At 40.4% G+C, this 72089-nt stretch overlaps 1 protein-coding gene across 1 annotated transcript; it reads right to left on the bottom strand.

Annotated features, from left to right (window-relative positions):
* Nucleotides 1-27186: 27186 nt before the first annotated feature.
* KAZALD1 (Kazal type serine peptidase inhibitor domain 1) lies at nucleotides 27187-61512 on the bottom strand. Its single transcript, XM_075215165.1, has 5 exons — nucleotides 61356-61512; nucleotides 53463-54070; nucleotides 45333-45493; nucleotides 28901-29048; nucleotides 27187-27578 (listed from the first exon to the last, which is right to left on the bottom strand). The coding sequence occupies exons 2-5, from the start codon at nucleotides 53959-53961 to the stop codon at nucleotides 27487-27489; spliced, it is 900 nt and encodes a 299-aa protein (XP_075071266.1). The 5' UTR covers nucleotides 53962-54070; nucleotides 61356-61512; the 3' UTR covers nucleotides 27187-27486.
* Nucleotides 61513-72089: the final 10577 nt, after the last annotated feature.

Below are 72089 nucleotides of genomic sequence, written 5' to 3'. Positions count from 1 at the left end.
ATTGTGGCCCTAACTCGGAAAGGGGCTAATACTAAGCAATGGTCATCTGAGGCTCTCCAAGCCTTTCAAATCCTCAAAGAGGCCTTCTCGTCTGCTCCCATTCTGCGACAGCCTGATGTGACACTCCCCTTCTTCCTAGAAGTAGATGCCTCTAATGTGGGCTTAGGAGCTATTCTCTCCCAACGCTCGGAGCAACAAAAATTACATCCTTGTGCCTTCTACTCTCGGGGTCTTCTGCCCGCAGAGAAAAATTATACTATCGGGGACAAGGAGTTGCTGGCCATCAAAGCTGCATTAGAGGAATGGAGATACTTGTTGGAAGGAGCTCGCCATCCGGTGACGATCTTCACGGATCATAAGAACTTGTCATATTTGCAATCTGCTCAATGCTTGAACCCTCGTCAAGCAAGATGGTCTCTTTTCTTTTCCCGTTTTGAATTAATTATAACCTTCAAACCAGCCGCTAAGAACAAGAAAGCTGACGCTCTATCTCGAGCTTTTGTGACGTCCTCTGATGTAGAAGAGGTTCCCAACCATGCTATTCTAGACCCCAAATGTATTTCTCTGGCTGCTTCATCCACCAAAATGCTACCATTTGGGAAGACCCTTGTGCCTCCTACTCTGAGGAGGAAAATCCTTTCGTGGTTCCATGCCTCTCGTTTTTCTGGACACGCCGGTGAACACAAGACCTTTGAGATTCTCTCTCGTAGTTACTGGTGGCCTTCAATGAGGAGAGACGTCAAAGAGTTTATTGCTTCCTGTGATTTATGTTCTCAGTTCAAATCCTCCCGCAGAACTCCAGCAGGGTTGCTGCGACCACTACCCATTCCGTCCAAGCCTTGGACCCATATTAGTATGGATTTCGTTACTGATTTGCCACCAAGTAAGAATCACAATACTATTTGGGTAGTGGTAGACAGATTTTCGAAGATGGCCCATTTCGTCCCTCTGTCCGGTTTACCTTCCTCGTCTACTCTGGCTGAACATTTCATTAAAGAAATCTTCCGCATCCATGGATGTCCGTCTGAGATTGTGTCGGATAGAGGAGTACAATTCGTTTCCAGATTCTGGCGGGCCCTTTGTAAAACCTTGGGCATACGATTAGCACTCTCATCGTCTTACCATCCGCAATCTAACGGACAAACGGAACGAGTCAATCAAGATCTTGAGACTTTTATTAGGATGTTCTCTTCAGCCAACCAAGACAACTGGGTAGAATTGCTCCCTTGGGCTGAATTCGCCCATAACAACATGTACCATGAGTCATCATCCAAAACTCCATTCTTTGTGGTCTACGGTCACCATCCGTCTTTTCCGGAATTTCCTGCCCTCCCGCCCACCCAAGTTCCTGCTGTGGAGACTGCTTGTCAAACCTTCAAAAATATCTGGTCTCAGGTCAAAACCTGTTTAAAGAAGACATCTAATAAATATAAGTCTTTCGCAGATAAGAAGAGGCGGGCTATTCCACCACTAAAAATTGGAGATCGTGTCTGGTTATCTACCAAAAATATTCGTTTGAAGGTTCCATCTATGAAATTCGCCCCTCGTTTTATTGGTCCATATAGGATCATTCAAGTTATCAATCCAGTATGTGTTAAACTTCTTCTTCCTAAGAATCTTCGGATTTCCAATGCCTTCCATGTGTCCTTGCTCAAACCTCTCATCATCAACCGTTTCTCGACTCCTCCCTCAGCACCGCAGCCAGTTCAAGTTCATCAGGAGGAGGATTTCGAGATTACTGAGGTATTGGATGCAAAAATTTCGCGAGGAGTCCTCCGTTTCCTCGTTCATTGGAAGGGCTTTGGTCCTGAAGAGCGTTCATGGATCAAAGCTGAAGATCTTAATGCTCCTGCCCTTCTGAAGAAGTTTTATTCCAAAAATCCGGACAAGCCCGGTTCCAGGCGTTCTGTGCCCACCTTTAAAAGGGGGGGTACTGTCACTCACCGGACTGTGAGTGCTTCTTCCCGGACATTTAGGAACCGTGGCCGTCCTCCATCCTGAGGGACTGCGCATGCGCAGCCCTTTCTATACCTCCAGTGTATGTTCCTTTAACTTAATTGGCAGATCAGGCAACCTCCCTATATTAAGCACCTGTGGTCATCACCACATTGCCTGATCTTGGAGTCTCATTCCCCATGAGTCTCTGAAGGTGTTCCTGTGTTTCCTCGTTTATTCAGCCCAGCTGATTCCTGTGGTTTCCAAACCACTTCTACCTCTGTGGTTTCCAAACCACTTCTACTACTGTGGTTCCCATACCACTTCTACCATCTACTGTATCATCGTGACTGTGAGCTGATTCCTATCCGCTGCCTCCGTGCACTACAGTCTTCTAACCACTTCAACTCTACCTTGTATCATTGGGACTGTTAGCTGATGCCTATCCGCTGCCTCCGTGCACTACAGTCTTTCATTCACATCCACTCACCTGTTCATGATTGTGACTGCCAGCTGATTCCTATCCGCTGCCTCCGTGCACTACAGGCTTCAACCTGCAACTCGTCTGTGTTTCATCATCGTGACTGTTTGGCTGATTCCTATCCGCTGCCTCCGTGCACTACAGTCTTCAACCTGCAACTCGTCTGTGTTTCATCATCGTGACTGCTAGCTGATTCCTATCCGCTGCCTCCGTGCACTACAGTCTTCAACCTGCAACCCGTCTGTGTTTCATCGTGACTGTTTAGCTGATTCCTATCCGCTGCCTCTGTGCGCTTCAGTCTTCAGTCCTTGTCAACTCTCCCGTGTTTCCTTGAGTCTGCTGCCACTATTGCTACCCGCTACTCTCCGTGATCAACTGTTCCAGTTCAACTCTGCTCTGGTGTCCCATCGTTACTGCACCTGCTGGTTGCTATTGGCTACCTCCGTGTTCCCGCAGAGACCCGCTGCTGTTACTTCTCAGCACTACGCATCCATCTACTGCTGATCCGCTCTCCACGCCTTCCTGGGTTCCCTGCTGGTCTACCTACCTGTGCGCTGCACCTGCTAGACCACCGCTTCATCCATCCAGGGACTTTGCATCCTGCCGGCCTCCTGCCGTTCAGGTATCTCTGCACTTCTGTCTGACTGCCTTCTCCTGAACCACGGTATGCATACTTCCCATTGACTGTGCTGTGTATTGCATACCTTGCTGGACTGTGTTGGTTCTCCTCTGGAGTGTACTATCCGCTGAGTCTATTGCCATCATTGACTGTGTTATCTCATGCTGGATTACTTCAAGAGACTTTCTATATTGGCAGTGTTGTTCAGTCATTTATACATTTATATTGTGCATATTACTGTGGATCAAAGTCAAGGTGCCCGTGTATATATTGTGTTGCAGTCTCTCCCCGTGCACCTCCTCACATATATATTCAGTGGTACAACTTGCTAGTGGCAGACCACTGACCCCTGTTTCCAGTTTCACCTGCTCCAGTATCCTCTCACATAGCAGTGGTACAACTTGCTAACGCAGACCACTGACTCCCCGGATACCTCCATTTGGATTCCATTCCTTCACTCAGACAGCGGTACAACTTGCTATCCGCAGACCGCTGACTCTCATCACCTCCTCGTTTCTGTTGGACATTCCTCCTCACTATAGCAGTGGTACAACTTGCTACCGCAGACCACTGACTACCTTCACGTGTCCTTTGTCCATACAGTTCCTCGTGTATTACTACCTCCATATTGCCAGTGCTGCTAGTCATAGACTTTCCTGAGCATCTCATCATCTGCTATTTCCTGTTCCGTGATCACCCTGCTACCAGAGTATCATATTACCACCTATACTGCTCTGGTAAGCCTATCACCTGGTGATCCCTGGGTAAAGACTCCTAGTGCCCGTGACACCTACATTAGTTTGCAGGACCTTCCCATAACTATTCTACCAGTCTGTGACTTCAAGCTCTCCTCCACTCCCCTCCTCACATGATTACACTGTCCTTACACAATCACACAAGTGGACAAGTCACTGTTTCCCAAAAGATCAGCACACTGGGAATTCTGATGATTGACTATAGGTTGTTCTATCCCCAACCAACTAAACACTGGGGACAATGGATGAGCAGGAGAGGAAAAGTGATACCACAAAATTCTCAAACTTTATTAAAACCAGGATATAAAGGCATTACAACCTAATGGTATATTTACTGAATTGCGAGTTTGAAAAAGTGGAGATGTTGCCTATAACAACCAATCAAATTCTAGTTATCATTTATTTAGTACATTCTACAAAATGATAGCTAGAATCTGATTGGTTGCTATAGGCAACATCTCCACTTTTTCAAACCCGTAGTTTAGTAAATATACCCCTTTGAGTGCAGTGGGAGGAGTAAACACTCTGGAAGTGTAATAAATTCTAGTCCAATTACAAACATGTATACTCACAGGCAAGAATGGAACTTTTTCAGAGACGCTGCTTCCTTATTTAAAAATTTTACATTTATTTTTTTGGAATCATAACAAATCATGACAAATATTTTTTATTTCTTTAGATTTAGTAGTTTGAGCCTGGTCTTTGCCCAAGGTACATTTACTGTGATTCATTGTAAATCTGCATTATATAATATTTGTTATTGTACTTAATTCAACTGAGCAATGTAGCAAAGCTATTTTCCCTTACAAATCAAATGTGGACCTGTATAACATACATTGCACGATACCAATAGCTAAGAAAAAATCAGTATGGATAATTTTATTACACTCTTTATTGTGATGTCTGTTCTGATTGTTCTGATATGTTCCTTATAAAATATTGAAGGGTTTCTACTCCCACTGTGCTCACTTCATAAAGTGCTTCCCATTAGCAGTAATTGTCATAGACTGTGATGTCAGTCAATGTCCTGAGAATTTGTCAAGGAGAGTGCTGGGGAATATTACGCTTCTGGTGGGAGATGGAAATCCCTTGAATTGGACCAAAAATATTGGATTCACCATGGAACTAGTTCATAGTTCTCATTCAATTATGGGATGGTAGCCGGATATATTGATGTTTTATTATGTTTGGTAGCTGGTGCTAGGTAATGTGGAAAATAAACACCATGTTTTATTTATTGTAATAAAATAATGCCTTATACTCAAAGGCAGGAAGGCTTCTGTAGCAACATAATAAAGGCAAAATGTACACGTATTTATTTCTCCAGTTCTATGTGCAGAATATAATAATACTTCATTCCTCAGTGATGTCATTAGTTCAGATTATCATGAATATTGGTTCACCACACAACATTAAGAAAATGGGGGCTTTTTTTTATATGGAATGTAACGCGGTCAATCAACTCTTACCTATGAAAGCTGACTTTGAATTATTTGGACATTTGTGTAATAATTCACCCTTGGTAACGGGTACTAATAAAGACAACTCAATGATGTTTCATTAGCAGTGGTGTTCAAGGTGAACTTTGCGGGGCACAGATCGCCTTAAATATTGGGTGCAGAAGCTTAGAATATTGCTAATTATTATTAATTAGAGGTAAGAGATCTAAGAAAAGAAGAACTTCAGATTAACTGAATACACATTATATACATTAGCAGAATTCATTTACAAAAATCACACCAGTATGGGGCCATTGTACTTGACAACAATTTTTTCAGAATTTCTGCAAGTTATGGACTCAGGGCCATAAGAAGGGGGTGGTGGTGGTGGTGGTGGTGGGGGGGGGGGGGCGAGGAAAGTGATGGCCCTGGGCACTGGAGAGGTTGAGGCTTCGCCAGGTAGTTTGCAGTTCTATGCACCCTGCTGGTGTGGATAGAATCCGATTACTGTGACAAAGAGAAAGAGAAATCTAGTAAGTGTTCTCATTGAGCAGGGGTCCCCAAAGTAGAGCAAAGGAACAGTGAAACTGGAAGAGCGTGGAGGCTAAATCTCACCAATTTTATTTTTTTCCCTGGAGTAGATGAAGGGTGTAAGATTCCATGAACGTTTTATAGACCCCCTGCTATAGGACAATGGCCATGGCTGTTTTACTGAAGACATGTATTTCTCAGAAGAAAGTATCCTAGGTGAAATGAATGCTGTACTTTGGACAATATACATAATCATCATCATCATCATCATCATCATTATCACCATTTATTTATATAGCGCCACTGATTCCGCAGCGCTGTACAGAGAACTCATTCACATCAGTCCCTGCCCCATTTCAGCTTACAGTCTAAATTCCCTAATGTGTACACACACACACACACACACACACACACTAGGGTCAATTTGATAGCAGCCAATTAACCTACTAGTATGTTTTTTGGAGTGTGGGAGGAAACCGGAGCACCCGGAGGAAACCGACGCAAACACGGGGAGAACATACAAACTCCACACAGATAAGGCCATAATCGGGAATTGAACTCATGACCCCAGCGCTGTGAGGCAGAAGTGCTAACCACTGATATTTGAAGGGAGTAATGATCAAAAGTCTAAAAGTTTACTGCTGGAATAATAATATAGCTACATTTATAAACCCAGTCGACTTTCTCTCTCAGTCGCAAAGGTTTGCCACTATTCAGTATGCTGTAATCACCAACAATTTACGTAGGGATGTACAAATTTATACATGATACACAGCCATAATAAACTGAAGAACCAAACCAAAGTTCATATTGTTTATTTTCAGGATATACACCAAACAGCTACAACATTTAAACCACCTGCTTAATATTGTGTAGGTCTCCCATGTGCTGCCAAAACAGCTGTGACCTGTCGACTTCACAAGACCTCTGACTCCACAAGACCTCTGAAGGTGTCCTGTGGTATCTGGCACCAAAACGTTAGCAGCACATCCTTGGGGTCCAGTAAGTTGCGGGGTGAGGCCTCCATGGCTCAGACTTCTTTTTCCAGCAAATCCCACAGATGCTCGATCGCCTTGAAAGGGCAGGTGGTCCTGAAAGGAACAAACACAGAGAAAAATCCCCCAGCACACTGCTATCTCTCTGTGTTTGTACCTTTCTATCATAGCCAGCATTAACTTTTTCAGCAATTTGTGCTGTAGTAGCTCTTCTGTGGGATTAGACCACACGGGTTAGCCTTCGCCCCCCACGCGCAATACATTTTTAAAAATTATTTTAATACCTTTTAACATTAATTTAACTTAATATGAATTTTATGACGATATTTCAGTTACCCATGTGGATATATCTGCACTGCTACACTCTCTCCTCTTTATAAATGTATTATAAATGAACTTAATGTGTTCAAGATCCCCAGTAATTATTGTTCTGCTTATGTGTGTATACAGAGTCATTGGCGAATAGCTGTGCCAGGGGATTAATTAAATATTAATACCACAGTTCCCATCACTTAGTGCCATTATCAAACTTCCTGCATTTTGGGGTTGTCAGGCCAACTTGAATTTGTAGTTAAATTAACCATAAAGCCAACCTGAACATCAAGGGTCTGTTTACATACTTCAAAACGCCATTTAAAATAAATTCCCCAACTAATCTCCTGAACCAGAGCTACTGATAAGCAGAGTGTTGGCAACACTGTTATACAGGTGTTCTAAAAGTTAAAATGTACCAGACATACAGTTTTAAATCAAATATAACAGAATAGTGCAGCCTGAATAAAATCCTAATTGGGCTGTATATGTATTAAATTACTGTTGTTGAGGAAAAACAGTTATAAATATGGTCCTCCCTATATTCTTAGTACTTCCTGCATACCTCTGAAACGCACACCCCCCCAACTGTCTCGATTTCATTGGGACAGTCACGATTTTAGGGCTCTGTCCCACTGTCCCGCTCGGGGATCTGTTTGCCTTAAAGGAGGGAATGTTGAGGGAAGAGAGGTATGTAATGGGCACCTATCCACTATCCTATTCAGAAAAAAATCTAGTTTTTTTCTGAATAGGATACTGGATATGTTAAAATTGATTCAATAAACATTATACGTTTTAGCAATTGATTCTCGTCCCGGATTGCCCCTATATACACTTTTTCTGTCTCCTTTATGCTCCTATGGTTATATAATGTGTAAGGGCGCAACTCTCAGTTAGTAACAATACAATATGTTTCCTAAATAGTCAGTAATCACATGACATTATCTGAGGGTTTGTAATGAATTATTTACCTAGTGTGGTTATTATATCTTTGGCAAAAGCAACTTATGATTAGTCTGCTTTGAGACCAGGAGATCAGAAGACCCAGACTGGGCCTTATGTATGGAGCCCATCCTTTTCTCTCCATGCATAACCCCAGGGACCCTTACAAGCTTATCCTGAAGCTGAATACACTCTTTAGGAAGCTCCTTCCCATACAAGGCAATCTCCCTGGAGTTTTGGAGCATACATGAAAGAAAGCCTGGGACATATACATCTGCCATTTACTTCTTGCCCATTGTTTCTGTCACTAAGATACAAGCTAATAAGCTGATAAAAAAAATTATATTTTTCATATGAATTAATTTAGCTTTAATTTAGCAGACTCTTAAGTATTGTACTAAAATTGTCATTGAAAAGTGACATCACAAAGGAGAGGAGAGGGACACAGTGACAGAGGCTAGGAGGGGTAGTATTGAGTAGGACTAATTGAACCATTACTAGTGAGTAGTGTTTGTAAACCTGTAATCCCCTCACTCCCTAAAACACCTATCAAACGAGGATCAGCTTCATACTTGTAGGGGCAATGGCAGGTACTTCACTAAGAATGGTATGGATGCCTAATGGGAATGATGTGGCTGTCACCAGGGGAGGGCTGGCAAATTTTGGCCCGGGGGGCACGACTCGACTCAGCAGCCTATTAGGATCATTTTAAAAGGCACAAATGCTGGTGTCCCAGTGACCCAGCCCAAGGTAACCCACTAAGGGACCGGCCCGAGGGACAGATGCCCCCCTACCCCCAGCACAGCCTGCCCTTGGCTGTCACCCCAACCACAATCTGTGGATTCCACTTGGAAGAATGTTTTGATTCACCTGCTAAACCATGATAACTTAATATGGAGGGATTCAATTCAATGCGATATGCCACCGATCATGCAGCGCTGTTCCGCCGCACACATTTCCACGTACTACGGCGCCCCAACATTGCTGATTTTCCTGCAAACCTCTATGGGTGCGAGGGAAAACCCACAATGTTGCATTGCCGAGGAGTGCCTCTATTACCATTCTGGAGGCACTCTGTGGCACATCACAGGGAATTAAAATGAACCTCTAAATATCTAAAATAAAATAATAAGAGCTTCCTAAACAAATGTGAAACACGTGGACAGCATATGAGTACATGTATAAAAGCTGCATAACATTCCTAAATGTCTAGACAGTTTAGAGAGAAACTGTAATCACTCCTAATACACAAATCAATGTTTTAAGGTACTTCCACCGATTTTGCATCTGCCATCAATTCTGATCACTAGTCCATGAGGATTTCATAAAATATGGAAAAAGGTTTCTTACAAGTATTGTAATTGCTTCCCTGTGACACGTGGGAGAAATACTCAAGATTTTGCCCACATATTTCTATAAAAATCTGCAGCAGATTAATGTATGCATCTGAAAGTGCTAAATGAGAGAGCCTACATTCACTCCACTGCCTCAATGCTAGACTGGAGGCAGCCATGATGATCTCTCTTTCTAACATATATGCTGAAGCTGGCGTACATTATCATAAATGAAAAATCACAGTGCTGTCAGCTCTTCTCCGAAGAGCAGAGCAGGACAGTGCATGTGTGGAGGGATCATGTGATCCCTCCATGTCACTCACCGCTCGGAGTGACAGGGAGGGATCACAGCGGATCAGAGCGGAGATGTTTGTGCGTATGTCCAGTTCTTCGAACTGCACATGCGCAGTTGCAGTATGAAGGAAAACGAAGAGGACCAGGAGGAGATCCAGAGACACCGCATTACGAAGAGGCGGGGTAAGTATGATTTTTTTTTATCACAGAAACAGCAGTTTATTGGAACTGATGACAGTATTCAGTTACCAGAGATCAGAGATTTATTGATTATTAAAATTGTTCTAACAATCAACAAAAAATATCCACACAGCTCCCTATGGAATCTAAGGCGGGAAATCAATTAACTGTGAATTTCCGCTAGAGCCTTGCGCAATGTGCTCCTGTGCGCACTTCCAGTTAATACGTTAGAGAAGTCTCTACTCATTTTTGCTCGTACCTCTATGTGATGCAAGCAAAAATGAGAGCAGAGTCTGGCTGGACATCGTCACAGATTCTCATTGCACGACACTTCAATTAGTTATGAGGAGGCAGGTATCATTAACCTGGAGGTAATCAAGACAAATTTAGAGAGTGGCTGCTTCACCATGGCGCGAAAAAAGACATGGTCATGCCACTTTCAGGGTGTTTCCAAGGCTTCCGAAGATTTAGCCATCCCAAACACCCTCCCTTCTCCTAAAAACACCCTTGAATTGCTGTGCAAGCCAGAGGTGGGGAGCTTACTATGGTGAGTGGGGACATACAACACATCTTCCCACGAGTCTGGACAAACATGCCAAATAACTGGATAAATATGCTGATGGCGGGAGAGTGCGCTCACATCAGGACATTTGGGAGATATGTAAATGTAAGTAATTAAGTAAATAAATTCTTGTATGTATGCATATAGATACATTCATGTCCATGTAACAAAATAATTTAAATTGAGCATGACGGTGGCTTAGTGGTTAGCACTTCTGCCTCACAGCACTGGGGTCATGAGTTTATTTCCCGACCATGGTCTTATCTGTGTGGAGCTTGTATGTTCTCCCTGTGTTTGTGTGGGTTTCCTACAGGTGCTCTGGTTTCCTCCCGCATTCCAAAAACATACTAGTAGATTAATTGGCTGCTATTTAATTGACCTTAGTCTTTCTTGGACTGTGAGCTCCAATAGGGCAGGGACTAATGTGAGTTCTCTGTACAGCGCTGCAGAATTAGTGGCGCTATATAAATAGCTGATGATGAAATATATCTATATTTTCTTACTCAGTCATTACTATACAAGCGTGGAGGTTTAAAATAATATTTTATTCTTTTTCCAAGCAGAACGTTTTTCTCATTCCAAAGAATTGCACTGACGTTATTTATTGTAAGGAGTTCTTGTTTATCCTTTTTAATGAATACTATTCAAAACAGTATCACATTTATTAAACTTTCAGACATCTTCCCAGTGCTTAATAATAAATTGGGTGTCGTTTTATTGCAGTTTTATTAAAACCCAGCAGTTATAATAAAAAAAAAGAATACTCCGCATCTCAGCATTAGCAGCACATACATTATTGATAAGAGGGCCCACTGTGGGCTGTTTGAGCACAGAAAATGCTTTTTATTTTTTTTGTTGTAAAGAAGCTACAGTAAGTGAAAAAATGTAGATATTAAAAGAAAAAAATCTTATCAAGTAGAAATATAATAGGCTTACAGACAGGTTTTACTAGTTATACGAGTTTATAAAAGCTACTGTAGTGGAGTTTGTATGTTCTCCCCGTGTTTGCGTGGGTTTCCTCCGGGTGCTCCGGTTTCCTCCCACACTCCAAAAACATACTGGTAGTTTAATTAGCTGCCATCAAAATTGACCCTAGTCTCTCTCTCTCTGTCTGTCTGTGTCTGTGTGTGAGTGTGTGTCTATATTAGGGAATTTAGACTGTAAGCCCCAATGGGGCAGGGACTGATGTGAGTGAGTTCTCTGTACAGCGCTGCGGAATTAGTGGCGCTATATAAATAAATGATGATGATGATGATGATGATGATGCTAGAAGTCTCAGCACAAAATCACAAAAAAATTAATTTTGCACCAGAACAGGCCATTTGGCAGAGATGAGAACTGTCAAGCTTTACCTATGCTTCGGCGTTCTGCATTGCATTTATAAAGTCTATAAGGGGGGAATTAAATTGTACACAATGTGCGGCTGTGCACATTTCCGGGTTCTATAGTACCCCAACATCACAGATTTTCCTGTGCACCTCTAGAGGGTGCGAGGCAAAATCCGCAATGGTACATCACTGCAGAGGGACCCTGCAACCGTTCCAGAGATATTGCGCAGACAACCAACTGAAGTCCCCTCTTAGTGGACCTGATTCATTAAGGAAAGTTAAGCAAAAGTAAGTAGCGCAAAACCATGTTGCATTGGAGGGGGAGGTAAATTTAAAATGTGATGGCAGATTTAAAGTTGGGGTAGGGCATGTCCTAGATCAACTTTAAATTTCAATGTACAAAAAAGCTGTCAATTCATTGTGAGCTACATGAGGAAACAAACAGTATTTTCCTTGTTTGCAAAATATTAAACTAATTTGCACCCCTTGCATTGCAACATAGTTTTGTCCAGAAAACTCGAGTAAGAAAACTTGCTCAATTTTTTGCTTAACGTTCCTTAAAGAATCAGGCCCAGTATATCTAAAATGATGAAGGTGTCAATTCATTCCATTCAGCAGGGAGGTATAATTAATGAGAAGTTCGGGCAGAACAAAATAGATAGGGGAATAACACACGGAACAGTTATTTCAGCTGCGGAAACGAATGCGGAATGAGGTGAAGATTCAGTAGAGCAGTTCTGAACATTTCATTCATCACCAACTAGAACTAATGTATTACCTTCAGTTTTATTATTTGCCACTAGGTGGAGCTATTTAGTGGCTAAAAGTCACAAATATAGTAAATCTATTAATATTATATATAAAGAAATAACCTTTTCAAGCACCTGTAACATTTATTGAATATTGTGGTGGTATACTTTAAAGTCATGTACTGTTATATTAGTATAATCTTTCAAGCAACAAATAACTATGACTATGCACTGTCTTTACTAACAGGGGGACCCGGGGGTCCTGCAAGGCTATTGCTGCTCTAGTACATATTGTAACTGTACAGTGCATGTTCTAAGGTTATGTAAAATAAATATATGCAAATGTGGTATCGGTGATGAGCTAAATACTTGTATGTTATAAATGAATTTTATTTTGAGCTTAGCAAAATTATTTCAATTTGTTATCTCATAATTAGTTAGCATGTGTCATGTGTCATGTGTCAAATAGTTAATTTAACTACACGTAACTAAGTAGCTATATTAGTACTATCCACCATTTATTTACAGATTTGTTTTGTCTACATGGATCTCGAATTTAATTACTGTACTGTTCTCACCCTTCATAACATAAAAAAATAAGTCAGTCTATAATGGTAATTGTAGGGCCTGGTTCTATAAAACAATGTACAAAAAAGTACCAGCAACTCGGGTCTCCACATTGCCAAAATTTATTTAAAATGAAATAAAGTAAATTTCTGCGTTGTGAAGACCGGCGTAGAAACCTTTGTTGCGCTACACATGCAACTTGAGCAAGTATTTTGGGCTGCACGTACCTAACACGTGCAGCCCGAAGGGGCAGATATGGGGCAGAGACATAAATCAACCACAACCCCCTGACCTGCGCACTTATTCAGAGTAATGCCGGACCTTTGTGTCTTGCAGGTGCATTTATTGCACCTACGCAAAGTAGGTGCAGGTTCTACACTTGATGCAACTTGCATGTCGGTTACATCTGTATTTAGAGATGAGATGCACTTAAGCGTAATGCAACTTTAAATACAGGTAGACATATTGAACTTGTGCCAGTGCATATTTACACAGGCACAAGTTCCACAATTATATTCTAAGTTCTTCAATTTGGACTGTAAGCCCCAATGGGGCAGGGACTGATGTAAGTGAGTTCTCTGTACAGTCCTGCGGAATCAGTGGCGATATATAAATAAATCGTGATGATGAATATATAATTTAATAATAGGTTGTGCATGTTCCCAGTTTCCTTTTGTATTAAGAATACTATACAAAAAAACAGTAAGATAATTCATAGCAAGTTTATCTGAGTTGTGGCTGTAAAATAAGAACCCCCGAGACAGTCTGATGAATTGTTATTAAATGAAGATATATTTGTATATTGTTTTCACTTTCTATTAATCAGTTAAACATGTTAGTGTTTGTACACAGACCGGTATTCCTCTTTGTATACTAATGCAGCTGGGAGCTGTCAAACTGGTGAAATGAAATATCCTCTAGACCATAATTGCTGACTCTCCCGGGATATCTGGGAGACTCCTGAAATAGGAGGTAACCTCCCAGACCACTGAGAGAATCCGGCCGACAGTGAAGTGGTGGGCGAAGCCTAGTGCGATGACACGACTTACTTCTTCATCGTTCACCCACCCAGGGGCTGCAAGACAATTTGCATCATTGCGAAGCAGTAAGGGGGATGTTAGGGTGGAAGCTGCCTGCCCCATATTTATCACAGTCCTCTACACAACTGAAGGGGTGCTCTGAAAGGTCGTCAGCTATGCCCCAAAGAACAGTAAGAACTCATTGCCCCCATTATAATGGATATTTTTGTGGCATTATCACGTTTGGAAGCAATCATTTTTCAACAAGGACTGGTGGATAGGCACAACCATTTTAAATCATTGTGAAATCCATATGAAACATATATTTAAAGTATTATTTTTTGTAGAAACCATCCATTGAAATACTCATGGTGTCCCCTAAACGAGCTACATGCCAACGTTAATAGTCATTCTTGTGCAGCTAAAACAAAAATGTATTTTTCAGGAGAAAAAAAAATGGTTGTGATTGACTTCATGCAGCCTGTGAACAGTCTCTTCTAGGGATGTGAACCAGAGCACAGTTATGAAAATGCCATTCTAGAGGTGGGAGGGGGTTACCAAATCAAACTAAACACACAGACCACAGAGAAAGAAACAAACACATGTAGATCATAGATATTCTGGAGACTTTCAAATTTCTGGGAGTTCTCCCGGACTCCCGGGAGAGCAGGGCAACCTCCGGCATCCTGCCAGCTTCCTTAGTAAAGTGAGTGGGGCAGGGCTTAGTTATGCGTCTCACTTTGAATCGCGTCACCCATGCCCTGCCCCTACTGTAATAGGAAGTAAATAACAATTAAACTACCATTTAAACTTGTATCTGATAGTTGTTGTACTCAGCTATCCTCCTAAAGATCCTTATTTCCTGTTCCACAGATCTCTGGTTGGCAAACAAGTATGGCTGCCAAATGGTCATAGCTCCCAGCGTGTCATATAAGGGTCTATTATTTATTAATATACTGTGGTAACAATCGCAGCTATGCATAATGAAACACAGCTGTAATTTACCATGCTTGGGCTGCTCTGTTTCTGTTCACCAGCAGCCTAATGCTGCCAGCGCATTGAGAAAGTGCTATTTTGCTTTTCACAGCTAAATAAATCCCTTAATGGCAGAAGGTTAGAAAGAGGGGAATGATGGCAGAGTAAAAACAGAGCTGAGAGGGATGTACCAAAGGCTTTCTGCTCACTTCATCATGTGTTATGTGACTGTTGTTGCCATGGTAGTCCATGAACCAGTTCATTCAACACACTGTGATCTGTTTTCCAGTTTAATTAAACATCAACAGCCCTGAATTTTAAAGCCTTGCCCTTTTGAGTTATTTAATGGACTAAACTCTGATCGTGGCAAAATTTGTGAGAGATGAGATTTGGAGGAAGAACAAAAAACACTGATCAGCCACAATATTAAAAGCACTGATATGTGAAATTAATAACATTGATTATTTCATTACAATGGCACCTGTCAAGGGGTGGGGTATATTAGGCAGCAAGTGAACAGTCAGTTCTTGAAGTTGACATGTTGGAAGCAGGAATAAATGGACAAGTTTAAGGATCAGAGCAACTTTGACAAGGGCCAAACTGCGATGGATAGACGACTGGGTCAGAGCATCTCCAAAGCGGCAGTTCTTGGGGGTGTTCCCAGTATGTAGTAGTTAGTACCTACCAAAAGTGGTCCAGGGAAGGAGAATCGTGAATCGGCAACAGGGTCATGGGCGCCAAAGGGAGCGAATGCTAGCCCGTCTGTTCCAATCCCACTGTAGAGCTACTATAGCACAAATTCCTGAAAAAGTTTATACTGGCTTAGATAGAAAGGTTTCAGAACACACAGTGCAACGCAGCTTGCTGTGTATGGGGCTGTGTAGCCACAGACCGGTCAGAGTGCCCATGCTGACCCCTGTCCACTGCCGAAAGTCTGCAATGGGCACGTGAGTGCCAGAATTGGACCATGGAGCAATGGAAGAAAGCGGCCTGCTCTGATGAATCTTGTTTTCTTTGACATCATGTGGATGACTGGGTGAGTGTGCATTGTATACCTGGGGAAGAGATGGCGCCTGCATGCACTATGGGAAGAAGGCAAGCGGGCAGAGGTTGTGTGATGCTCTGGGCAATGTTTTGCTGGGAAACTTTGGGTCCTGGAATTAATGTGGATGTTACTTTGACACATACCACCTACCTAAACATTGTTGCAGACCAAGTACATCCCTTAATGGCAATGGTATTCCCTGATCACAGTGGCCTCTTTCAGCAGGATAATGCGCCATGTCACACTACAAAATTTGTTCTGTAATGGTTTGAGGAACATGACAAAGAGTTCAAGGTGTTCGCTTCCAAATTCCCCAGATCTTAATCCAATCAAACATCTGTGGGATGTGCTGGAAAAACAAGTCCAAGCCATGGAGACTCCACCTGGCAACTTACAGGACTTCAAGGATCTGCTGCTAACGTCTTGGTGCCAGATACCACAAGTACGTCGCAAGTAGGCTTGTTTTCAGCTGTATCATTTGTACCCACTACAGGGCAGGTGTGAATGCCAACTAATAGTGATGACTGACATAGCATTGTCTGATTTAAAAAATGACACATATGTGTGCTAATAGCTATCGCAGAAAAACTGTATGCAACTAAGATATACTATTAAATCACATTTTATGTACAGTACACATTGAAATCAACTTTATTTATGTAATTAATGTAAAAAAAATATTATATTCAAAAGTAAATGATTACACTGTTAAGAGTTGTTATTTTATTTTATGATCAGTTTTAGGCGTTCTGAGTACTTCCACCCAGATTCAAATCGGAGCGTATCTTGGGATATGGCTGGAAGTTGCGTGATCTTTTGAAAATCACAATTTACGTGCAATTTGCGTTCAAACATGAGTCAGGCCCATATTGTATATTTTGTTATCAATTTCACCACTTTAGACCAATTTCCTCAAACTGTGGCTTAAAATAATTGTTCTTTACAGTCAGTTGGTTGGAACAGAATTTTGATCAGGCAAAATGTAAACTATTGTCTGATCACTACATTGGTCTGTATGTGTATGTGGCCAAATTGGGTCACAGATTTGGTTGTTTGATGGTCTCTCCAAGCATCCGCATCAAGCTGTGGGTTTCTGGTGGGTTTTGAAAAGTGTAGATGCTGCCTGTAGCAACCAATCAGATTCTAGCTATAGTTTTGTATAATGTACTAAATCAATGATAACTAGAATCTAATTGGCAACATCTCCGCTTTTCAAACCCGCCAGAAACTTGCAGCTTTATACATTTAACCCCTGGATTGATTCATAGTAGATACCCTGTAAGTGACATTTCGATTGAGGTTATATACGATATACTAGTGCGGACAGTAGAGAGGATCCATCAGACTTTCTGCTAACTCACCAGAATTTCTTCTAAAACAATAATGCTCAAGAATGGTAGTTTTTGTAGTAGTTTTTGTTTGTACATTTCAGTCCCTTGCAACATGTATACATATAAAATATATTTATTCCAATATGCTTCAAATAAAGCTTTATTGAATTAAATAAAATAATGAATTATTAAAATCAGCAGCATGGTGGCTAAGTAGTTAGCACTTCTGCCTTACAGCACTGGGGTCATGAGTTCAATTCCCGACCATGGTCTTATCTGTGTGGAGCTTGTATGTTCTCCCCGTGTTTGCGTGGATTTCCTCCGGGTGCTCCTGTTTCCTCCCACACACCAAAAACATACTGGTAGATGAATTGGCTGCTAACAAATTGACCCTAGTCTGTGTGTCTGTCTCTGTGTGTGTGGGGGAATTTAGACTGTAAGCCCCAATAGGGCAGGGACTGATGTGAGTAAGTTCTCTGTACAGCGCTGCGGAATTAGTGGCGCTATTTAAATAAATGGTGATGATGGTGAAAATCAGTTTCATAGAATTAGCAATATTGCAACTATTGTTGGTATACTTGAGCTTGTTCTTTTCTTCGAGGTATAAAACACTTTAAGTTTTGAATTTTAGTCTATAAAAAAAGAAAATATTTCCTTTTGTTCTACTACTACTATTTGCTTGATGGAATATCTGGGTCAGACGTTGGCTCTCTACAATCTCTGTGGAATTACTAGTGCCAAGTAGACGTGAAGAGTTGCAGGACTTGGCAGTGGGACGATGCTCTGGTAGACTGGCTTGAAGTTATGTGCTGACATTGGCCAATGCACAGGGTTTGTCTTGTGGTTCAGTTGGTAGACTTTAAATTAAAGGAGTTATGCCATAAAGAAGTATGGAACCTTAATTACATATACCTGTTTTACGTCTTAATTATATACTAACTTTTATGTAGGAAAAAAAGGCACTTTCATTCCGAATAAAGATTCTTGTGCACGGATGTGGCTAGCTTCTAGTGTAGAAAAAAGATATAATTATAGAATTCTATAAATGTATGTGCAAATATAATATTATGCAACCATAAAATGATACTAAAATTATACTAAACTAAAAATGCTTTGAAGCATAGTATGTCTTAATTGACTTGTCTTATTTATATTAAGACAGCTTTAAGAGAGTTATTAAAATATCCCAGAACGATTGATTTAAATTAGAACTGATGAATGCTGGCAGACAAATAACTTGGCTCACCTAGAATTCTCTTTCCTTAAATCCCCAAACTCTTTTTAGCATTGACCTAGTTTTATATTAAAGAGTGTTTTTTTTATATTAAACAGAGTATTTTTTTGTGTTGTTTTTTACAATTTACAATTTGCAACCAGACTTCAGTGATGGAGCAATGTGTATCTGTAAAAGTAAAAATGTGAAATTGCTCCATAGATCTCACATAACATCTTCACATGCTGGCTGGGTGCATTGATCATTGCAGCAGGAGAGTGTTTATTTAAAGTGTTTACTTTTGTAGCTGTAATCCCGCTATTCTGCACCCAAAAGTGCCTTTTCTGTCCTGCTACAATTATAGAGGCTCAGGTACTATTTTAGAACTCATGACATACCACATCCAGAGACACCCAGCAAGGAAGGAAGCTATCTGTAACCGTTAGTGGTCAAGTAAATGTAATAAACATAAAATAGCACTAAGATGGCATTCAAAATTTTTCCTTTTTCCTGTTGCAGGAGAATTCCCTTTTTTGGAAGCACATATAGTATAACTCAAAACAGCAGAGTTTCCCGGAACTGTACACCCACCAATATGCTAGTTGGGGCAGTGTATACATACTAATTACTTGAGTAAGTGTTATAAGCAATATCGGATGGAATCATAAACCAATAGAACTGCTTCACAAGGTCTTCGCTACCAAATGTACCCTGGTATATCTAACCAAGGTTGGAAGCAATGCAACTAAGTAGGAAGCTTCCTCCATGTCTGGTGGACCTGTCCAAAAATCAATCTCTATTGGAGTGAAATTTGGATGCTAATTGAATAATGGATGGTAATTTCTCCATACTCATTCTCATGGACCTCTCTGCTGCTTTTGACACTGTTGATCACTTTCTTCTCCAACACACCCTTCACTCCATTGGCCTCATTGACACAGTTCTTTCCTGGTTCACTTCCTAATTATCGAACAGCTCCTTTAGTGTTTCTACCTCTGGCACATCCTCCCCTCCACTCCCATTTTTTCATTGTACACCTCCTCCCTTGGGCACTAATTCACTCATTTGGCCTAAAATACCACCTTTATGCTGATGACACCCAAATCTATATCTCTTCCCCTGACCCCTCTTCTTCTATCTCGTGTAGCCAACTGTCTTTCTGCTGTTTCCACGTGGATGTCCCACTGCTACCCAAAGCTCAACATGTCCAAAACTGAGCTTATTATCTTCCCTCCTGCCCGAGTCACCACCTGCCCTCAGATCTTCCTCACTGTCAATACCACCACAATTTCCTCGGTCTCCCAAGCCCTCTGCCTTGGTGTCACACTTGACTCCACCCTCTGCTTTATTCCTCACATCCAGACTGTCTCCCAGTCCTGTCGACTCCACCTTAACAACGATGCCAGAATACACCCTTTTCTTACTCAACGTGCTACCAAAACTCTTATTCATGCTTGCATCATCTCCCGTCTTGACTATTGCAACCTCCTGCTATCTGGCATTCCCGACACCCATATATCCATACTTCAATCCATCCTAAATGCTGTTGCAAGACTGATCTTCCTCTCTCACTGCTCCACATCTGCTGCACCACTTTGAAAATCCCTATACTGGCTCCCTGTGTCCTTCAGAATCAAATTCAAATTACTCACCCTTACCTACAAAACCCTCAACAACACTACCCATGCAAACATCTCAAATCTCATATCAAAATACTCTCCCTCCCGCCATCTTAGATCTACCTCTGACCTTCGCCTTGTCACGTCTCTGGTAACCACCTCTCACTCCTGCCCACAAGACTTCTCCCGTGCTGCTCCCCACTTATGGAATTTCCTACCACGCTCAATCAGATTTTCCCACAGCCTTCAAATCTTTAGAAGCTCCTTGAAAAAACATCTATTTTTTAGAGGTGACCTTATCCCCAATAACACTATTCACACTAATGTATCCTCACAGCTGTCCCAATCTCCACTCTAAGCCACACTCGCTCCTCTTGTTTCAGCTGTGCCCTCTTCCACTTAGAATGTAAGCTCTCTGATGAGCAGGGTCCTTCATACCCTTTGATTTTATGTCTGGTTTTTTTTTTGTCTACCTTGTATGTCCCTATTTTGTGTATGTGCTGTATTCCCTACTGTACGGCGCTGCAGAGCACTGTGACGCCTTACAAATCTACGATAATAATAATAATAATAATAATCTCTAATGTCATTGGGCTGTCTTTAAGTTTAGATCTTCCAAACTTGCTGCTTTACGGCCCCATGTTAATAAACACATGGATATATTTGTAATGCATATTTGCTGCTCAGCAAAACTTTTTATTACATGTAGCTAAAAGAAACCAGATCCTCCCCAGTATGGAATTCCATAGAATTTGGACATATCATAAACCAAATGGTGTCAATTACATGAGCATCCTCCAACTCATCACCTTCCCTCCCTCTCCATCCTACTGTTAAGTCCACCAACCACCCATACCCCTTTCACTTCAAATCACCTTCAACTTTTCTCCCCGCTTTCTGCAATATGAAGATCTGCAGAACAAACTCATCACAAGACAAGAAGCAGCTTAACTTAATTCATTACTTTATTGATGCTGTCTTCAAAGGTTACAGTTCTCAATATACTTTAATCATGACAAGGACCAATTGTGTAACTCTTGTACAAATGCCTTCTGTCTTTGTTATCACCTGTATTCACTTAATCTGCATTTACATCTGTTTTGAGAGATATTAAAAAATATGTTTGGCTTGATGCAATGTGTTGCAAAGCATTCTGGGAGTTTCACAACAAAGATGGAGAGCCAAATGTTGGCTAGATCTATAAAAGGATCAATAGAACATATTTCTGAAAACAGATTTGTATATGATTATTAAGTCCAAAAGGCTGATAAATGTGACATGTAGTTCTGTTTTAGGTTTCCTGTAAATGTTGTTAAAACATGAATAATCGTACTGAATAATGAAATAGAAATCTGGAGGGAATTAAAATCTCTAGAGGCACTTGTAGACACTTCTCAGGGAACAAAGATGTTTTGTTTTGATATATTGTGTAATTTCAGAACAAAGGGGCACGCAGCTCTGGCATTATTTTTGGAAAAAGTCATACATCTTTTAGACGCGGTTTGGAAACGGAAAATAAGATCCAACTTTAGTGTAAAAAAAAAGAAAAATGTTAAACAAACTGAAACTTTAATTCAGCACCAAAACCACCATAAAGCTATAGTGAGCGAAAACTAGGAGACATTTTTATGTTACACTGCAGGTTGGAAAAAGAAAACGGCTTCACCTTTCCAGAGAAATTGTGTGTGGATTTCTATATTAACTTTCCAGAGCTGACAGAAGTATTCTGCAATATATATGTTACCTCCTGTCTCCCTACAGCGTAAAAGGGTTCTCTAGCTAATATCTATTTCTAGCATTTATTTGGGGCAGAGAAAAGCATTCAGGAGTGTGCGTGGAATGTACATGTATATATTTTTTTTTTAACTATGCTGCCTCCGGGGGAGGGCTGGTACATTTTAGCCCAGGGGGGCAAGACTAGACTCAGCAGCCTGTTAGGAACATTTTAAAGGGAAAAAAATACAGGTGGCTCAGTGATCCAGCCCAAGGTGGGACCAAGCTCACTATGGCATCGGCCCCGGGGGGCAGTTGCCCCCCTGCCCAGCCTGCCCCTAGCTGCCTCACACACATTTCATGTAAAAACCAAAATAGATTTTGGGAGAACTCCCTTAATTGCATTCTCCCCCCAGAAGAACCCACTGGGAAGGTCCAAAGAGAAAGTGATGGTAGCGTGATGATGTGATCCAAGTCACCACAGCCCTGTCCAGTGCTGTGCAATGATAGGATCGCACCATTGTGCAGGGGAGGACCGTACCACGATGACGCAAATCGCATCAACAAGAGCCGCCTGGCAAGGCCTGGTGATTTTTTACAAGAGGTGAGGCAGGAGGGTGGAGTATTCCCTGAAATTAGGAGTCTTCTGGACATTCCGGGAAAGTAAACAAGTAGGCATCCTTGACTCTTTCTAGCATCTGAAACTCCATCCCTCTCCATTTGTGGCAAAATCTGTTCTTAATAAAAAAAATCACCTCCAGGAGGGAATGTGAAGCATAACTGCGGACAGGGGCAGACCGGTGAAAATTATGTCATTTTGGCCCCACTCCCTTGTCACAATGCTGCAATTTCACCATGGGAGACAGGGCCAAAATGATGCGATTTGCAACAAGTCATATCATGTAAGCCTCATCTCGCCCACTTCGGAAGCTGGAGACTTGAATACACTCTGGGAGACCTACCTGGAATTCGAGAATCTCCTGGAAATTCCGGAAGAGTCAGCAATTATGGTTATAGTTTTGCTCACTTAAGTTTCGAATAAAGGTCCTATTACAGCTTCTACTGAGAAAACAATTTAAGTTACTCCAAAAATATTGGAAGATGCGGCCAAATTCAAGACAGCTTTTTAACAGTTGCTATAAACTTATATACATATCTGGAGTTACAGTTTTTCATTACAAACTATCTTACTTCATAACACATTTAGATTTTAATAATATAGTTCTTAAATATTTCAGCTTTATGTGTCCTAAATATTAGGGAAATTTTAATATAAAAACTAAGCGTACTCTTTAGCTAGTAGATAATTTACATTAATATCTGCACACGTTTTATGGAAGGCGCCGATTGCTGGGATGGTTACATTATAAAATGTACAAGACTAGGGTTGGCCCACAGTAAGTAACACAAGCTGTCCCTATATAACATGAAAGTATCGCCTTGTGATGATCTCCTCCTTGAAAAAACAAGTAAAGTCACTTTTTGACAATACATTAAAGCAGATTACCTAGGTTTTCTTATCGCCTCATCCATTTCATAGACTGTACTGTATGATATCATTTTTTAAACAGTTTTTGGCCCATAAATATTTTGGGCTCTTTACTTATCAAAGGGTGAAGAGTCTATCAAAGGCAAAACAGGGTGATTTACAGGCCATAGGGCTCACTCTCGCAACTCTCTATCTATCCAAGGAAGTTATCTATGGGTACATCCCCGTATTTATAAAGAATCTCGGTGGTACATATCAGGTTGGCATTACCAGAAACGACTTAAAAAATGCTTTAGTCTTAGAAAAACACTATTGTAATGCAGTATTGTTCAAATACATAATTATGTATGTAAAAAACATTATATACAGTATAATATTAATAATAAGTTATATATGTCATATATAATGGTGTGTGTGTGTTTGTGTCTGTTTTTATGCTTTATTTAATTTATTTTTTAGGCAATGTCACTAAAAGCCCAAATCCGGCATCACAACAAGCAAAGCAGACATGCTATATTTTGCATTATTAAATTCCATTCGGCCACTGTCCTAAATAGCTGAGAGGGGGTTTCAGCTATTTATGGTAGAGAGAGAGGCAATTGCTCAGTCATATTCTTCATTTAAATGAGCTGCAGTGGAAATACTGAACAATACATTTTCCCTATATGTATGCAAATTTCAATTTTCAGGCTAAATTGACATTTAAAGGTGTATTAAACTCAAAATGTAAATTGATTTGTATAAAAAAAGGAGAAACAGCTTTGACAATGTCAAACATTACTATATGAAAATAACATATACATTTGCACGATGCCTTTATATATTGTACCAGCTATATTTTAATTGACTTTAAAGCAGCAATCCCGCATAGATTTTATTTTGCAGCAAGTTTTTGTACCTCTTCAACATTAAGCTTTATTTATTTTTACAGGGGGTCGCAACTAATGGACCACTAAACTCAAAAATTGAAATGTTCACACACGCTGGTGCTAGAAAGTGAACTGTGACCTTAAATATGTTCATATCTTCATCTAAAAGTCTTAAAAATAGATAAAGAGAAACCAGTAAATCAATAATACACAAAAGGATATGCTTTTTTATTTATGTATTGATCAACAGTGTAGTTAAAGAGATAATTAGAGTCAGGTGTGTCAATCAATGGGATGACAATCAAGTGTAAATTTGGGTGCCCCAGCACCAGGGCTGGATTTACCGCTAGGCAACCTAGGCAACTGCCTAGGGCCTAGCGGTCCCAGAGGGCCCTGCCAGAGCCGACGGTGAACGGGGAAGGCAAGGTAGAGGGGCGCTCCCCTCCGCCCGCCATCCCCCTCTGTCCGCCGGCATAATAATAAGAACTGCGGCCGAAAATTTAGAAGAAAAATAAATAAATAAATATCATAGTCATCTGACCACGCGTCGGCTCCCGGCAGTCTCCTCTCTCCCACTGAATGTCGGGCGTGACGTCATCACGCCCGACGTTAGTGTCAGGGAGAATTCTGTGAGGAGCACTGCCGGAGAAGAGAGGAGGAGCTGCGACAGCACGACATACAAGAAAGAAAAGAAGAACAGAACAGAAAAGAGAAAAAGGCAATTGACAGGTAAGCTAATGGAGGCAGTGGCACATAGGGTGAGAGGCAAGAGAAAGGTGCAATAAGCAATAAGGGCACAGAGGGGCATGAGAGAAAGGTGAACATTTATGGAGGGCAGTGTGAGGGGTAATAAACAAGGGGAGCAAAAATATGGAGGGCACAGTGTGATGATAAAAGGGCAAAAGCATGATGGAGGGCACAGTGTGGTGATGAAGCGAGTACAGTGTACTAAAGGGGATCAGTGTGTTGGAGGAGCAAAAGTGATAAAGGTGGGTACATTTTTTTCTCTTCTATAGTTCTGCAACTTACCAGTATCTTGCCTAGGGCCCTAAATCCGGCTGTGCCCAGCACTATTTAAAAAGCATAAACCTGAGTCTTCCCTATTAAAGGTTTGTGAACGCATGCCATGCCTTGATCAATGGAGCTTTCTGAGGACCTTAGAAAAAGAGTTGTCCATGTTCATCAGGCTGGAAAAGGTTACAAAAAGTTTTCTAACAACTGTGAGCTTCACCTGTCAGACGGTGTACAAGTGGAGAAAATTCAACACCATTGTTACTGTCTACAGGAGTGGTTGTCCAACAACAATTACTCCAAGAGCACGGCAATATTTCTGGAATTCACTAAGAGGTCCAGGGTACCATCGAAGGATCTGCAGGCCTCTCTTGCGCTGCCTAATGTTAATGTTTACAAGTCCTTCATCAGGCAAACACTGAGCAATAGTGTACATGGGAGGATAGCAAGGAGGAAGCCACTACTCTTCAAAAAGAACTTTGCAGCCCATTCAAAGTCTGCTAAAGACCACCAGAAGACTACTGGAAGAATGTTCTCTAGATGGATGATCCTAAAATAGAACTTTTTGGCTTTAATGAAAAAAATATGTTTATAGAAAACCAAACACTGCATCACAACATTAAAACCTCATCCCACCATGTTTTGCTGTGACAGGGCCAGGACGGCTTGCCGTCATTGATCGAACTATGGTTTCTGCATTGTACCAGCAAATTCTACTGGAGAATGTCGAGGTATTCGTCTTTGAAGTGAAGCTCAACAGAAGGTGGGTCTTGCAGCAAGACAACGACCCTAAACACACAAGTCGTTCTACAACAAATGGTTGAAGCAGAAAAAATTTTGCGTTTGGAAACAGCCGAGTCAAATCCAAGAGCTTAATTTAATTTGAAATGTTGTGGCAGTCCCTGAACCGTGGGCTGATTCAAGAAAGTCCACCAACATCCATGAGATGAGTCGAAGCAGTTCTGTAAGGACGAATTGGCCGAAAATCCTGCAAGCAGATCTGCTGGACTTATCAACAATTACCGTAAGTGTTTGACTGAAGTCATTGCTGCTAAAAAGGGTGCAGTTACTGAGAGCATAGGTAGTCATACTATTTCATACAAAGACGTTTCATGTTGGATCATTTTCATCAATAAATGAATGAAACAGTCTATCCATTTGTGTGTGATTTGAGTTATTGTCTTCTGTTTATCTACTTTTATGACTTAGCTGAAGATCTGAACACATTTAAGGTGAAATTTATGCAGACAATTCAAAAAGTTATTGCAAACTTTTTAACACTACTATATTTAAGTAAATAAGTATTGTTCAGTGGTAAGCTGACATTTTACTTTGGTTTACCTCCCCATCCCATTAGACAGCTGAAGACTCTCCCACATCTTTAGGACAATATCCTAATCGGATCTGATTAAGCTGAGAATGCAGCCACCTGAGTTAATGTGACAACACCGGTCCTAACTCTGTGTAGGAATCCACCAATCCACACTGTGCATTTCTGCAAACATGTGTCACTGTGTGCTGCTGTATTAAGGAAGCACTCCCCTGCTAACATGGCATCCTGCCCCAGAGGAGTGAAAGACAGCATTGTGGACATATTTAGTTAAGCAAAACACACAAGTTATTTCATGTATATTAATAAGCTAAGTAACACATTGCATTTGCCATAATTTAATGCTGAATTGTGGCTTTTCTTGCTCTTTAAAAGCTGTATTATTTATATCAAAAGTTATGGCCTTACATAAGCAATCACGTTAAGTACCAGATCTTTTTCCACACCTATTGCCAAAAGTACAAACTGAACAAACATTTTGGCTTCCGCCGTGCATCAAGTAAGTAATCACTTGCACGCTTAGCATAAAGAAGACATTAACATAAAAGGCACCATAATCATTTTTATAAACTATATATACAATAGCGCATAATATTTGTTAGTCCCAGTCTTCTTGCCCAAAAAAATAATATTCATATTAATACTGAAAAAAAATTCAAATTTCTTTAAAAATCCTTCAAAGGATAAAAAAAAGTATTTTACAAAGCTTACAAGAGCTGGTTCAAAAATATAAAGTGCTTTTAATTTTTCCCTTGTCGCAGCATTTACTTTCTTTGAAATCTTCTGCCCGTGTAAGAATGGAATTTTGTAGAATGATCCAGAGCAGGTCATGGTGTCCATCATGGAATTTCAGTAATAATCAGAATCCTCGCTGTCAGCATCATCTTCTTGTAACTGGTTCCGGAATTTTGGCAGAGACAGTCCAGTCATATTGAGTTGATCTAAAGCATAGAAACCCCAGACAGTCCAGATTAAGGTATGTAAACAGTTTGTTCTTGTTTCAAACATAAAAACACAGTTTGAAAAAGACAAAAAATAATATCATAACATGAAGCTAATTTTTCCAGGAGGTCCTCATGTAATTCTCCCTTTGTAAAATCTATCTGTAAATGATATTGCTACGGTTACCACTGTCAATAAAGTGTCGTTCACATGGAAACATTTGGTTTCTGCTTGTGACATGTAAAGTGTAACTTGATATTTGACTCTGAGCAAGTAAGTCGCCAAGCTCCTCGGTGGTTATGCAATGGCAAATGAACAAGAATGTACAATGAAAATGCCAAAGCCACTCTGATCCCTACTTAATATGTTATGTGACTGTGGTTGCCGTGGAAACTGCATGACACTTCGCAAACTGTAAATCATTAAAAGCAGCTTGAATGTCAACGCTAAGGAAAATAGATCATGTCTTCTTACCAATAACCAAAGTGATTTATTTTAAAGAAACACATTGTTTTACAGGCACCTTTATTTGCTTTTTTAATGCACTAATTTGTCTTTAGAAGCAAATAAAGGCATTTAAAGACAATCTATCAAGTGAAATTTTCAAAACTGTTTTCAGGAATATTTAACTCAGTCGGCTGTGAGATCTCTATAGAATTTGTGTTCCCAGTACTACCAAAGTCACACCACAAAGCAGAATGTAATCAAGGTGAATAATTTGCGGAACAGTTTTAAAAACTTCTTTCACCTCTTTTGGGGGAATATAAACTTCATTAACAACACTTATATATTACAAGGCATAACTGTCCCTAACTGGAATTTATGAGAATTTTTGAGTTGTCCGTGATGTACTATGATCATATAAAGGCACATGGGGCCTGATTCATTAAGACACCTAAATGCCAAATTTGTGCCGTATTTTGCATTACATTGCACTGCACATGCCCAGAAATGAACTATACGCTAAAGAACACATGTGCATGCAAGTCATCATCGAGCGCAAAGGACAATTAAGACAGGTTACGATTACATGGGTGGAATGTGTAGGGGAATGGGTGTAAGCATGTAGTAAATGCACAGTATGAGTGTGCCAAGCTCGAGTGTACACAGCAGCGTCCGTTTCAGGCTTTGGGCATCTCTAAGGCATGTGATGTTCAGCTGTATCATTTGCACCAGTTACAGGTCATCTGTTAAGTGATGACGGTCACGTATGCATGGTAGAACATTAGTTTGCAGTCAGGAGCAACTGCATTAATGGCTTTTATATACAGTAGTCATTCATAACACTCTGATTAAAAAGACTAACTATATATACATTTACCTGGAGTAAGCACAGTGAGTGTGGCTCCTGCCATAACTTCTCCAATTTTGTTCTTGGCAAAGCAGCGGTATGTTCCCTCATCTGTAACACGGACTAATTGGATCTGAAGCCATCCGGTCACTTCGTACTTCTGTGGGCCGCCTCTAAACTAGAAACATAAAGAACCATATAAATAAAGTGGACAAACCATCAGATTCTCTAGCGTTATTTTTTGCTTTACTACACAGTGTCTTGTGCTGTACTCATGGGCCGGCTTACTGTATACGTCACACCGTACTGCCATGTGAGCTGGAGGAAGCCTGCATGGCTGAGAGCATAGGGTGCTGGAAATACATGTTCTCTCCCTGGGCGAACCCTCTTTTTTATGCTCCATAATGCATAAGGATCTTCTTTAAGTGCAAGAACAATATCAAATAGTACTGTTTTATTGCTTGTCTATTGCACTACAGTCATGGCCAAAGTTTTGAGAATGACACAAATATTATTTTTCACAAAGTATGCTGCCTAAGATTTTATGATGGCAATTTGCATATACTCCAGAATTTCATGAAGAGTATGCAATTATGCAATTTATTTCTAAGTTCCTCTTTGCCATGACAATGAACTTCATCCCAAAAACAGCATTTCTACTGCATTTCAGCCCTGCCACAAAAGGACCAGCTGACATCAGGTCAGGGATTCTCGTGTTAACACAGGTGAGAGTGTTGACGTGAACAGGGCTAGAGATCCCTCTGCCATGCTGACTGAGTTAGAATAACAGACTGAAAGCTTTAAAAGGAGGGTGGTGCTTGAAATCATTGTTCTTCCTCTGCTAACCATGGTTATCTGCAAGGAATCTGTTAGAGTGCCGGTCTTGTAATAAACTTACAGAACTAGCGGTAGTGGTCTTCGCCTATAGCAGCCGCCTTTTCCGTAGAGCTTGATGTGCTCAGAGGAACTCGGATGCCCCCAGGTCTTAACTCTTATTGTATTGTAAGTTTATTAACAACACCGCAGCGGCAGGGCCAGAGGAGGCAGTTCAGATGGTAACGGATGGTCAGAAGTAAGCCGAGGTCAGGGGTCCGAAGCAAACAGAGTAGTCAAATAACACGTCAAAAGGTCAGGGTCACCAGCACAAAGCAGAATCCAGAAACAGAGCAAAGGGTCACAAACAGGAGGTCCAATAACAGAGGAACAGAGTATCCACAGGAACACTGGAACAAGACAGAAACAGGACAGGAGCAGGTCAGCAACAGACAGCATTCATGTTATAACCGGCAGGCAGGCTAAGCCCTCCCTGCCTTAAATACTAAATACAGCCAATCAGAAGCAGGAGTAGGGTCATATGATAGCCGCTCCTTAGGCATAGTATAAATAATCTTATTAGGGTAAATTAGCCCACAGGTTATTTTGACAGGTGCGCCTGCTCTGAATTGCAGGGATGCGGCGAACTAATGCACCAGCGTCTGACCATTGCAACGGTCAGCCGGAAGTGACGTCTCGGTCATCAAGGAGACGGCCAGGACGCAGGAGACAGAAGGAAGCGAGTCGCGCCAGTACCTGTCGCCACGGCTTGTAACAGAAACGAGTGCAGTCATATTGCTTTGCACAAAAAGTGCTTCACAGGTAAGGATATTGCTGCTAGTAAGATTGGACCTAAATCAACAATTTATCGGATCATCAAGAACTTCAAAGAGAGAGGTTCAATAAGGCTTCAGGGCGCCCAAGAACGTCTAGTAAGCACCAGGACCATCTCCTAAACTTGATTCAACTGCGAGATCAGGCACCGCCAGTGCAGAGCTTGCTCAGGAATGGCAGCAGGCAGGTGTGAGTCACAGTGAGGCAAAGACTTTTGGAGGATGGCCTGGTGTCAAGAAGGCCCTTCCCTCCAGAAGTAACTTCCCTCCAGGAAAAACATCAGGGACAGACTGATATTCTGCAAACTGTAAAGGGATTAGACTGCTGAGGACTGGGGTAAAGTCATTTTCTCTGACAAATTCCTTTTCAGATTCTGGGGCATCTGGGAAAACGCTTGTAGAGAAGGAAAGATGAACGCTACCATCAGTCCTGTGTCATGCCAACAGTAAGGCATCCTGAGATCATTCATGTGTGGGGTTGCTTCTCAGCCAAGGGATTGGGCTCACTCACAATTTTGCCTAAGAACACAGCCATGAATAAAGACGGATACCAAAACATCCCCCAAGAGCAACTTTTCCCAACCATCCAAGAACAGTTTGGTGACGAACAATGTCTTTTCCAGCATGATGGAGCACCTTGCCATAAGGCAAAAGTGATAACTAAGTGGCTCGGGGATCAAAACATCTAAATTTTGGGTCCATGGCCAGGAAACTCCCTCAGATCTTAATCCCATTGAGAATTTGTGATCAATCCTCAAGAAGCGAGTGGACAATAAAACCCCCACAAATTCCAAGCATTGATTAGACAAGAATGGGTGGCCAGTGGATCAGTTAGTATGTGGCCCACAATTTAACAACATGCCCGGGCGAATTGCAGAGGTCTTCAAAGAGAAGGGTCAACACTGCAAATATTGACTCTTTACTTTTACTTAATTTATTGTCAATAAAAGCCTTTGACACTTAAGAAATGTTCGTAATTTTACTTCAGTATACCATAGCAACATCTGACAAAAAAGCAGCAAACTTTGCGGAAACCAATACTTGTGTCATTCTCAAAATGTGTGGCCATGACTGTATATCCACTTGTAAATATGTATCACAATATTGGCAAACTAGCTCTAAATTGCTGTGTGTGTAGTGAAAACCTGACCACAATCCCTGACAATTATTCCATCAATAGGATCATAATCAGACATCATCAGCAGCAGCTATTTATATATCGCCACTAATTCCGCAGCGCTTTACGGAGAACACACTCACATCAGTCCAAATTCCCTAACATACACACACACACAGGCCGAGAAAGACTAGGGTCAAATTTGATAGCAGCCAATTAACCTACTAGTATGCTTTTGAAGTGTGGGAGGAAACCGGTGCACCCGGAGGAAACCCACGCAAATACGGGGAGAACATACAAACTCCACACAGATACGGCCATGGTCGGGAATCAAACTCATGACCTCAGTGCTGTGAGGCAAAGGTGCTAACTACTAAGCCACTGTTGGTTAATGTGGTTGGAAGATGACCACTATCAGTCTGTGTGCATCATCATCTTATGACCGTACTAGTAGGCCCCAGTGAGATCAAAAATTATATTGCAATTTCTCCAGAGTGACAAACAGATGGCTCTTGTGCAGTTTGGCCACCTTCATGTGCGGTCGTATTGTTGGGTGGTCCTGCCGCTTAGCGCCCAGACTGGGCACAGCAACTGTAATGTATTTGGCCAACGTTAACTTCCTCTTGATTGTAAGATCTTTGGAAAGGGGCCCTCAGCATCATTTGAATATAAGCATTCTGTTTTGAGTATGCACCAAGTCACCTCACAAAAATTCAGATATTGAACAGTCATCTGGAGATTTGCATGAAATGCTCGGTATTATTAGCACACATCGATCATCAAGAAATACTTCCACTCTATGACATGAAGCATAAAATGAAGTTTGGGTAAGTTAGCTAAAAAGAGAGAAAAGATTACTGGACTGGTAACAAGATCGAAGTTCTAAAGTCACAAAGCAAAAAAGGTGAAAATATATAAATATCTCTTAAGAGTCTTAAATGCAATTGCTGAGGACAGATGTATATGCGATTTCCTACCAAAGTGATTTACTAGCAAATACATAAAAACTTCTCCTATATCTGAATCTAATCTCACTACAATCTGTGCATTCGTAATTGTATGCAACTGCAATTTGTCGGCACCTATTATTACCTGTGTTAAAAGGTTAATAAATTATGTCACTTTTATGACAATGTACTAGTTAGATTCTTATCAACCCTAATTCACCGCACTTATAGTCATTTGATCTGCTAACCAATCTACTCACATGTGGCTTGTTTTGTAAATGTGCCTCACTATATAATTAGAGTCAGTCCTTCACAAGATGCACCGTTACTGACAGCTATACAATAGTTACTGTAATTTGGCCAACTTATCAATGTAAGTTATTTAATGTATATACTATAGCTCAATGGTCCAGTAGTGGGTTTAGTAGCTCTTGACATCTGTTTACTGACGAACCATCACAGTGTACATAAAATCTTATTGTTATTGATACCTTATGTCACGCCTCAATGCAGAAAACTAGAAATCACAGCTGTGGAGCCCGAGATATGAGGAGAGCATAAGATGTTTATTGAACAGGTTTAAATCAGAGAATACAGGGAATGTTATGAACCAAATATTGCAAATACTGAACAGCGATTTCTGGATGAAGCTGAAAACTGGTAGCAAAAAAGAATACAGCAGATGCAGGTGGAATGACTGAGTAGAGAGAAATCAGGTGCAGAGATGTCAGCAGCAGCATGTAAAAGTCCCAATGCACAGGAGAACACAACAATAAGGAACAGCAACATAACAACAATGACCAGCACAGGTAACTGGGAGAGACAGATATAAATAGGGAGCCAACAGGTGCAGGTGATTAATAATGCAACAGGTTAACCCCTAGTAGAAAGATGAAGCAAGGCACAATAGCAGCACCTCTGGTGAATTAGCGGTATTGCCGGATATTACATTCAATGTAAAGTCCAATATATTCCTGGAGGCAGGACCTGGAAATACAAAGCAGCATGCAGATGCAAATGCTGCAGTACAAGTGGAGGCAGATTCTGACACCTTACAGACACCCAGGAGGGCATTTGCAAAATGCACTTGAAGTCCAACCTTCCACCGTTTTAAAACCACCCTTTTCAATACATAAGGTTTGCTTTTTTAAAACAAATTGCTGCTTTCCTTGCCTCATTTATGGACTAAATTAATAATAAGAGGGGATATGGGGTCTGTGTTTAATACATGTGACAACTTTGTGTGCTATTCTATATATTACATTGCTCAGGGATGCACCTGGAAATACACTTCTCCACCAAAGTGCAACATGAAGGTGCACAACAGGTACCATTACAAAAATAGGATGTGACCCAAAGACTGACATCTATGAGCTTATGCAAAATTCAAATACCTTTGCAGATTGGAAATGGCTGTGTGTTTTTCCACACAGCAAGCAACCACTCTAAAAATGCCCCCTTATACATGGCATTTCAATAATCTTGCCCAATAAAAGAAAATCTCATATCTGCACTCCACACCCTCACTCCATTTAAATCCTCCCCTCAGCTGGTGCAAACGGCTGCTCCACTGCAAATGTTGCAAACTTAGGGGTAAAAATATCAAGCTGCGTGTTTGAAAAGTGGAGATGTTGCCTATAGCATACAATCAGATTCTAGTTATAATTTATTTAGCACATTCTACAAGATGACAGCTAGATTCTGATTGGTTGCTATAGGCAACATCTCCACTTTTTCAATCCCGCAGTTTAGTAAATATACCCCTTAGTCTTTAAACACTATTTGGCAAAAATGTAGTGCAACTTGAAGAACACATTAGATGCAAAGCTAATTTTGCATTGTGCAGCAGACGTTTTGTGCTTCATAAATTACCTCACAGTGTTTTATGGTCTGATTGAAAGCACTGTTTATGGATATGTTGATCTGGCGCATTCTCATAACCATGGAAATTAGTTGGGGATCTACATGTTTCTTTGGATTCAACAGTGAATTTTCCATCTTATTCTAGTGGCCTGGAGCCTTTCCAGTGGTTCCAACCTTAGACATTCCCTTGAAAGTGGAATTGAATACTTTTGGTAAATTTTCTTATTCTAAATTCCAACTTGGTAATGATTTGTCATAAGATAAAAATACAGTGTTGAATGAGAATCAAAAAACAAATTTAAAGTGCATTTAATGAGAACATTATGGATGTCATCACTATCTTCAGAGGTCCTCTGTATAGAGCAGGCCTTCACCGTGATATTAAAAACCCAATGTCATTAGCACAAAGAGCTTTTCATGCTAACTGGTCAAACCATTGACAGTGGACTGATGACATGAGTTGGGGCCAGACAGAGGGCTGCATAGTTGTCGTATCCTCATTGTACACATTAGATGAGGGAGTCTATCCTATGTTTACATCTACACAGAATATTTCAGGAACATAGTGCGCTGGTGCTGTGGGAAGTAGCAATCTGTGCACTGGTGTCATTATGTTAGTGTGGATAGGGCTGAATGTGACAGGGACAATGTCATGCTGTGAGGAGGGAACAGGTATTAGCAAAAAAAATGCAGAAATGCAGAGATGTAGATACTGGAAAGAGAAGGGTCCTACAAATACACAGAGTAGTGATGTGAGGTATCTGTCAAATTTATGTGTGTCAAACGACAAAGTTCAAAATAGTCCATGTTACTTCTTTTAACCTATATGCAATACTTGCGACATGCTCTTATTTTGTATAAATTAATATTTACTTGGTCCAACCAGACTAGGAGACCATAGGTCTAATCAGACTAGGAGACCATAAGTCCAATCAGACTAGGAGACCATAGATCCAATCAGACTAGGAGACCATATGTCGATTCAGACTAGGAGACCATAGGTCTAATCAGACTAGGAGACCATAGATCCAATCAGACTAGGAGGCCATATGTCGATTCAGACTAGGAGACCATTGGTCTAATCAGACCAGGAGACCATAGGTCGATTCAGACTAGGAGACCATAGGTCTAATCAGACTAGGAGACCATAGATCCAATCAGACTAGGAGACCATAGGACTAATCAGACTAGGAGTGTGTGGAGTTTGGTCAGACGTAAGGATTGTCAAAATGTATAAATCACTTTGTTTGCTATTGGGCCAGTAGACTGTTTCCCATAGGGTCGAACCTTGCTGATGAAAGCACACTTACTGATTGCAATCATTTATTTTGGCCTGAACTATTATTCTAGCCAATCATTAGTTGCTGGATGGCAGTCCAAATGTATAGCAGTTTGGGGGGAGCTTCGGTGTAATTTGGTCTAATCACCCAAATTGGCTGATAACATTTCTACATGTTGATTCCCATATGTTCCAATTTCATCTTACATATTTTCAGTCTTATTTCTGATTTCATGGAAATTTTACAAATAAATTGGTCTTTCTCAAAAAGCAGCTTACATCTCAGTTTTAGTGGCCATGTTTTTTTTCTTGATGTTGCATAAAATAAGGGCACTATTTTATTATATTCGCATACAGTGGTCCAGTCACGCTGTATAGTGTAAAGGGTCCTTGCAGGTATGACTGGTAGGATCTATCATATGTTGATCAGGACAGACAATAAATTTGATCAGACGATGTCCATAATTGATTATATATAAAGTCAGACCCTGTTGCAATGGGTTATCGACCCCAAGAGCCTTAAAGTTAGCCATACATGTGTATGTATATGCAGATTTTCTAGAAGTAATGAAGTCCCTACAGTCCTATGAGTAGATATGCTCAATCCAATTGTGATTTGATTCTTGAACCGGTGTAGCAAATTGGTTCTACAATTTGAAAACTCGCTGGAATTTCTATAATTTTAGAATCAGTTAAAAAAAATTGAAAATGATGAATAGGTTCAAACATGCTCCAATTACATCAACCATGTTGGAGTCTGTTCTACAGTGTTCATGCTGATATTCACTTGTGCAATCAGTTATGGGTGAATTTATATCATTTTGATGTTTCATTGTGAAGAGTGAGCCTAAAACATCAACGGCAAACACATTAGTGTTGAGAGCAATGGAAAGCAGTCAGTGTAATGCAGCTAACCGTACATGGAGATACAGATGGATAGCATGGTAATGAAGATGAATAATAGAGTGAAATAAAATAGGACTGTAGACAGAATGCAATAATAGACTGTGTTATGCAACATTGATAATGCATACATGTGTATACAGGTATGTAGAAAACATGATAATGCGCATATGTTTATATAGAAAATAGTTAATCATGGAGTCAAAACAGAGATGGCCTGTAGGTCTAGTACCAAATATTAAATAACCAAAACAAAAAAAAGGCCATGTCTACAAAATCAGGACATGCATGCTAGGGTGACCGAATCGCATCTTCACTCCCTGCTCACTAATATTCTTGTCGGAAGGCAGGATGTGAAGATATAATACAGGTCACCACAGGCCTACAACACCGCCCATTGCCATGGTTTGCATTATCGTGTATATACGTTTACTGGGATTGACATCTTAATTTATTTTTGTGTAGAGGATATACCATGTGGTAAGTGAGGGTGGTGTTTATAAAGAAGGGTGTTCTTAAAAGGGAGTACTGTATTTGATTTCCTCTGATTAAAAACAAATAGTGTTATGTATTTAAAGATGAATGTTTGGAGCTCCAGCCTGCTTTCTTCCCTTGACCTTCTCATGTTAATCTCCAACTTGGCATCTGGCTTAGTTTAGTGAATCAAAGTCTTTGTGATTTTAACCTACAAATAAGTTTTCATAAAAAGTTAATTAGGCTTCGTGAACATCAGACTTTCTTTTTCTACTAAATTTTGGCTTTATGACAAGTCTTCCAGAAAGGTTGTAGTAATGCTGAATTTAACTCCAAACTGTGTGGTCGGTGATAAACTTCCTTGCATGTAAATATACCTACTGAGCACTTAAGCTGGAAGGACAGAAGATCCATTATAATACAGTTAGTAAATGACATTCTAGAGTGTTTAGCGCGGCAAAACTGACAGTGTTAAACTGTAGCATAATTTCACCACCTTGGTATAGCAAAAATCCCAACATTCCAATTTTTTAAATCACACACCTTGTTATAGGAGTGTGGCCGCATTTGAAGTGCTAGACCCGCATAACGGTGGGACACTAACGGCGGGACTGCTCCGCTTAAATGGGGACAGGTGGGAGGTATTTAGGCTGTGACAGTGGCCCTCCAGCTGTTGAGGAATTACATGGCTCAGTATGCTCCACTGTTGTCTGGGGTCATGTTTTACCTATTTCCAGTGCTTTTTTTGTACACACACCCACACACGTCAGTTGTATAACGAAACAAAACAGTCACCGCCTACGGTAGGCATTCAACACGCGAGCATACAACCAATCACAAGCTGAGAAGCGCCACAAGCCGAAGAATGGCATCACAAACAGCGCGGACGAAGAACGCATGCATCGGACTCGACACACAAACCGCCCCCATGCACCGTTTTAATGATTTTGCTGCCGACCTGCTACGCTCGACAGGACGATTCAAGTCCACGTGGAGCAAACATCAAATGTTCAAAAGTTACTTTTACAACTTGGAAAATCCGTCGAAAAAAGGTGCCGGAACTCCGAACCGGTGCATTCTTTGACAAAAAAGCACTGCCTATTTCTACAATAGAATACAGTATGATCACAATGTTATAGCACCCATGCTCCTTGAACATGCATAGTTCAGATAAATTTGAACTAGGTCATCAATAAACTTTCCCAGGTCACATGCCTCCTAAACACTAAGGCCCAGTGTGAATGGAATTTGACAATGAAGGAAGTAGGAGAAGAGGCGATATGTCATACCACCGTCTACACCCCCACTTCCACCACTGCTAAGGCCTCTATTTATAATTCTGTGACAATAACACAGATATTATATCATCGCTTATCGCAGCAAAAGAAGATACTGCCAGAGAGATACTAAGCTGCCAATAAGGGTAGTCTCACCGCTTGGCCAGGCAAGTGTTGGTGGATCTGCACATACGGTTCACAGTGCGCAGTGGAAGTGGAAGACCTTTTATAGAAAAACTTTAAAAAAAAAAATGAAATTGTAAAAAATATTTTTTAAAGATATATATTTTACCAATATTGAACAAATACCACAGCAGGAGATATCAAGGCGGTAACCTTTTATAGATAGGGAGAAGCCCTATTCCTGGTGAAAATGTCAGATAGGGCTTTCCTCTGCTTAATAAATATAGCCCTAAGACCGTGATTTAGAGTTGGGCAAAAACCCATTTGCACCATGGAAAAATGAGAGTTGTGTAACATTTGTCCTACTGCGCATGTGCACTATGCACAGCTTGTACCGGTATTTTAAGTTAAGCATACCTTATACTTGCACCCGCTTGTGCTTGGAGAAGTGAGTTAGTGGCATTCACCAGTTCAGTACGGCGCATAGAGACACAAATCAACCTTACACGTATATATTTAAGATATGCCTTTAGGAGGGGTATCTATGCGTATCCCATAGTTCTGGTGCAAGTTTCTGAGTTGATGATAGCTGCATTTTTGCGCCAGACATATCTATACACTAGATTTATAGTTGCACGTATCTTAAGATATCGGCTTCTCAAAATACAGCCCCAGAAACGTGAGTACATGCATGGATTTTTGCACAATTTTTCTTTTAATTCTAAATCTGGCCTTAAATATGCATCTCACCCATGCTAAAGCTTGGAAAATATGACAAAACTTCTGCCCCAGGAAAAAAAAATGTTTGGGTGGTGGGTTAGATTCCCTGTGCTGAATGTGCACGATATACAAATGTTACATTTGAACCAATGTGCATGCTGTGGTTTTCATTATTGTTTCCTAATTTACACCAATGATAGTGTCCATATTCTAGAGATGAGTGAAATCATGGAAATCAAGTTTTGCAGTTGAACACAATCTTCCAGTTACACTCTCGCTTTCCATTCCAAGAAATACCATTCCATGCTGTATTTCTAAATTCACATTTTGTGGATTTTATTGTCTATGGGGGGGATTCAGTTTCCCCCTGAATGGTCATGAAGGCAGTCCATGGCAATGCATCTTCAATGAGTTTTCCATGCACCCCATAGAGGTGCGCTGGAAAACCAGCGATGTTCGGGTACCGTAGTACCCAGAAATGAGGACAGATGATCATCGATGTCCAGCGGCACATCGCGGGGAATTTAATCCCTCCTGTGAATAGAGCTACGATAATGACAGTGCTGTGTGGGGTGGTTGGGGAATACTGGAACTCTTAATCCCACCAGATAAACATGCCAAACTTAACAGCCAAATGCAGAATGAGCTAAATATTTTGTTTTAAAAATGTGCTTAGCTATAAGCTATAAACCCCTCGCACACAGTCCAGCACAACTTTGCTGAAATTCTGCTTGTGAGCAGCATTTACAGAGCAAGGAAAAAATTTAAATCAGCAGATGATCAATCATAAATGGGTCATTAGAGCAGAACCTACCACAGCTGCAGAGAACATGCTGACTTAAGCCTTGATATAAATGTTCTACAGAAGTGAGGGTCTGGATTGCCAGGCATGCAGTGTGTTCCATGATTGAGTGGGCTCCACTGATATTGTGGAAACAAAACGGAGTGGAAAATATTTATCTATTTCATTTGTTCTTGAGTTTAGTGTACTTAACTCCTTTGAGCCATAGAAGACTAATGTCTACCTCTCATGAGCACAGAAAGCTGGAGCCACCGAAATGCACATATTCTAATGAAACCCATTCTACTGCGTATCCAATAATTTACTCCCATTTCTCCTACTTATTTTGCAATTTCAGTAAACTACATTACTTAATGTTAGAGAGTACCAGTATCATCTTGATGACAGTGTTTTTTATTTACTTCATTTAAAATACATGGAGGTCTATGCATTAAAGCACAAAGAGCCATTAAAATGGATAAAACAGCAGTTTTCTCCGTTAAATGGCCATCACAGGATGCATCATGGGCTTATTTCAGAAGAAATCAAACATTTCTGCTGACATAACCCACTTTACGTTTGTCATCGCAGTCCCCAAAAATTACTATAGGGACTGTGAAGTTCTGCCATGCATGAAGCTTTGCTAAGCCTTGCCTTGCGCAGACAGATAACGCCATCTCAGGATGGCATGACCTTTCTTTTCCTATGGGATTCTGCTGAAGCCTCTTCGGCTTCATAGAATCCGCTACAGAAGAAGTGCGTGCACACAGGACTTCCTCCTTTCACCGGCAATGCTAGGCTGCCAGTAAGTAGGGAAATTAGATCGCAGCAGAGGGGTCCCTTCTCCGGGGCTCCCAGATTAGCCCCAGCATGATGCATTCAAGCGAGTTTAAATATGCATCACTGCGACTTGCAGCAATGCATATCAAACGGCACCGCATCTTATTGATGCATAGACCCCATGGTGTTTGATTACTTAGCTTTAGTCTCTTACTTACCCTCCATTTCTCTGGGAGAGGTTTCTGAGGATTGTGAGAGAGGCGATGTACAGGAGGGTGGAGGTGCTAGAGGGACTCGGGGGCCACTCTCACCTGCTAATCCACTGAACTGTGTCTCTCTGGCTAGTAACTCCCTCCTGTACATGAACACTCTATACTGGTCCAATGCAATGCAAGGAGTGACATACTTGTCTACTCTTCTGCAATGTCCGGGAGACTCACGATTTCCGGGTAGCTCTCCCGCATCCTGCATACTTCCTATTGAAAGTGGGAGGGACAGTAGCCCTGATGACTGGCTTCATCATGAATCATGTCATTTTGGACCAGTCTCAGTAGCGTGATTATGTAATCGTGGAACAGCGCTGAGGGAGGCCGGGCCAAATAGAAGCTATTTGCGATGCCACCTGAGCTTTCCTCGGGTATCTCCCAGGGGGGGTGGGGGGGTGGAGAGTAATAAAAGGGGCAAGAATAAAGAGTGGTGATATAAGGGTTAGGTAGTGGTGTTAGAGAGTCAAAGAGCAGCCCGGTTTTACATTTGCATATACCGATACATTAAATAATATAAGTCACTGACAAATCCTTTTCAAATGCGCTATGTTAGCATTAATTCATTTAGCACAATATAATACACTGAGAAAATAAATAGAAAGAGCTTCAGCAGAGAATTTTGCATCGGTTGAGCTGGGACATGTTAGATCATATGGGAATGTACTTTGGGTAGCAGTCAAAAAGTTACATAAATGTGTGTTATATACGTTACATTCATGTCGACTCGACAGTTGGATGTTATTACTACAGTAGCTTTCCCAGTAGGACCCTCACATCCCAGTCAGACAGAGGGCAGAGAATCATGAAATCATCTCTGCTGATGTACAGAATGCAGGAATCATCAATTTAAATATACTAAAATGCATAAGTTTATTTCTAGACAGACAGGAAATCCCTAAGTATGAGCAGTGGAGCCCGTTATACAGTATAAAGTCTCCATTGTGCTGGAAAATGATAGAGTATCAGAGACTCTGCATTTTCCATGTGAGCAGTAGCCACAAAACATACAAATGTAGTTGGAAGAAAGCGAGCCTATGCATTCCTCTGGGACCTTATGCATCATTATGTAATTTGTCTTAAGCCTCGTTCTTGAAGGTAACATTTTGTCTACACAAAAGCGAACTTCGGTTTTGAAAGTAATTTTAAAATGACATGTTCAGCTGTGGCAAGCCCAATTCCTGCACTCAGCGAATTATACTTAATCCAACAACCAGAAACAAGCACTGGGGCGAGTTCTCCTCAGAGGGTAAAATTATGGCACTTTCTTTCTGACTACAAACAGGAGCTTTACATAGGTCATGAGCAACCGCTACCAAATTCAGCATGAATAACACTTACGGGGGAATTCAATTGGTCGCGTTACTGTAAAACGTAACTCAGTCTGCGCACTATTACCAATATTACTGTAATAGTGCGCATAATTACCGTTAATACGGTTATTTCAAAGACGACTTTTTGCTCGCGGCTCAGAATCTGTGTTAAATTTCCGTATTAACGGTAATAGGTTTAATGTGCCGGTATTGAATTCCCTCCTTAGGAGTAGATACATTTGGCCGTTTCTAAAAACATTGCAACCATGCATTTTTATCAGTATTGCAGTAAAAATTAACTCTCATTTTTGCTCGCACCTCTATGGAGTGCGAGCTAAAATGTGCGTCATTTCTGTATATAAATATTCATGCGCAGCCGTTCCGGAGGCACCTCGCCTGGATTTTTGGGGAATTGAATCTGCCCCTTAGAATAGGGATAATTGAAACCTAGGGTCAGCTTATTATGGTGATTATAATATATAAAGATGCACATATAAGATCTGTATCTTTAGCTCTGTTTGTGTACCGCCATATAACCTTGTACATATACTTAGGCTACATCCATACTGCATTTATGTGGGGGTGCAGGCAGTGCTGGAACATGAAAGAACATGGCAAATATCATATTTAACACTACTACTCACTCCTGAATACCACAAATATGTTTTGTGGGAATAGTGTTAAACCTACATGAAATGGAGATAGGGCTGGTTTTCCATTACCTTCCTCGCAGTGATAGAAAACCACCTGTCACCATTATAACCTCGCTGAGGCAGCTGAGAGATACTCAGATGCCCCGGTGACACTGGCCGGAAGCAGTAACTCATCGCCTCACCAGGCCAGTGTGAGGGGTTAGCTGGTTCCTTGAAAAATAAAAATAGATAAAAAAAATGAAATCCCACTTGAAAAAATGCTATATTTAACTAATAAAGAATTATTTCATTGAATTTCTTCTGCTATTGCCATCTTGCTGCTCATGGTGAAGCCTTCGCCGGGTCTCTGGCAGGGGCTACCACCAGTGATAGCACTGTTATCGTCGGCAGTGACCCTATGATAGATAGGGAGAAGCCTTATCTCAGGTGAAAACTGGGAGATAGAGGTTTTCTTCTTTGATGAATAGAGCCCCAAATATTCAAGTTCACAAATGCAGCCCTAAGAATTCAACCCGACAAACATTACTTGCAAAGTGTTACAAATACAAAAACCTTTAATGTTACATCTAAAAACTACCTATTTATCTTATTCGCCATTGGCTCCAGTTGGCTTCGTATTTCAGTTTGTATCATATCTCATTTGCTGGAAATTATCAACCATCAATACTAGTGGCACTCCAAACAAATACAAAGAGGGAAATCAATAAGCTGGCCGGCCTTCAACTATTGTAAAATAAATATGGTTTGTGCTATAGTTTCTTTGGAGAAAGTGATTATAAATAATGTGTATTTGTGTCAGGACCCCATAAAAATTAATTTCGATAACCTCCTTCATTTAAAAGTTCAACATTGGGACAAACTCAAACCCTAACTTTGTCCTGATTCACCAAACCCTGTCCAATCTGCCTAACCAAAGTTATATTTATCTAAGATTATGTGGCACCCCTTGGGGTCTGCAGACTAGGGTGGTCCCACCACAATCAGGACTATTGAGAGGCGTGTGTTTCATACCTGCCTAACTTTTATATCTCCTCCAGGCAATTTGCATCTTCACAGCTCCACTCCCCACTGCTCAATGCCGCAATTCATGTCATTACAGAGCGGAGCCAAGATGACTCCATTTGTAACTAACTGCATCACCAATAACCTGCTCACTTCTCAAGAAAGGGAAGCGGGATCTGGAAGGGTCGACTAATCTCCCGGGAGTCTGGGGGGACTCGCGAAACTCAAGAGTCTCCAGGACATCCTGGGAGAGTAGATAAGTATGCAGTGTTTATTCAGAATCCATCACATATCATAGGCAGAGTAACAAGTGAAGGGCTACATATAAAATACAGAATGAATCAGAGCTTTTAGTATTAGAAAGGTATTCAGATTAAATATAGTGCATGGTGTGTGCTGGAACATAAGAAATGCCAGAGTTAGGCATTTTGGCATCAAGTTGTTCAAGATTAGTGGATGGTGACTATTAAAGTTGAAGCATTTCAAGATTAACCTGAAGGGTTCTGTTAAATGAAACAGTAAACTACTGACTTTCCACACAACAGTATATGGCAGTATATGGGTCAGTGAAATCATGTTTTTTATTGGAGAGCTTTATGGGTTACAGAGTACAATGTGCTATCGTTTGACATTGCAACATGTGTGAAATATTATAGGATTTGCATTAAAATTAAAGCCAGAGCACTCCAGAGATAAGTGTAACTATTTATGAAAAAAATTATTACCTGGACAGCCGAGTCTGGTTTTACTGGCCCAGAGCAGTAAGGGTAAACTTACCACTTTGCCGAGCCAGTCTGTGCAGATGTGTGCACCCAGGAACCGGCTTACTCAAAGAATGGAGCATTTCTTTTAAATGTTTTTAATTTGCTATTGAAGAACAGGTACTTGTACCACAGCAATACTTAAATAGACTTTCTCCTGAAAATACTTCAAGAATCCTTCACAGGCGAAAGCTGGCAAATCTTACCGGTGGTAACCCTTTTCATAAACTGGGCAATGCTATAACGAGCCCTATCTCCGGCAAAAACAGAAAAGGCTTTTCACTCTATGTCCTTTAAGAGTCTACTTACAGGAATGGGGAAGACTAATTGACAAAGATCGCATTGGTACATGTACTGCCACAATCCTCCTATTGTTGGTTCACACATGTGCAAATGGACCCAAGACTGGCCGTGAACTGGTAGCTAGTTAGGCTTGCTTAGACCCTACCCTCCGAGATGTATGTTGGTGCATTGATTTAACGATGATTTCACCTTTTATGGGGAATTTGTGGATGTATGTATAATACACATGTTTGCATATTGACTTCATGTTTAAATACCTGGACTGAAATGTGTGGGTCATCGCCTGGTAGCAACATCTCGGACCCTTCCTTACGCCATTCAATAGATGCCATGGGATAAGCGAAGACTTCACAGCCAAATATTGCATCCTTTCCAGTAACATTCCAGATGTCATAGGGTGCAGTGAGGATCTGAGGTGCTGCAGGGAAATCACACAGTGTATTCAGAATTTGGACTGAGGCACAATAGTTGTAAATTACATTTCCTCTTCATTTATTCTCAATAATCTTACGTATGTTAGAATGGAATATGTGTCTATTTACTGTAATTTGGAGGTATTTCATAAAAAAAACAACACATGCAAACATATTAGAAGTAGTTTTGCTGGCTATACACGTTCCAATCTGCTGCTTGGTGCAACTGCTGGGCATCAGACAGGGGCGCACGCAGGGGGGGTTTCTGGTTCTCCAGAAACCCCTCCCCTCCGCGAAGAACAGTGTCCCTATATAGCGGCACTGTACTATACAGCAGCCGCAATGCTGTCAAAGAAGCAGAAGCAGCTCTCTCTATGTTGTTTTTTTGTTGTCTGTGTGAGCCCCCGTCAGGGTTTAACTATGCGCACAGATGGCCAAACAGGACAGTGTTCTACCCCTCCGGCTAACGAGCCAGATCATTGCTAGTTTGACCAGAAGATGACCACACTCACAGATCTAATGGGGACATGTGTGTTCACCTTCCGACCATATTTATGAACATGGTCGACAATAATCCTATATTCATTATCCGATATCTTTCTGGTCATGAAGAATTGTCCAATATTAGCTGCAACAGACCAGCATTGCAGCATTTATTGCCAGCATTACAATAACCATAAATGTAACTTTTTTATCGCAACTTATTTTTAGTGCAGCCTATACCACAGTATGTTTTTAGTTTAACAAGGTGCCAATAGGTTCATTTAATTATTTTTTAGAGTAAAAAACAATCTTTACAATTATAAGGTTTTTGAAATCTGCTGTAATGCTTTCAACAAACCAAAAAATATAATATCCTTAATAAATGCATTTGTTTACTTAAATGGAACACAGTCTACACATGGTTGGTAAAAGCACATTGTAAAGGAGACCATTTCTTAAAAAGACCAGGTACAACCTCAAGCATCCTAACCTCTTCTCTTCCACAGCCTAAACCTAACCTTTATCCCAGAACTTACTCAAGGTGATAAAAACAGCAGGCGTGTGGATGAACACAGCACTGACCTTACATCACCCAGAGAGTAAGAGAAGGCTTTAATTCTTAGCTGAGTAATAGGTGGGGAAATGATTGTGCGGACCAATACCTTCTTACTGATCTGCATGGCCACACCCCCAAAGACTGTTCACGCAGAAACGGCTTCAGCAGGACCCGAGGTTCCTCTCGGCCTTCCTGCTTGTGAGCCATAGTTTGCATCAACACTTAAAAGTAAACATAAGCAGCATTTGTCTATTTCTTTAAGCTTCCGTACATATAACTTACTCAGGGAGCAAAGGATTCAACCACTCAGGATTCATTTGTTTTATAGAGCCATATCTGGTAGCATTATACTGTGGAATAATTTGAAATCCTTTATACCACACAAAGCTGAGGGACTTGCTAATTCTGCATTATTAACCAATATTTGATTCTGTGTTTTAAGTTTAAGTGTTTCGTGTGTTCATATAATATGTTTGCATTTCAGGTACAGATTACTGTCGTTAACAAATTTCATGTTTTTCTTCCACAGTTCAAATTTGGAAAATCACAATGAGAGCCATATGTTGTAAGAAAAGAGCGCTTTATTTCAGTGATGGATTAAGATGATCTGCAGCCTTTGGCTGTACGTACCCCATTCCAGATGCCAGTCTCAACTACATATAAAACATACATTATCGGCACACCATGCACTACAGGGGTGTAGCAAAACAAAGAATGAAATTTGACATGCAGTCGAGAATTGCGTGGTGATGGGTCACATTATAATTCCCCATCTCCCCTTGTCATACATTATGCCCCATAACCATGTAACAATGGGAAGCAAGATGGGCATTAAATGTTACAAGGGGAGAAGGATGGGGAAGCATATATATGACATATGCCCTCCCATCTCTATCCTCATATGCCCTCACCATTTTTTTATGTGCGCCCCAAGCCTCCCCCCCACCTTCTCACATGAAGCAGCAGTGGTGGGAACTGCTGTGAAGAAGACCAGAGCCTCCTCCATCCATCACCGCAAACAGGTTCCTCCACAGCACCAATGACTCACACTCAGAGGTAGAACATGGCATTGCCGGGCCCTATAGAAAAATTTCGGTAAAGACCCAGCAATACCATTCTACTCTCTTGAGGTCCCTGCTCTAAGCGTCTGAGCATACACCGGCCTCCCCACATTTCAGAAAAGCACGCATCTGACACTTACGACTCCTTATGACTTGAAAGGCGCAACTGGGAAGGGAAGGGGGACTAACATAGGCTATATACATTAAGAGCGTGTCCACACAGATGCAGCTAATTCATCTTTACACATTGAAGATTTGTTTTCAATAGGCATTGTACTGTATGCACTGAAAGTTATTTATTGCAAAAGTGGTGTACTCTTATGCCCAGTTTGCTTTCCAACTTGAATCAGGCCCAGAGGTTGGAGTGCTGCAAACTTGCTGTGGCTTGTTAAAAACAGTAAAAACAGTACACAGAGCAGAGTAATACTGGTTGTAGTCAAACTTTGCAGATTCAATAGCTTTGGAACTAGCTAAAGGATAACATATACAGATTCAGCACAGTGATATGACAGATTAACCATTCCACTATCTAACAACTTTCTCCCCACTAAGATAAGGAGATGTAACTAGCTCTCTTACCTTTATAAAAGCATGTTCACATTCTGCTGACCACGCCCATTTCTGACCACCTGGTAAGAACCGCAATAATGAGTGGAGCGCTGTTTTTGGCAAGTATCTATTGTAATAAATGATGAACCCCAGAAAGTGTCGCAACTGGGAGACATCTTGTGGTTGTGGGGCTTTTGAGACTGCCTGAACTGTCTCTTGACATTTGTGAAGTCCTTGAGCATCAATGGTGTGTCCACATTATGAAACAGATGTTTTACAAAAACTCACACTTGTCCTGTTTGACACATAACCCGTTCTAGCTGCTGTTGGATCATCTTCAGGGTCTCTAAATGTTCTTTATCTAATGCTCCCATTGCAATGATGTCATTAAGATAGCACTGAGTACCGGGAATTTCCTTTAAGATTTGATGCATGGTTCGCTGCCAGATGGCTAGTGCAGAGAAACACCAGCCAATAATAGCGGTATAGGTATTTATGTTTAATTATGGTGAGCAGTCAAGCTTCTGCTAGGTCAATTTTACCAAACCTTTGTGCAGCTGACAAATTTTGCATAGTTATCTTCAATTTGGGGTAAAATGGGGTTGACAGTGACCTTGAAATCACCATATACTCTCACTATGCTGTTTTTCTTGGCTACAGGAACAGTTTTTGTTGCCCAAGGACTCCAATCCACTTTGGACAATACTCCAGTCTTCTCCAAACTTTCAAACTCGGCTTCGACCTTCTGCCGGACTACATAGGGTTCTGGAAGCGCCTTAAGGTACCAGGTAGTGGCTTCTTCTGTAAGCGCAAATTTTCCTTTAATAGGTTTTAAAGTTCCAATTTCATCTTGGAAAATAGCTGCTGCCTGTTTCAGAACCATATCTAAGGCCAGGGGATTAGATTTTTTAATGACTAACTGAACTTTCGACAGCCACTCTCCCCCCCAAATCTCTGTACCTCCTTTTTAACAATTTACAAGACCAAACACTACTGGTCATTGTTTTGAACCATTATTGGCATTACACCAAATGGAACCATCTTCTCCCCATGTATGTTTTCAGTAATACCTCCGATTTAAGTTTGTTTTCTTTAAAATGTTGCTCATATTCACACTGAGACATAACATATATAGTAGATACCATGTACAATTTAATTTCCACTATTTGACCATGTTAGTTTTTTACACTGAAAAGTTTTACACTGGCCAGTTCATTTACACTATCAGTATCAGACTTGTTTCCCTCTACAGTTTTCCCTCTGTAATATCTTCCTTATTTTCAATGCACAGCAGCCTCTATGTCCTTTTTTTGTTGCACTTTCTACAGAGTTCATTCTTGAATGTGTATTCCCATGGGGTGTGTGTGAGCCTCTGCTAGAGCGATAGAACATATCAGCCTGCATTGTGGTTGCCTGGTTCACCTTTGTTACTTCAACCACCAGTCTTTACTTTGGTTTGTAAATCAATGACATCTCTACCTGATGTTTTCTAGACACCGCATCTTACAATGCAAGTTCAGATGTAACATCTGTTTCTGTTAAAAGCCTCATCTGTCTGTTTCAGTAGCAATTCCACATACCAATCTGTTAGGGCACCATTTAACCTGTTCCCAAATTGACAGTGTTCAGACAGTCTCTTTGGTTCTGCCACATTAGCAGCAATGGACTCTCCTTCGCTTTGGTTCCATTTATGATATATGAATTTTTCAGCAATCATCAGTTGTTTAGGCGACAAATGGTCTTATGTAATTTGCACATTTGCATATGAAAAAGACTTATTTTCCGGTTCTCATGGGTAGTTAAACTTCATAGTAACTCATAGGCCTTTACCTCAATGGCACTTACTAGAAACAAAAGTCAATCAACTCCTCAATGTCAATGTCATAGGCAAAATACTGTCCCAGCCTCTCAATAGATAACATCTAATCTTCATTGGCACCATCAAAAGCATCAATGTTCCCCATATAACCGGCCATGATCTGACCAAACACTCTCTTGCCTTGGCACTGCTGTGTCTGGGTCCAGGCTGTACTTTTTATTCTCCTCTTCTTTCTCTTACTACACTTTTTAGATATATATCAGGAGTGTACCTTGAGATCTTGAATCCACAGCATCAGTTGTAGTGAAATTATGAAGGCAAACATAATTATACACAGAGGTTGGAGTGCAACAAACTGCTGCGGATTGATAAAAACACTGCACAGAAAAAAGTAAAACTAGTTTTTAACAAATGTGCAGATTCAACAGCTTTGGAACTAGCTAACGGATATAATGATTCAACACAATAATATGGCAACTAGCAGACTCACCATGTAATACCTAAGAACAGGGGCCATCGGCCTACCGGGAAAACTCCAGATTAGATCTATGGCCAATGGCTCCTGCATCAGACTCCTGTCTTTCTCTTCTCTCCCACCTCCCAATTTAGGTGGGATAGTCCTCATTTGTTGTCTCTGTGTCTCCTTCTCAATAGGGACATCTGGCCTGGACACTGCCTGAGGGGCATGGCCTCACCCTGTTATGCATGGCCAAGTCCGTTCTAGTGCACACCTTCTCCCAATTCTCCAACTTCCAAACACTGGGCAACTCTAGTTTAACACCGTAATTTTGAGTTTAGAGTTGAGCTCTCACTCCCAACTCTAAGTTTGCTCTTACTGCAGAGCAAAATGGTTATGCCAAGGTGAAAAACGGCACCTTCTTGCTGGATTTGCTCCCAACTCTAAATCCCTTTCACTTAAAGTATCAGAAGGAATAACTCCCAACTGGTCTGTGTGTATGTCTAGGGAGTTTAGACTGTAAGGTCCAGTGGGGCAGGGACTGATGTGAGTGAGTTATCCTTACAGTGCTGCGGAATTAGTGGTGCTACATAAATAGCTGCTGCTGATGATGATGATAATCTTGCTCCACAAACACGTAATTTAGCAGGATTCTAGGCCACCAATGAAAAACGAGGCAAAGTGTGGTGTCATCAAGGATGATTTTACACCACACATCGCCTATTTTGCTCTTCATAAATATCTTTGCGACCTAATCAGAACTGTATAGAACACATTTATGTCTGAAACCCAATCAGAATAAGAAAATAATAAATCTTCGGGATAAATGTTTAATTCTACAACTGTGCACACATTCCAAATGTTCAATAGAGCATTGTGGGTACTGTCCCCTTGTGGTTTATATGCTGGGAAGTGCACTTAGCTGTATATTATGGCTGACTCTTGACACCAAATGATTTTAGTGAAAAGCCGGCCTGGTGGAAGTGGCAGGAATTTACAATTCTACATCTGTGAGTGATTAGAAAGATGGAAAAAAAGGCTTATTTTTTTAATGCATTGCAGACACTAAATATACTATGATTAAAGCAAATAATTCCATTTCCCCTGTTAAATGACATACATGCTGTATGGTTTGTGTATATTTTACTCTTACTATAAAAGTATGAAGTGTTTTGTAGGCTTGATTGACACCACTTGCTACTACTGCCTTTTTATTATTCCGCAAACCAAGTTATTTCTTTAATCTTATGGTGGGGAATGAACATAGTGCTATTTTGTGAGGTGCGATCTGTTACTAATTATGTGTTAGCATGAAGACTAATAGGTACAAGGAATGTCCTGCAATAAATTAATAGAGATGTTTTCTTTTACTCGACAGTGAATTTAATGGTTCATAAAAATATTTGGCTCATGAAGAGAATCCACATTGAGGGTATTGTCCTATATTAAGTACAACTGAAAATATAGTATTGCCTGCCCAGGGGTAACTCAGCCCCAACTGTTACACAGTCTGCGGATCATTCACATGAGTGGAATACTCACTGGATAAACACAGTAGTTCACAGTGGTGTTGCATTATTTTCTCATTCCTGTTTCACTGATGTCCTTGTGGATATTGTACATAGCAAAAGACCCATTGGCAGCAGTATGTACTGGGCATATACAAGTATTTTGCTTATGCAGACAAGCCCTAAAGAAAATGGCAGCCATGTGCTTCTGTATGAGCACCTACTACTGGAATCGAAGGTTTACACACAGACTAGAGAACAGAAGTTATATCTTTGTCCTGGCCCCAGGGGAGAGCTATCAACTTTTAGCCTGGGGGGCAAACACAAACAAGAGGCCCAAGCTCAACCATCCCACGTTAACTGAAAAATTGACGTGACACAAATTATGCAGGCGTGGCGTATCCTCTGCCTGTCTCACGGCTACCTTCAGGCTGGACAGTTACTGGATATGATGTCATATCCAGTAGATGGCTGCTAGTACACTAAATAGTGGATGGCTGGAACTATCCACTAATCGTCTGAATGCAGGAAAATCTACAACTGGGCATGATGAATTACCAGCACTGTATATATATATATATATATATAAATACTAGAACTTCTTCCCACAGCTCACCAATTTGTGATCAATTGTTTGTCTCCAATGCAGAAGCCATAGTGGGTGAGCTACTTGCATAGGTCTAAGTGCATTTTGGTCTCTAGAAAAATGTCTGCCATCTATTTTAATTCAGTTAGTAACAGTGACCGACTGTAAGATAGAAGTTAATTCGCCTGAAAGTGATGTTCTGAGGAATGGTCTGTTTAGGAACTTCTCATCAGAGTGAAGAAAACGTTTAGTTCTCCTGTTTATTTCTTACACATGTCATGCTTAGCATTCATCTCATGACACAGGAAGGTAAATATTTTTCTGTTCTGTTCTGTGTGTGTGTAGGTGCCTGTGTGTGTGTGGCCATTATCATGTGAGATATGAGGGAGTTACGAGGCACAGTGTGGATAGCTTCCCATCACTATATGTTTGTATTTTACTAAATAGTATTAATAAGAATCTAAAATTAGGGTTAAAAATCATTTAAACCTATTAAATTACCTAAAGCTTCGGGGGACATTCAGTTACATTTTCCATACTGCCAGTTCCAAATTTCTACTTCGACCACTGCATATACAGTATATATATAGATATAATTCACTCATACAAAGTACATATGTCTGAACCAAATAATTATTTAGGAAGCACAGAATACTACGCATCATTAAAGGGCTAAAATAAATAAATAAATAAATCTTTTGCTGAATGGTATATAATAATTATAGGTAAATAGAGTTATTTAGTTATTTAAATAGAGTTACTTTCAGGCTAACTGGTTATTGCAATCTGAGAAGCACCAGGCTCAGAGTATTTCTGAACAAATTGAGAACATGGTGCTTGGAGTAGAGTTGCCAATTGAGCTTCCCTTAACTGGTAAACAAATTGTTGATATAGTGAAACATTGAAACATACAAATTGCTGGACAATCACTGTGTAATGGTAATGTTTACTATACCTGATTCACATGGCCCCTCGTGGACAACTGTAAGATTTCGCTTTGGTTGTGCATTGGACACCTCCTGGAATTTGCACAGCTGGGAATAGGTCTTTCCATCAGATCCACACACAGCTGTGCTAATTAAGCAGACACATTGAGGTTCCGGCACCTCTCCATGTCTTAGGTCACCCATGTCCAATTGACATTCCAGGTTATCTCCACATTTCCCATAGAAGTGGTTGGTGTTGTCCAAATCACATATTTGCCCTTCCAAATTGGCACATTCCAAGCAGCAATCACAGGTGTCCCGCACGACCCCAGCAAGGCATCCACGTGGTGGTGGGCATTCTTCTGGCTTACAGTCCATACAGCTCTCTCCTTCCTCTAACAATCTCTGCCAGCCACGTTGTAGGTAGTCAGGAGCACTCGGTAATGCCAAACCCGGTATTAGTTGGAGAGAACTGAGATATAGCAAGAGGAACAGTTCCGGACAGATACTTGTGGCACATTGAAACATCTTCACGAGCTGTCCTGGACTGCACAGCCAAACTCCATCACTTGCGGGATCATTGCTTGAATTTCTGCATTTCTGCAATTAAGTAATTAATACTTCTGGCAAACTGAATCTGAAAAGAAAAGAAATGTTTCTTTGATTCCCTGTTACAAGAACAGTCTTTATATTGCATTTCATATAAATTCAGCTCTGCTGATGCCGTGTTTCCCAGAAAATAAGAGACATCAATTGCCTAGGAAATTTCTTTGGTCATACAGTAGTCAGAGATAGCTACTGCAGGAGAGAAAATTCCCAACACCACATGAAGCATGCAGTAAAATGTTATATATCTGCTGTTTATTTATTTTAACCACTTATTGTATGGTGAGCTATCCTCCAGAGCTAAAGGGGGTTCTTTGAGCGTAAATTCTTAACATTGCTGACTTAAAATTCAAGTTGAAATCTCCAACTTTTATTTTTATTTTCAAGTGAAACACGGTGAAGTTATGAAGAACTAAACAGAGATTAACCTCACAATCAGTAAAGTATTATAGGACAGGGCAAAGGAGATGTTCTGCAAGTGTCACACATGTGCTGTAACCCATAGTAACCAATAAGTGTAGGGATTCTTCCAGTGCAGTTTAGAAAATGACACTAAACATTTATGGCCTGATTCATTAAGGAAAGTAAGGCAAAAAAAAGGAGTATATTTTCTCTGGGACAACCCATGTTACAATGCAGGGGGTGCAAAATAGTTTATTATTTTTCACATAAGTTAAATACTGGCTGCTTTTTCATGTAGCCCATAAATACTTGATAGTTTTATATCTACCCTAAAATTTAAAGTTGATCTAGGACATGCCATACCCCAACTATAAATCTGCAATTATATTTTAAATGTGCCTCCCCCTCCAATGCAACATGGTTTTGCCAAGGTGCAAAGTTACTTCTTTTTTTGTGCTTTCCTTTTCTTAATGAATAAGTCCCTTAAAACACATTTCTGCTGATTACATCATGTTACTAATCAAGAAGCTATGAGTTCATATGCTTATACAACTAATCAGTTAAACCTGCATCCCTGGTTGAATTCAACTTATATTAGTACCACACAAATGACAATTTAGGTTAATCCATAGAGACTATAAGGCCGTGCTTTATATACTATTCTCCACAACATACCCAGCAATCATTTTGCCTCACGTGCTATGGGAAATATTTCACTTTGAAGAAACACTAAAATAGTGCGTACACGGGGTCACAGTGATTTATGGCATTCTTCATGTAGTATAACTTGAACCTTTGCCTAATTATATCATAAGCACTGCGGCTTGTTGAGTGATTGCAGAGCTCTCAATCAATAATTTAGTGTTGACATTCATTGCTTCTTTCATAGAGAACATCTTTTGAGTCTGGAACACTAGCAAATGTGTAAATGTGTATACTGTATATGTGCACCACTGAGACTTGAGTACTTAGTCTAACCAAAACCGGACACAACAGACAGACAGATGCCCGTTCTATATTTAGAGTGTGGCTGATGCCACTGTTAGCTATACCTTAGCTATATGTCTAAGAGATGTGCCAAGAATATTCTGATACTTCTTACTGACAATGCCGAGACTCAGATCTGAATTCCTCTAAGTTGCTTTAACTGACATTTGTTCCCCATTAACCATTGTAAGAATCCAAGTGCAGGAATACAGTTACCAAGTGACATTTGTCTTTTTCAATTATTTATTGCCCGTGGCATTGGAGGTGACACTAAAGATAAATCTCTTTTCATTGAGTCTCTGTTGTATATAAGAGACAATCCACAGAACAGCGGGAATCTGCCTTTATTTACATAAAGGGGGGTCACATCTATAAATCAGTATGAGCTCCCCCTAAACAGAACATAAGGTGATGAAGGCCAGAGCTAGAAATAAATGGCTGTGAACAAAAAGAAGCACGTTCAGCTTTATATGGCAATTAAGATTAAAACCTATAAACTTCTACAGGGAGGAATAGCGCTTAGTGAGCAGGCATTCAAAGGAGGTGGTCAGGAAACTCTACTCAATTAAATAGATTTAATTAGGTATCCAATAGGAGTGAAGTATTGACTGGTTGTCTCATTTGTAGGAATTACTAGGAAATAAAGTTTTAAATCCTTTTTCCCAATAGCCAATAGTGGTAAACCCCAACACCAACAGTTGTCTATTGTCCAATCCTGGATATCTGAGAGGGTGTAAAGATCTGGGTCTTTATAAAACTAAGACTTGGGTGGAGTGTCATTGGTTTTCTGGTCGAGAACCTGAGTGAAAGATGATTCTACAAAAGTAAGCTGCAGATATATGATACTGTTTTTCTATGGAAATAGCGTATTTCAGTATATTTAAGCATGGGCCCAGAAACATTCTATCTGGCACTTCCATAGACTTAATCATCGTTAAAGAGCAACACTGGGGAATCATTGATTATTCGGAGCACCAAATCAATTTCTCCAATTAAAAATCTAAACCTGCTGTCTTTCATGTCACTTAATTTGTCTTAGTACAATATGACACCTAAATAAAGTCACTGCCTGACGAATGCCACTTAAGCATCCCAAGGTCGATGACTGTGCAGGCCCTCATCATTCAACTGAAACTTTTTAGCATTCTGTAACCAGACAGGAAAACTTCAGAGAGGTAAAATTTGCAACCTATGCCACGATAAGGGTAAGCCTGATTCCGAAATCCCCATGAAATCTGGAGGCCCATGGCAAATACAAATGTCCTACCTTGAATTCATGAAATCACCTAATTGAATGCATGTAAAACATTGATGCACTGATTGTATGTATGGCTTGCAAAATCATATTCAAGATCAGATGCAGAACATGACTGAAGAACGTCACAGAAAATTAGACATACTTAAAAGGACTGTAAGGGCAAATCAGGTAGTGTTGACAGACAATAAGGGTGTTGTGTTATATATTATCCCCTTAGTGTTACTGTAACATGTTTAAAATGGAAGAGAGGTTTATGGCTACGCCTTTGCTGCCTTTCTAGACTATGATCAAAAATCTATTTTCTGAAACCTATTCAATAAACTTGTTATACTTTCATGTTATTATGTAGGGAGAACACAGACTTGGAAGCAGCGCAGAATGAAAGCCTTCATATAACCTCTAACAGTTGTGTCACTTTAGGACATGACCTCGGTGACCTTTAACGGATTCCGACAGCTCAGTTTTTACTTTCAGAACTCTGTTTTATATATACAATCTTCTACACTGTTAAATTATCTTATGTTACTATCTCAACAGCCTAAAAGCTGAGAGAAAAGGAATGTCTATAAACGTTGTGGGGGTTGCGAGCTAGAAATACAGATCATTCCTAGAAACAAGTTAGCTTGACTTTGTATAACTATCCATATATTGTTTTTTGGAAATGTAGACATACTTCTGCATTGAATCTATAAAACATCAGCACTGAGAAGCTTAATGTGCATTTTTGTAGAAGATTTGAATGGCGGCGCTTGCAATATACCCCCCCCCCAATATAGGCACATACTATTGCTTGTATCAACATGAACTAATTGCAGGAAGAAGTGTAATGCACCAATCAGCAATTCCCACTGCAATCACCATATCCTGCTTGCTGCTAGTCATTTACCCTGTTAGTCACCACTCATCACTGCTGCCTCTAGAATTGTGGTCATGGTTCTAGCCTCTCCTGTGATATGTATTAAATAATAAACTATGATTTACTATGTCCACCTTGCTTGTCCATATTTTATGTGTGCCCTGTTTTTTCCACTGTCTGGGCACTGTGACGCCTAACAAATCAACAAAAATAGTGACAACATTTAATACAATGGAATATTAGTTCTGTAGTGCAGCCTAGGCATATCTTGTAGTTTTACCAATCAGTCCCTGGGCCTGTATCCCTTTCCTTTGGATCAGACTATATTTAATTTATTGGCTGTTTGAATGCTATCTGTCATCAAGGGTATTAAAATGTATTAACCTAAGTATCTATTTTATTTTTTATTTGATTTAAACAGGTAACAGAAATAATGTTGTTTTTGGGTAAGGGAGAAGGGGGTTGTTGAGACTCTTTTGTAGAAGAAGCCTGGCAAATAATTCTGTTAGCACCATAGTTAATTGAACCCTGCTGTCACTGTTGCCAGGAGCCCAATTTGCCTTGTTTTATCAGAAATATAGAATCTCAGTTAGTTAGGACTAACTAATAAATGGTAATTCCACCCAAAACTGAATTTACAGAAATGACTAAATCGAAGATAAGTTAGTGTTATTACTGTACAAAATTGTGTATACAGTAATCCTTTAAGTTAAAACAAATAACTGTAAAGAAACTGGAACCATTTTTCATATTCTCCTCCCAAATAGCACTAATATAGTACTTTTTTTATTGAAAGTACAAGAAAAACGTATTTGAAAGACTTATATGCCAACATTTCAAATGTCCAAAAAGGAACAAATATGGGTAGTTATAGTGCATAATTGTTGTTTTCTTACAATTCTAACTCATGTAAGCAGCCCAGAACACATTAGGGTACAGATGATTACATAATACAGTGTACTATTCAAACTGACAAACACCAAAAACACTTAAAGACCTAATATGTAGACCTAATAAAGACCTAAGATGTATTTATACATCTTGGAGCCAAATAGCAACTGGAAGTAAATGGGGCAGCCTGTTCCAGTTGGAACAGCCTGTGCTTTAGTTAGTTAAGACTATTATGAATATGGAATTTGGTCCAAAAGAGGAACAGTTGGGCAGCATGCTAACATTTCTATTAACACCGTGTTACAAGAAAATTCTAGGTATGGAACCATATGTATTCCATATATAAAACAGATCACTCCTGCATAGAATGCAGATGTAGTTTGCATTACAACCCTTCTAAGGAAAAATTAAAACAAACCCTACCATAAATTTGATAGAGTTTGATACAACTACAGCACAAATATATGCGTCTACATGATCTTTTCAATTATTCATTTCCCCATAGAAACATTATGAACGAAAAAGTATGGCAAATGATTGTGAACATTCAATAGGTTGGCAGTCCATCTGACATTACAATTTTTTTTTATGTAAGACATACCTGCCATCTTTTCCAATATCATGACAACATTAATCACATCCCTGGTCCAACCAGTGTCCAGATCCGGCAAACCACCTGCGTTCAGACAGCTATGCCCCCTTTTGGTTGATGAATTCTGGGACTGCTGTCATGTATGGGAATGGAGGTGATAAATAAGTAGCTCAATTGTCTTACTGACTGCCCCTGACTTCTTCAGGAGTTCATGCGCATTGCAAACATATGTGAACAAGGGCTATCCCTCCTACCTAGTGCTGTACAGGAAGCTGCGCTGACCCTAATACAAGCTCTTCTGGAAAATTAGAGCAGAGCATATGCAACAGGAGCAGTGTGTTTCTTCTAGTCAACAGTGAAAGCTCAGGAAAAAATATGATTATTGCAAACAAACACAAGTAGATCAGACCTATGATCCTGCCAAGCTAAGCCTCCTGCACGGCTCTGCATGGTCCCAGGCAAGTAGTTAAGTGCACCCCCAAGATGTCATTAAAAACAAAGCCTTTGGAACTGCACATAACGTATGCAACAGTGTGCACATTAAGGAATGACATCTAGTTAACCTGCACACATGGGTTTTTGCAATCTAATTTTATTGCACTACGGTAGGCACAACAGAAAATTTGCATATGAAATGCATGTCTTCATAAAATCTTCCTTCTTAGTGAGCAAAGTCAAGAACAATGGTGCAAAGTGCGGCACAGCTGTTCACCGGAAACAACTCACAAAAGAGTCACAAAAACTTTTTAATGCTCAGTTGCGCTGCACAGAGAAAGCTGGAACTGTATTCACAAACTAAGTGAAGATTTGCTGTCTGGCACCAGTATCCATTGGCATCCTATAGGCCCAATTTCCAGTTAATGATGCCAACAGTGTGCTGAATTTGGCAAGGAATAATGGGGGAACTGGAGTGTAAGACTGTTCAAGGTGGCCTCTCTTCCCAGTCTTTACATTTCTGCCTATACAACCAGTAACTACTTTGCATATTGCACGCCTTTCATTGCGTAAAATAGAAAGGAAACAATAAAATACCCAGTGATGGAAAGAACAACACTTTGAAGTTCATTTGATTAAAATTAGGACATTTTTTTTCCATCCAGCTTGAAAAAACGCTATTTCAAGGACCAAAATAAAACGTCTACATGAGTTATGTAAAGTACTAAACTTTCAAGAAGTGACATGATTGGCAGTCTGCTCGGGAAACCCTGCACATCTGGTTTTAATTGAAAGCTGCAGGTATAGGAACATAGAGGAACATGTCCAACTGCTTGGAAGGCAAATGCACTCGTGTTACATTCCCCTTATCTACAAAAGTTTTAAAGTACTACTAAAATAGCATCAAATAATAGATAACCTCTAACATGAAACATATATGGTTCTAGGGTAAGCCTTGGTTTGTTAGGATTATATGAGATCTCAATATATAGCACAGCTGTCAATCTACAGAGAGGTTTCTCTATAAGATTTCACCATGGTATGGAGAGTTAGTTTAAAGCAGAAAATTATTTTACTTTCTTGTATACTGCAGAGTGCAGGGAACATGACTGATACTGTGATTATATTCTCATTCTCCTACCAAACCTTTCACCCGTCATTTATAAACATATCCATATTCACAGTTCTGCTGATCACCGTTTCACACATTAATGGCACTGCGAAATTATGCTGCAGTACTGGAAGATATTATCTTATCTTACACTTATAACTTGTGTCACTATGGAATGATGACCATGAAAGACATCAACAACAGAAATGTATGTAATACTACAACACAAAAAAATAGTATAAACTACAAAGAACAAACAAGAATAAATATACGAAGATGTCACAGCTGCGATGTAATTCATCAAAGACATAACTTCGTTCTTACAATGTCCCTTTTTTCTGTAATATAAAGTATTGGATATGATAGTCTTAAACAGGTCTCTAGAACTAGTTATCTGCGTAACAGAATCAAGACATGCTGAAAATCTTTGTATATCAAGGTTATTAAGGATTAATTGGAAACAAAAACAATATAAAGTTTTAATATTGTTGTTTATGTTTCAGATAGGAAAAAATATCACTGCAGAGCAATCATATGTATCTTATAGAGACATATGATACTTTATGTACATAAAGGGTTTCATTATTATATTAATTTACCAGCTCTGTTTCTAAATCTGGAACATTCAATATGTTTCACAGCAAAGAAGATGGGAGACAAATGGATTACAGAGATGCAATTTCATTTATAAGTGATACTTGCTATATTGGAAGGAGCACAGACGCAGCCCAGTGATAAATATTATATGTAACACAAAAGGCAGCTTGGCAGTGGGTGCCCTTACCTGCTGCACAGTCTCTCCCAGGATGGTACAGCTGGCAGTCCTATGTCAGAGTTTGTCTGGCAGTAGAATTGAATTGTTATTTGGAAGGTGTCTGCAGTGAAGCAGACAGTCGCTTTCTCTACCACTGATGTGCTGAAGGGTTACAACCTCTGCAGTGTGAGACTTCGTTTCCAATACCCTTTATACTGTCCCCTGTTTGAATGAGAAGTAGTGATGTCAAGCTGAAATGTGATTCCTCCCAGACCCATCCCCCTATCCACAAACCACTGTTCAGATCTCTCTCTCTGCTCTTTTCTGCTATTACTACAAAGGAATACGGGAGAAATGTTGGATCTCTATGCTCCTACGTGTCTAGAACACACTGCATTGTTACAGGTCTTTGGTGGAATTGTCATTGTCACTGGTAGCAGTCACATCCATAGGTCATCACATCATTGTTTTTCCCAGACTCTTGACTGCAAAGTTAGAGGGAATTTGGCAGAGTTATTACATAGTAATGGTATAGTGAAAGCTTACTATTTCATTACTTGACTTTATTTAATCTTGTGGTAGTAGAGTGCGAACGTAGCTTTTATTTTATTAATTAAAATGAGAATGTCTCCAAGAAGTGAACTATGGGGATGACTTAGAGTTGAACGCAAACTTTGGCCATTTGTATATGTGCAAATATGCCTCTGTATATTTACATATCCAGTCAGTATTTTGAGTTAAAACAACAGTGCTCATCATCTTCCTTCCTTCTTTAGTCTTCCTCGTGGTTGACATCACACTCTCCCTTGTTCCCCAAGCCCACTGCTTTGGTTTCATCCTCAACTCTCTGACTGCCTTGTCTGAATGTGCTCTTTTCTCACTCAGGACATCCAAATCCTTATTCATTCTCTCATTATCTCCCAAATTGACTACTGCAACCTCCTACTATTTGGCCTTCTCCTCACCCCTATTTCCCTTCTTTAATCTGTCCTAGATTGCTCTTCATCTCTCAGCACTCCACATCTGCTGCACCACTCTGCAAATCTCTACACAGGCTCCCTATTTCCTAAAGAATTGGCCTTCAAAGCCCTCACCAACTCTTCTCCTTCATAGATCTTTGTCCTCATTTCAAGATACACTCCCTCTTGCCCTCTTCGATCTGCATTTGACCTGCGCCTCTCCTCCTTTCTGGTAACCACCTCACACTCCTGCCTACAAGACTTCTCCCATGTTGCTCCCGTTCTTATGAAACTCCATATCCTGACTGACCAGACTCTCAACCAACCTTCAATCCTTCAAGAGCTCTCTCAAAACTCACATCTTCACTATTGTCAGGCGTCGTATCCGCACTGACACTTGGTGAAGGAGACGGGCGCCTGCACCTTCCCGACAGGCGATCCCTTGTTCCCTTACACGCTATGCATGCACATGCTCAGTTCACTTGCGTCCTGTTGCTAGGCAACGGGACGCTATCCCCGCACACCTGTAGGCGGTCAGCGTATCTGACCCCGGAATCTCCATAACCCAATCAAGGTGCACCTTAATATATATATAGAATCCTCTGACACCATTAGGGTGCCAGAGTATTGATTCACTCCCTACTCCAGCATCTCCTGGAACTTCTGATCCAGTGTTCTTCGCTTCTGTCTTGTCTTGCTTTCTACTACTCTCCTGTGTTATGAATTGGTACCTTGTTGCTCGGCTGGTTTGATTATTTGGCTTGACTTGACTACTCCTCCCTGTGTGCTGCTCTGCTCGTTTGGCTTTGACCTGGACCGTCTGACTATGACTGTCTACTACTGTTGCTACACTGGTGACTGTCTTGGAGAACTTCAACCTGCATAACCTCTGCAGCTAAGCCCAAACTCCCTTGCGGAGGTCTCTGGTGAATACCGGGGGTATGTTAGACTCCGCGTCTCCCTGTTCATTTGCTCTAATACCAGTAAGTGGCCATCTCTGCAATTCCGGGACAACTATAGCTTGTGCTACCCCCATGTTCTACCAGCTCCAGACCGATATCCAGTCCTACTAGCTCCTGTTATCTCAGCATTGCCCTCTCCCTCTATACTGTACGCTCTCACAAACAGGTTCCTCTTTACCCTTTGTCTTTGTCAACCTCTTATGCACTTGTACTGTTTTATGTGGGTTTTGACTTTGTATGATTTGTAACTCTTACTGTCCAGCACTGTTTTGTGGTGTATTACAAATAAAGAATGATGACATACCTCTCAACTGTCCCGATATAGGGGGGACAATCCTGATGTCCCGTGTTACAGGACATTTTGACAATTCAGTGATGGGTAATGCCTCTTCATTTCCATGCATTCCAGGCCCTTTCTCGTGCATGTGATGCCGCAAAGCAGCATTGGACTTTGTCCCGCATCGTCTATCATAAATGTTGGAAAGTAGATATACCATATAAATTCTGCATATTGTGTTAGAATGATTTTTAAATTTCATTTATAATTGGATTTTTGGAGACATTCTTTATTTTAATTAATAGACTAAAAGCAAAGTTTTATTACCATTGTCTTTGAAAATACCTGGTTTCATACCACAATTATTCATTTATTGTCGTGTCCCTCATTAATATACTAAACTGTAAAATCCAGATTGGTCTCTGGTCAACAACAATGACCCTATGCATAAAAGTATAAGACTGTTGCAAGAAGCAATAAAACATTTGTCAACAATAATTCAAAGAAATGGGCAACATGAAAAACAAACTTTCACATTCTAATGGCCAAAGTCTCGTCACTGACAGTAAGTCCATAACCCCACTATTATCAGCTATGAAAATAACCGGTATTGTTGGGAGCTGTGTTTCCAATCTGTAGGGACTCCTGTTGAGAGGTCAAACAGATATTGTAAATATGACAGGCGTCATGTTTTATGGAGGATTCTCACTAGACAGAGCAGGAACCTGTACAAAGTAATGTAAAATGTAATCATAATATTGTCAGTCATATGTGGAAAAGTGAACTCATTGTTAGATGATACGTAAGTATTGATTGAGATATTTTAAAAAGTTATATAATGAAAAAGTATTTGATAATGAAATAGAAAATCGGCAGTAATAATTTGGAGGTGTATACTTTGTTTCAAAAAGATGCGAATTTCATGAGTTTATTTTGTTGTTGTTTCGTTTATTAACCTTTGTATTGTGAACATGTCATTTCTCTGATGAAGGTTGGTCAAGTCTTCTGAACTATATTGATGTGAGGATACCACCCTTAGCTGGGATGGAAGTTACCCTCTGTGGGATTCAACTCACTCGGGTAGACCAAGATATATCCAAAATAAGACTTTATTACGACAGCACAACACCACAAGACGTTCACAAGTTACAGGGTAAATGGTAGCACGTATCCTCCAGCAGCCTCCTGCAGTCAGCACTCCAAAGTCATAATCTCTGTCCCTTTCAGGGTCTTATCCTCCCGCAATATTACCACTACCGTTTAGCAAAACAGTTATGGTGTCTCCTAGCCTGGGTTACTAGCTCACACCAACCCTGTCCTGGTAGGGTTCCCTCCAGCGGCACCACAGTTCCTGGCCCAGAGTCCTTTTCACTGATGTCTTCTACACCAGGATCCTCCAAACTCGCATCCCCCCTGGCATTCTCCTCGCCCTATATTATTTTCTCTGTACCCAGGAAATAGGGTCAAATGTCTCCAACCTCCCCTTTACAGAAGGGGCCTCCCAGTCAACAATTTAGCTGCTAGACATACTGTCCCTGTTACCTTGATTAGACAATAGAATGGCTTGACTCAATTAGCTGTTTTGGCTGGATACACTACACATGGGGTTACAATAGTACATCAAGGAATGACACTGCACGCTTACATGGAACAATAAGACTTTTGACACATGATATCAGCAGGGTTACACAATATAAGTCTGTGATACCTTTTGATACAATTACATTTATATTGACACATATTGATACATTTCCCCATGCTATTTCAACCAATATATTACTGTGGAGGCACATTGCATATGAGTAGAAGTTCTAACCTCATTACCTCTCAGGTTATCTGTTGACCTAGCTAATTAACATGGGCTGCCAGCTAGTTAACTCAGACATTGTTCTGATAACAAACCTCATCTCAGCTGCACCCCATACAATACACATTTGAGACAAATGGTAATTACATTAGCTACCACAAGCAAAATGACTGCTGTTGTTCTGATATTTTCACACAGTATGGCAATATTGTTTCTATTTATACTACATACAATATCACAGGTAATAGTATGGGCAAAATGTGTCTAATAACATGAAATAATAATACACATAATACACCAATGCTCTGGTGTATATACTTAGACTGGGCCAAGGATTAAAAAGTACAATAAACCGTGAGAAACGGGTGATGATTACATAGTTCTCAGTCCAGTAGTACCCCGTTTCCTCACAATTGACTGTGAGAGAGTTCCTATGGACCAGGCCAAAATCTTCTGCCCTATGCAGCCAACCATTATTTGTCTGTCAGGTTACCACTGTCTAACCGAACTTCTGCAGTAACTAGGGGCAGGTTGGCTTGCGGGGGCTGGTTGGGCATCATACCCCCCGGCCGTTCCCATAGTGGGCTACCTTGGGATGGGTCACTGGGCCACCTGCTTTTTTTCCTTTAAAACGTTCCTACTAGGCTGCTGAGCCGAGTCTTGCTCCCAGAGCTAATATCTGCCAGCCCTCCCCTGGCAGTAACCCTGGGATGAGAGCGGGCAAAGGAAATAGGGCTAAACAAGACATTTAGACATGCCACATCCATACCAGTCCAATGATGAAACTGTTGGGTGATCAGTACCATGCAAAAAGTCAGTACAGGTGGGAAACAGCAATGGTCGAAAATAAGCAAAAGAGCAGCAAAGTATACCCAGAATGATATAGCTTAATTACAGTGTGCAAAATCACAAAAATATCCAGCAACATGGACAATATTCATGTTCAGACTGGAGGAGAGGTCTATTGTAACTACACAAGTCTCTAGCACACAAGTTCATCAACAAGTGCCAATGATTGCCTGTACAGATAAAGTTCTTTGCAGTTTTGTAGATCATTCGGTGGTTAAACACTAACGCTAAACTGCAGCAAGTAAAAAAAATCCCCTACCCCCCCGTATATTTCCCTCTTTCTCTCTCATTCTGCAAGTTGCACCAAGGAAACTAACCACCGCTACTTTGATTCTGAAAATGTTGATTCAAGTTTAAGCATTTGAACCCGCGAAATTAACATTTGATTGAATTCCAAGCTTTATATTTGGTTGGCAAGTTACATATTCAGCAAACTGAATGTTAGGATTTACTCATCAACATACAGAACTGCAATTGTTATATGAACTTCCTGTAGTGTCCAGTCATGCTGTTTCCCTTTGGAATTGAGCAAGGGGGTCTAGTGTCATAAAATAAAGATCCTCCTTAGGGGGTAGCAGATATGTAGTCTTATTAGCATTACTGCATATGATGCAAAAACAGTTGCCAAGTCAGGAAAAATAACAAGGTTATTAATAAAACAAGCTTATAATTTACCCCATCATTTGTTTAATGCATTTGCTTTGCATTCCTGGAGGCTTACAGGCACCAAGCTGACTTTGGGATACAAATGATCATGAAACACAACTAATTGTGCACAGAACTAAACAATAAAATATTAATGGGGAATGTTTTTCTAAATAATACAGCCAAACAAACATGGAAGTTTATGGAGGATTTTCTATATACAAAGAGAGGGAAAACAAGGTATGAATAAAAGATAATTAGTAAATAGTGGCATTGGCATAAGGCTCCCATGTGCCCAAAGTTTCCCATTGTGGTCCCAGTTTTTGCTGTTCGAATTCCTCTTAGCATTGGATAGTTTAGTGGAGTTTTGTAACAATTTGACTCAGAGGTGGAACCAGGAAGCTGTGGGCCCCAGTGCTGGGAATCGGGGAAGAGGGAATCGCGGCCCACAGCTAGTACCCCGTGCAGTGGGCCCCATTATCTCCATGGCAACGGTGGACTGCACCTGCTCCACCAATGGTAGTTCTGCCACTGATTTGACTGTATTTGGAAGATTTGGGAGATTAAATAGACATAGTTGGTTTAAAGGACTAAGATAATTTCATGGTGCGTGGTTGTCCAGGTATTCTATACATTGATGAATCCCTAGATCATTGCTAAGTAATCATATGTTTATTTCTTGCTTTCAAGACACTAATGTTCCAAAGGCAGTCCATTGTAATATATAACTGATGACAGCTGCCTCTCCCAGTAGCTGCTATTGTGAATGTGTTTACGCCATACTTGCCTATTCTACTGGAATGTTCGTGGCTCCTACTCTCCTAAATATCAGGTAGTTCTCCTGGACTCCTGGGAGAGCAGGTCTTTACTATGGATCTCACCCAATTCACTAGGATGCCTCAATGACGAAATTTTGCGGGAATTGCCTCAATTTGCTCCTACCGCCCATGGCATGAACCAATCATAGCATTCCAATGCAGGGGTGGGGTCAAAATGACCAATATTGGTACACCACAAACCCCTGCACTTGCCACTTGACCTCTGGCATCTCAAAGTGGCCAGTATGATATATGCCAGTTTTTACCTGGAGTTCTGGAACTTATATAATTTTTATATGCAAGTCCAATACAGAATAGTCCAATTTACCATTGACACATAACATTAACTTAATTCAGGTGGGAGTCGTCGTTCTTCATTCATGCCACAACACTCTTGGGCTATCACACACGTATATTGCTCAAAGGGGTATTACAGGTGTGGTTTTTTTATTAGCTATTTTCACTAAATAAATAAATACATAAATAAAACTATGGTATACTGTATATTGATAGAACCATACACATTTTTCCCCAGAAAAAAACAAATGCATCACCTTTCAAACATTGCCTACATTTAAAAGCTATGCATTTATGGCCCTGTTTAGACATTTTAGAAACTGGCCACTATATATTAATTCACCCTGGGAGGTATTTATGATGTCACTTATTAAACAAACATTCAGTAACACAGTGGAGTTTCTAAGCAAAACAGGAAAAATAAACTGAAGCATTTCATAAATAAATAAATCCTGTTCACGTATATTTGTTTATACAAAAGAGTGTATTTCTTAGAAAAAATTTAAAATATTATCAGTATTAAATCTTCTGCTTTTACATGTAACTGGTAGATAGTGGCCAGCATTAAACAATTTTCTATACAATAAGTGTTGAAGAGAAGTAGAAGTCTTTTAGACCCATATTATTTGGCTCTCTTACAGATTCGGAGCAAACATATACAATGCTACACTAAACATATATTATTCCAATAAAAATAAACAGTCTTAGTAGCAATAATCCATCGGATTGCTTTTGCAGATGTGATGCCAGGTCATTTTGCACAGATGGTGGCATTGCCGTGAATTTATTATAAGCCACCTTCTGTACACTTAGATAACATCATTGTTTGAATAGCTTCTTCTGGATACACCAGTGAGGACTCTCAGTGTAATAATACCTCCTAACTGTTCCAATTTTAGCGGGACATCCCAATTCGCAGGACACAAATGCAGGGCCATCTTAACAACATTATGGGCCCCCGGGCAAAGCAGTGCATATATCTACATATATATATATATATATATATATATATATATATATATATATAGATGTATAGAGATACAGATACAGATATAGATATATAGAGATAGATAGATGTACTTGCTCAGTGACCCTTGAAGGTTTTTTTACAGGTTTTTTCTTTTGCAGGATTATTTATTCTAATTAAGAGCCCTGCCTATGGGCCCTCATTGCCGTGGGGCCCCCAGGCACCTGCACATCGTGCCCAATGGAAAAGATAGCCCTGCACAAATGGGGCAGGGGCTTAACAGGAATGCAGGTGGTGTTTTGCCTAAATATGCCCATCTGTGGGCAGAGATTGATTGGAACAGGGCGAGATTTATTTTCTCCAGCTTACTGGATTCTAAATGTTGGGTGGTATGGTATAATGACTAACCACTTAATAAAACAGACATAACTGGGGCCAAATTTTAAGATGCCGGTGGAAGATGACCACACATCTGATATGCAGTAACATTCTTACTGCATTTACCAACATATCCGATTATGACCCAGTTGACCTGTGTCCACACTCGCTGCAAAATTGGGCCAATTGCGAGTTATTGGCTGCACTATTGCAGTATGTGAGGCCAGAATTAAGCTAGGTACACACTACACGGTTTTCGTCCAATAATCGGCTAAATCAGCCGACATACGACCGCTCGTTCAAAAGTCGGGTCAGTGTGTGTAGTGACATGATGGTCGAAAGTCTGCCCAAATGGACAATTATCGCCTCATTTGGTTGGTCGTACCGTTTAATATTTTCGTTCCAATCTCGTTTCCATTGTGTAGTGTGTATAAACTTCCGACCGATCCACAACAGTGAGTACGAAATTACAAGGCTAGTGTGTATGCAGTCCATGGACCGAGCGATCTAACCATCGATCGCATGTAAAATCGATCAGCATAAAAAGTTGGTGGAAAATTCTGTAGTGTGTACCCAGCTTTACTGATCAGTATCTGGGGAATGGGGGAAAGTACAAACTCAATCCATAAATAACAAGTTGGATGTATAAACATTGCATATAGCGGATACTTTTCTTCATCAGTTTGACAGGAGCCTGACATTAATCTTCCCTTCTTGTGTTTACATATAAATGACTCAAACCTAAAAAACATATTTTTTTTCGTTTTACTATCTTTACACCATGTCTCAGGCCTAAAAAACAATTCTGCTTGTGACGCTGAGTAGATGAGTACTAATTCATCCAGGTAAGTTGGAGATGTATTCTGAAAATGTACTTGTAAATAGCCAAAGTTGTTAGCTTAATAAAAAAGGCAACACAATTGGAAACAAGTGAAAACCTCTTGCCACTACAATGTGTGTGTGTGTGTGTGTGTGTGTGTGTGTGTGTGTGTGTGTGTGTGTGTGTGTGTATATATATATATATATATATATATGTATATATGTGTGTCTTGGTTTGTGTACTGTACTTCCATGTCACAGCAGTGTGGCACCTTTACATGTTTACATGAAATGTTTTATATATATATATATATATGCTAGCTAGTGCTTCCATGTGCTTTGGAGGGGGCTGTGTCAGTGCCAGGTGCTTATAATTATGTCAATGGTTTAACTTATATTGGGAACAGGAGGCAGATAACAACTTTTGGCCTTTTCCTCGAGGAGTAGGTGGCCTCCGGTACAGCATATGTTTATAATAATGTGATTGTACGGAGAATAAAAAACTAGAAACCTACAATGAACCAGCAGCCATGTCTTCCTTCAGGGTAATTATGGCTTTACTTAGCTAATCTGGGTACACAATACAGGTTTTTCATCCATTTATCATGCCGATCACATGATAAATGACTGTTTGGTAAGATATCCCATTAGTGTGCACGCTTCCACGATCATGTTTTATCGTAGCAAAGCACATTGTATCGTTAATTGGATTTGATAAGCTTCCTAAAAATCATGATCAATAATGGAACGATGTCAGGAAAATGTGGAAGTGTGTACGGACTTACGACCAGCAGTGTAGGCAGATCTCTGTGGAGTGTGCAGAGTCACAATCCTTTCAGCAGATGGTTATAACAGATGAAGCACGGATCTGAAGGTAAGTTGTGTAGGTGTGTGCACATAAATCTGCATGGTGATCAGGACTTTCAGTCGTTGGGAAAATCGCTACAGAAATCGCATCTGCAGTAATTTTCTGTAGTGTGTCCTCAGCTTTACTAAGGGCAAATCTTCTGTGTGTCTATTGCATGGACATCAACAGTCCTTATTTCTGAGGGACAGTCCAAGGTTTTCCAAAAACCCTATTTTTCAGTATAGACCAACTGCACAATAAAAATCCTCCTTTCCTGCTTAAGATGCAATTCTTACCATGTATTCTAACTTACTGGGCCTTAAAAGTTATCATGTTAAGGTAAGAATGACATCATAAGAACTGTAGTTTTCCAAGGCCCTTGAGACATTATTGTATTTGACATACTTAGATGCAATGACTCAGGAACAATAGACAGCACAAGAGTAAACCCAGGGGCGGCTCTATAGCAGGAGATGCGAGGACTATGGGTCTTGGTGGTGAGGAGGTCAACACATGCTGAAAACAGCAGAGCAGGGGCCAACAGATAGGATGGAGAATCATTGGTTGCACCCCTAAAGCTGGGTACACACTACAGGTTTTTTGTCCAATAATCGCCTCAACCAGCCGACATACGACCGCTTGTTCGAAAGTCGGGTCAATGTGTGTAGTGACACGATGGTTAAAAGTCTGCCCAGATGGATGATTGTCGCCTCATTTGGTTGGTCGTACCATTCAATATTTTTGTTCCAATCCCCTTTCCGTTGTGTAGTGTGTATAAATTTCCAACCGATCCACGACAATCCTCTGATACTTCCTCGACCTGGGGGGCGTGTGTATGTAAATTTGTGATGCCTGTACCAGCCCCACGTGGTGCGCTATCCGCACATCACTGACTTGTGTTTTGTATACATGTGTATTGCACCTGTCTGACTGCAGACCATTACACTTGTGTAAAGCACGTGTGTTATTACCCATTGCATCTATTTTGGGAACCTATTCATATTTACCCTTTAAAAACGTATTCCTTCATAAACTATTAAACTTATAAAGTCATATTAACCTTTATTTACTAATATTTGTAAAATACACAGAATTAACCCCACAGTGTTAATGCAACAGTTTTATTGCAGGTACAAATT

The sequence above is a fragment of the Mixophyes fleayi genome, chromosome 6 (assembly GCF_038048845.1).
Source record: "Mixophyes fleayi isolate aMixFle1 chromosome 6, aMixFle1.hap1, whole genome shotgun sequence".
Classification (NCBI taxonomy): domain Eukaryota; kingdom Metazoa; phylum Chordata; class Amphibia; order Anura; family Limnodynastidae; genus Mixophyes; species Mixophyes fleayi.
The sequence above is the reverse complement of the archived record's forward strand: the minus strand, read 5'-3'. Positions and strand labels throughout refer to the sequence as shown.

Excerpts from the sequence above, each read along its gene's own strand:
- KAZALD1 (XM_075215165.1), bottom strand. The coding sequence starts at position 53,961 with ATGTTTCAATGTGCCACAAGTATCTGTCCGGAACTGTTCCTCTTGCTA. Across the intron at positions 45,494-53,462 it reads CGAGGGGCCATGTGAATCAG|CACCTCAGATCCTCACTGCA; the intron begins GTATAGTAAACA and ends ATTTCCCTGCAG. Across the intron at positions 29,049-45,332 it reads ACCCACACATTTCAGTCCAG|TTTAGAGGCGGCCCACAGAA; the intron begins GTATTTAAACAT and ends TTATGTTTCTAG.